Genomic DNA, 72,089 nt, shown 5'->3' on the forward strand with positions numbered 1-72,089 from the left:
TGCAATCGTGTGATCCGTCAAAGCACACAGATTTATGTTAAACATGTAAAAAGTCTGATTGTCATGATATGTCCGTTTAAAATCACATACAAAAAACAACCATAAACGTAGCTTAGACACTCCTTTTTCATCCACGCGAGGAAAAATATCACAGGGGCTGTTACACTTGGTATTTAGATGTGTTTTCGTCGATCAGATCACAAGTGGACGAGAGAGAGACATTACGTTTACACTTGGTGTTTAAATCCGTCTCTTTTGGTCCATTTTCGACCGCTTCTTTCCAGATTACTGAGGAGATGGTCTGTGGACGAGTCCCTCTCCTGTCATTTAATCATGAGCGAGAGTAATGACGGGTTTAAATGGACGCAAAACTAATATGTCAGAGTCCAATGCTCATGTTTTAAGTAAACGTTACATGTCCGTGTATATGTAAGAGCTTTCTCTGATATTGGTGAAATAAGATTGCACAACTTTCGCACGCTTGTAAAATGAAACGAAAGACGCGCAGATCAGACGCTTTTATCAATGAAAGGCTAAAAATAGCGCTGTCACCGTGTGTTTGTGCTAGAGGTCAGAAAATATGAAAAACATTTATCTCAGTACCTCAGATTACATAAATGGGCGGAGAGACAGCGTGTGGCTGTTCGCACACAAAACCACATGCGTGTTTACAGTAACTGCATATCCATGCTATAGTTAGCCAAGGAACTATAAAACTTCAAGTTTACAACATAGACTGTATAGATGTAAACGAATATGCTGAATTACCTGTGGTGAAGATATAAAATAACTTAGCAACTTCAGTGTCCATTGAGGCCCCATCTTGGAAAACTAACTCCAATATTGACTTTGGTCTTGATGTTTTTCCTGTCGCGTTGTTGTTTAAAATCCCCGTTTCACTTCCTTGGCGACTTGTTTTAATGTCCTCGAGAATATGTCTTCAACAGGCTTTCAAATCAAAGCATTAGATCGCAGGTTTATCACGGCGTGCTGCCAAAGGATTCAGTCTACGCAGTCTTGATGACGTATACCGCCTACGCATGCAACCTCCGTGCAACCAGCGTTTACGTGTAGTCTGAAAGCGCGAAAGGCGGAGCTTGAATTTCAGGAATGTCCCTCATCGGCGAATGTATTTCAAAGATGGAGGCACAACATGGATTCAGCCAGAGAGCGATACGGCGGTATGTATTTTAAATAGCAGATTCTACACTTACGCGAATACTTTGATTAGTGGGGTGGAAGTAATTACACATGAATGAGCACATACTTTTGAAAGAAAACATGGGTTTTTGCTAATAATTAACTAAAAGAAGTACACAGTGGAGCTTTAAGGTATTTTACACTTAAAAAAGCAAACTTTTTTAGGTGTTACCATTTTTTTAAGTTGATCTATCTTTTCACTTTTTACAGTGTACAACCAATAAAAGTTCTTTTCAAACTTATTCTTAAGTGATAACACATTTTACTGTATATTTTAAATTATTTAAGCAGATGTCACATACTGTAGTACACATATGGTATAGAAACGTCAAGATTAAACGTCAATCAGGGAAAATTAAATAAACTGGTTTATTACAAAAAATGTTTAATTCTGATTGGCCAGTCGTGACCTTCCAAGGTATGTTATTTCCGTATTATACCACGGGTCTGTTGAATGCTGTATTTGGATTGGCTGAGAAATGTTCCGTGGGTATGCATTAATTTCTGATAACGCACACCTAACTTGTCATATGTCTTAAAAATAGGCACCAGAGCAATGTCTGTGGTAACCGTGGTATAAGAGGAATAACTGAATCCGATCCTTTTAGTTGTTTGAGAATAATGCACACCCGCGGTGTAACAGCACGATGCGAAGCATTGCACCTTGGGTGTGCATTATTTTCTTATAATCAATGGCCCGTCGTCAATTATTCCTTACATAATAACCTGCAGAACATTGCATTACCCCTTTACATTATCCCTTACATAGTACTTACACTGTTAACCCTGATATTGTCTTTACTACATAAACATTACAACAATGTCAGTTGCAGATATCAAAAACAAATGTGCAAATAGTCAAACTAGTAGCTGCCTTTTATTAGCTTATTTTAATTTCAATTAGATTAAATTAAGTGAACAAAGACATTAAAGAAGTGAAGTAAACATCACTTAAATATTTTGTGTTTTGAAGCCAAAGCTTAAAAAAGTTTAGTTGATTTAACTTTTCAGCTTACAAAATCCATTCAACTAAAACATTCAAGTAGAATGAACTTAAAATAATTAGTTCATGTTGTGAGGAATACCCATAATCCTTTGCGCCTGAATACTTTGATTATTTTCTGCTTTTTCACAGAATAAAAACTGATAAGAACTTTCACTTAAATATTTGTTAATAAAATGTCATATAGGTTTAAGCTCTTATATTATTGATGTTGTTTTGTTGTAAATTATAATTTTGTAAAGTCACCGTTCAGGTGATCAGTGGCTGTTTCTCAATTCCAAGAACGCAAAGAACGGACTTGCGTCCTCGTGGAGATCAGTCTTGCCAGGCGACCTTGAAAGAACGAACTCGGAAGTTTTGCCGCAATGACTTCTGGGGCGTTAAGCGATTTCAGCAAGTCTGCACTCGATGCATCCTCAATATCAAGAACACATCCGGGTATTTTCATGCGTCCTCTGTCCTTGCGTTCTTGAGAATTGGAATGAACTTCGACCGTTAATGATGACGTAGAGCGAGGACACGAGGACGCAAGATCGCTGAAGAATGCATATTGAGAAACAGCCAGTGTTTCCGTACATGAAACCTGTTCAGAACACTTTATTGTATTTCTCTCCACAGTCCTGACAATGCATGTCAAAAACACAGTTTTGTGTGTGTTTCTGTGGAGAATCACGTTTATTCAATGACTGACTTAAAATCAGTCATCAATTCTGTGTTATAATACCATTTATAACATCAAAAGTAATATAAGGTGATAAAAACTAAAGTTATATGCAAAGGGGTTTCCTCACAAATTTCTAGTAATGTCAACTAATCTGGGTTAAGAGTGCAGGAATATTGGAAGAAGTCTATTCAACTTATAATTGTTGTTAGAACAGTTTATATGTTTAAGTAATCATTACTTAAAGTTTTTAGGGCAACAAGTTTGCTTCATTTTTTTTAAGTATACTCAACTTATCCGGGCTTACAGTGTATTAATTTATATGATATAAAATTTATATGATTATAAAATGGAGTACACGTTGTCTAGTAACACAAAACATCTATTATCACAAAAACCAGATGGAAAATGTGTCTGGTTTTTGATTTAAATAAAGGACTTAATTTAAACAAAAATCAAACACAAAAAGTTTGAAAAAATAGACTAGCACCCAGAGGACTGACTGCATCATTACAGATATTTATATTAAAGGGCACCTATTTCATTGCTAAAACAACGTTATTTTGTGTACAGTATTTGGTATAATACAATGTGTTTGCGTGGTTTATGGTTCAAAAAACATTATTTTCCGCATACCGTACATTATTGTAGTTCCAAATATCCCTGCTTTCCTCAAATGGTCTGATTTTGTACAAAGCTTTATGACAAATCAAAGGAAAATATTTGACTCAAATAAAAGTGTATCTTCAATATACTCAATACACGAGGTAGATTTGTATTATGCAACCCTGTATCACGAATTATAGTCACGTAATTTTGTGAGTCTTTTCCGTGACACTGACGCGTTTTTCCACCTTTTTGCGTGAACATATCACCTATTTCTGACGTATTTCACGTATTTGTTACTCAACTGTTTTGTCCTATTTTCAAACCATTGACGCTTCGGTTTAGGGTTAGATTTGGTGTTCGCGTTAGGATGTTACTTTAAGTATTGGTTTCAACCTTTTTTCATGATTTATTTGTAATATTTTCTAATTTTTAAACCATTGTTGCCTGGCATTAGGGCAGGAGTTGGGTTTGGGTAAGGATGCCATTTTATGTAAATCTAACCCTAAACCAAAGCGACAATGGTAAGAAAATAGGGCAAAACGCGCGAAATACGACAGAAATACGTGACATGTTCACGCAAAAATGCGGAAAAACGTGTCTGTGTCACAAAAAAGACTCACAAAATTACGTGACTATAGGTACGTAATTTCGTGATACTGGGTTGCCTCACGCACATGAGGTGAAACCTGATGTGAGATTTGATCGTAACCAACACTCATGCCCATGATAAGTATAATGCAAAATCTTGCGTGGAAACGACGTAGCCTACAGTTTTCGGTCGTACGCTCGTCACATGCTTGTCAGACGGCAAAGAATTCGATTTTTTAGCATTTATTTCAAATTGAATTTCTTTTTTTTTTCGTTTTTTCGTTTTTACAATATGTATAAAGTATATGTATACAGTGTATGTAAAAAATGTACAATTAAAGTAGATTTTTGCAGTTGAGCCGTTTAAATTTGAAAATATATATTTTTTGCCGTATGGTAATTGAATCTGAGGAAAAAACTGCTGCACAAATCTCAAAATACGATCTCGATACGCAAGCTCACTTTATCAGAGCACACAATTGTGTTATTTCTGCACAATAGCCTACTCAGCTTATCGTATATAACCCAATGATACAGACATCTGAACTTATCTCTACTAACATTTCTTGATCATCACTCTGTCTAGTGTTAAAGAAAATGTTTCTCGTGTGTGTTTATCTCCTTTTGTGCTTTTGTGGTCTGACTGGTAAGTTATACAAATTTTAAGAGTTATAAAGATTATGTTTATGTTTTTTATTTTTAGTTTAACTCACAGATGTAAGATTGAATCAATGTCTGTGATCTCATACAGTATAATATTTATCTTAATGTTCTGTTAAAGAAGATCTGGAAGTTGTTTCTCTTCTAAGATGATCTTATTACTGTGAAACTTCAATTCTGTCATCAATAAAAAAATTGAAATGGACTTTGGCATGATTTTTATATTAGATTTAAAATGTAAATAACCAGAGTGAAAAATATTCAAATGTCTGAATTCACAGATCTTTGTGTTTTGCGTGTGTCCTCTACTTTAAAGCTGTTGTTTTAAGTCTTTAAAAATTCAATTTCTCAACATTTATACAAGGTCCAATATAAGTTTTGTCGAGTTAATTTGTCTCTGTTTGTGTCTTCAGGTGTGATTGGTGTTGAAGTGAAGTCAGTGTCAGTGATGGAGGGAGATTCTGTTACTCTACAAAGTAATATTATTAAACTACAGACAGATGATATGATGTTGTGGAAGTTTGGACTTAACATGACTCTTATAGCAAGAATCAATGGAGTGGCCAAAGAGATCTCAATAAATGATGATGTTCTTGAAGGGAGATTCAGATTCAGACTGCAGGTGAATAATCAGACTGGAGATCTCACCATCACAAACATCATAACTAATCACACTGGACTTTATCAAATGATCATCGCCGGAAAACAGAAGATCTCATATGTTTTTAATGTTATTGTCTATGGTGAGTTGAGTTTTGTCATTTTCAATGTCGAATGCTTGTTACACATTTATCTTACTATGAATCTTCAAGGATCATCAGATAAGACTTTATAAATGCGGCATAAATTCAGATGAATGGATAATTTAGGTAAACGCTTGTTTTAAGAGATGAATGTTTGTTTTAGACAGTAAGTGTGAGTATATGATATACATACACACACTATATTTGTTTGGTCTTAGGGTCCTCCATGTCCTCCGGCTACATCCCTGTTCTGATCGGTTGTGCTGTTGGATGTCTGATGATTGTGGCTTCAGTTCTGATCTTCTGGATCTGCTGGAAACGAAAAAACAGAGAACAATGGGGCAAGTGAAAACTACTGCTAATATAATTGTAATATAATGTATTAATGTCTGATATAACCCAATAATGTACTTTCATGTGTCTAATATATAATTGTTCAAACAGTTCAGATCGGTAAAGAGGAGATCAATTACACAGATCTAACAGTCAATGAAACACAAGCACATGAAACTGTGAGATCATTTGTCACAAGCCGGGGGTGGCCACAAATGTAACTAGGCCACGCCCCTGTTTAACTTCCACCTCGAGGAGGTCCCCAAAGCCAACCCAATGACCAGACAACACAAGCGTGAATAAGTATAAAAATAATCTTTTAATTTAATTTAATTAAAATAACTTTTAAGAAGGGCAGGGGGAGGGGGATATTTAAAACTAATGCTCTCGCTCTGTTCTCCAGGTGGGTCGTGGTCCAGAGCAATGGAAGAGGGGGGGGGAGAATGCGTACGTCAGGCTTCTCCGCCTGGCTCGTAATTCCCGTGGCGCCCTCCTCTTCTTCCTGGAGGCAGAACAGAAATAAAATGAGTGTTGGACGATGGCGTGTGTGTGTCTGGAATGTACCCCTAGTCACGGGTATATCTCTCTTTCTGCACAGGTAGCTGGTTGAACACACAGAGGGGTTGTGCAACACAGCTGGGGGTTTCTCTCACCTCTCCAGCGAACGCCACACACAACAAGTATGGTAAGTATGGCTTCCTCTTCTCTCTCTTCCTCCACACAGGTTGCTGGCTAGGACACACAGAATGGTTAAGTACACAACTGGGGGTTTTCTCTCACCTCTCCAGCGGACACGACATACAGTAAGTATGGTAGGTATGATCTCTCCTTCTTTCTTTCTTCACACAGGCTGCTGGCTGGGACACACAAAATGGTTAAGTACGCACTGGGGGTTTCTCTCACCTCTCCAGCGGACACAACATACAGTAAGTATGGTAGGTATGATCGCTCCTTCTCTCTTTCTTCACACAGGCTGCTGGCTGGGACACACAGAATGGTTAAGTACACACTGGGGGTTTCTCTTACCTCTCCAGCGGACACAACATACAGTAAGTATGGTAGGTATGATCTCTCCTTCTCTCTTTCTTCACACAGGCTGCTGGCTGGGACACACAGAATGGTTAAGTACACACTGGGGGTTCCTCTCACCTCTCCAGCGGACACAACATACAGTAAGTATGGTAGGTATGATCTCTCCTTCTCACTTTCTTCACACAGGCTGCTGGCTGGAACACACAGAATGGTTAAGTACACACTGGGGGTTTCTCTCACCTCTCCAGCGGACACAACATACAGTAAGTATGGTAGGTATGATCTCTCCTTCTCTCTTTCTTCACACAGGCTGCTGGCTGGGACACCCAGAATGGTTAAGTACACACTGGGGGTTCCTCTCACCTCTCCAGCGGACACAACATACAGTAAGTATGGTAGGTATGATCTCTCCTTCTCTCTTTCTTCACACAGGCTGCTGGCTGGAACACACAGAATGGTTAAGTACACACTGGGGGTTCTCTCACCTCTCCAGCGGACACAACATACAGTAAGTATGGTAGGTATGATCTCTCCTTCTCTCTTTCTTCACACAGGCTGCTGGCTGGGACACACAGAATGGTTAAGTACACACTGGGGGTTTCTCTCACCTCTCCAGCGGACACGACATACAGTAAGTATGGTAGGTATGATCTCTCCTTCTCTCTTTCTTCACACAGGCTGCTGGCTGGGACACACAGAACGGTTAGTACACACAGGGGGTTTCTCTCACCTCTCCAGCGGACACGACATACAGTAAGTATGGTAGGTATAATCTCCTCTTCTCTAATTCCCTTACTTTCACACGTGGCTAGTAGACGATCAATACAGGTATACGCTTCGTTTGGGTGGTTGAAAGAAGAAAAAGGTGGACTTACAGTGGCCGTTGTTCCTCAACTCGCCGAAGGCCTTGAGGCAGATGACAATTATGGCGTCGAGGGACAACGCTTCTCGACGACTGTGGCTACTGCGGGGGCACAACTCACTCCGTCACACCGTGCCGAGTGCTGCCCTCTCCTTTCCACTTCGTCAGCTGGCGAACACTAGACAGGGGCACCCTTTTGAAGAGGCTACGGGACAGAGGAGATCGACTCCGCCCCACTCCGCAAAGCACAGGTTATGAATCACAACAATACATGCAATTGTATATCCTTCAGGTTACTCACACCGTTCCTCGTGGCCAACGCTTCACCACCACTCCGTCACACAACCCAAGTTCACAGAAGGTCCGTTAATACCCAGCCTCAATAAAGCGTTTCCACTCGGGCTCACCTACAGCATATGTTACAATGATGCAGCGACTGGCACCGACAGCCCTTACGTCTTCTACAGTTCAGAGGATGGCGGCGGGGGTCTGGCAGATAATACACACACACAGCAAAGACAAGACACTGCACCACTTCAAGTGAAAAGTTCCACACAATATAGACTCACCACACCACACTATAAGTGAGCACTGAAAGACCCCGTCTGCTCCTTCTTCCCCGGAATTCGGTATGGCGCTGTTCACCGACTCAGTCTACCTTCATAGGGGCTATAGTCACCCGAGCTGGCTTTCCTTCGGCACTCCCACCACACTGCTCCGCGGTAGGGCCGTCCTGTTTCCAACAGTTTATCACACAACAGGTTAGCAGCCAATGTCTAAAATTATTTACTTGTACTCACAAGCACCGCACAGTATGCTCCGTTGGCAGCCTTTCTTCACACACAGGTTCACATCCACAGCAGCAGACGAGTTGGCGTGTGCACATGCAGCACAATGTTTACACCAATAAGGTCAGTAGCTCTTGTTTCCTTCAAATCCTTTATTACTCACTCTGACGCCGATTTCTCCCTTTATTTCGTTTCAGGTTTCCAGCAGTATGCTTTCCTTCGTCCCACACAGTCACGCCAGCCCAGCCTGAAGAGAATATACAACACAGCAGCAACGCCAACACACGTAAACAAAGACTCCAGCAATCGACCACTAACTGCGTTTTTAGATGATCTCTTTATACTCCCCGGATCCGTTGTTTCTTCCAATCAGCAACCGCTACGGTTAATCAGCCGCACCTGCGACGAATTCGCTGATTTTGCGCTTGCGGGGTTTACCGGAAGCAGAGGCGTCATGCCCATTCAAACTAAGGGGGCACGTGCCCCCTTGGTTTTTTTGAGCCAATGGATTTTGCATCCAACCTCAAAATCAAATAAGCGTCCATTAACCTGTTATTTGACTATTAATCTATTTAATATGCACACTATTATACATTCTGTGATGCATCCTTGTCACTTTTCGGAGATTTTCGCCGTTTTGATAGTGTTTTGATCATGTTACATTACTTTTATTCTGGCGGCAGCTGGTGCTGCAGTCAGCACAGTCGCAGACGTCATCAGCGTCTGGGCGCGCTCACGAGCTCTCTCCTGTTGCTGGCTTGCTGCTGCATTTGGCTATCTGAGGAATTAAAACGTGTTAGAAACGCTCACAACATTTCCAAACCCCAGTACGGTAATGTGCAGTTAACCTCCTCTGTGTAGAAAATGTATGGTTTTAAATGTGACCGTCTCAACGTTATATTAGTAGAGATTCATCTTCTTGGCACAACGCCAAAGTTCGCCAGAGTTCACGCGGGCGCGGAATCTCACATGCTCACATATGAGGTAAAATTTAATGCAAAAATCCGTTCCTCTAATAATTTTATCTAAACATATTTTTTTTAAATCATTATTGAACATTAAAATCAATCACGTGGCTATAGCTTATGTCATTTTCGTTGTTTATATACTTTATGGATTTAAAAGTACATTAATTTTATATGATAATGCAGTTGTTGTGCAAAATGCATTAATGACACAATTAAACAAGCCATTAAGACTTAAATAAATAAAACATGCCGTTTCAGATGTAAATATGATGCAAATGTGTCATTATTCCGATTGAATAGTATTTGATATTAAAGTTAGTCACCACTTTTATTTTGGAGGTTTTTGCATGAAAGCAGGGGTTTTCAGATTGTTAGAAATGTAAGTGCCATGGAAAAGACTGAAAGTGCTATAATATTTTGTTTGATGTACAAAGTTCTGTGAGCTGTTGACACTGTGCCCCCTTAAAAAAAATTGGTGCATGACGCCCCTGACCGGAAGTTCCTGTGTTCGTGGTCTTCCGTCTGAACTGAAACGCTTCCAGGCGGAACAAAACTCTCCAACTTTTAGTTCCGCCCCTAAACGATCGTCACCCTGTGACACATTCATTCAAATATAAATTTAAAAACACACTGAAACTCGTTTATCAAAAATCATATCGATTTCGTACTAATATCGTACTAATTTTATCTAATTGTATTACATGTTTGTTTTGTTCAGAGAGCTCCCGTTATGGATGATGTGGTGTATGCAGGAGTCGTAAGTCAAGATGATTGACTGTGATCAAAGACAGAGACTACAGACACAAACTGATAAAGACTGAGGAAGACATCTGACCTCTCAAACCTCCACATGAGGAAAATTAAGATTTTATTACAACACTGATTAATATAATATCAACTTCTGATGGACACCATCCTGATCTCACAAATTTACGTTGCATAGTCACAGAATTTTTTGTTCATTTTTCCGTGGCATTCTCATGGATCTCCGCATTTTTCCGACTTTTTTTCTGTGGCATTCTCACGGATTGGTTACTCAACTGCTTTTTCCTATTTTCATACAGTTTAAATTACAGCGGTGGGAAAATAATTTAAGTCATTGGCTTAATTTTATTGCATATATATGAAGCGTTTCGTTGCAAAACGAGATACATCCATTTTTAACATTTTTGTCAATTTATGTTTATTATTATGTTATCATGTTATTATTTTGTTTTATGGTGCTACTTAGCTGTATTTTTGACTGAATTTCAACTGCAGTTGAATTGATATTAATTGGAATGAACAACCAAAAAACGAGATTTCTGAAAAATATTAAAAATGGATTTATCTCGTTTGCAACGAAACTCTTCATATGTTTATCATGTTTGAGAGCAAAACCAAGTAACACTGTCCTCTAAATGATAATGTAAAGGGGTTCCTGACTCATCTTAATATGAAAGAAATTAGCCAGGTAACTGTGGCCCTGTTTGGTGGCCATTTGCTTATGTTTGCACCAAGGGTTTGGGGGTGGCAGTATTACTTCTCTTCAATCTTTTGTTTAAAGTAGGGCACTGCCCCCTAAAAATGTGTATAAATGCAATGTAGTCAGAATTGGTGACTGCAGCTCCCTATATACTCTGATTTGAAGATCGCTTTCTGCAATAAAGACTCCTGCTTGAGGAAATCCAAATCTCCTGGTCTTCATAAAAAGGTTTACAACACAGCTCATGCTGTAACAGAACAAGTTTGTTTCATTCAACCAATAAAATTCATTTTATAAATAATTCATTAATTATAACACATTTAACAGTGAATTTTAATGTATTTAAGCAGTAGATGTGACATACTCAAATAGCACGAAGTGTAAAAATGGTGCAATACATACGCCAAATTCCACCCCGGTGTGCACATGACATGCCAGTCCTTCCCATTCACTTAAATGGTGCATCTTTTTTGTCGTTTTATTTATTGGTATTTTTTACCATTTTCGCTTGGGTTTAGGGTTAGAACAACTTTTTGTTATATAAAAATGACATCCTAACCCAAACCCCAACTCTAACCCCAACTCCAAGCGACCATGGCTTAAATATGGACAAAAACATTGAGAAACCTGTATATTAAATAACCTCATTAAGGAAATCTAAAATCTAACCCTAAACCCAAGCAAAAATGGTTTAAAAAACAGAAAAAAACTGAGAAACCAATAAATAAAACGACAAAAAAATGCACCGTTTAAGTGAATGGGAAGGACTGGCGTATCATATGCACGCCAAAGTGGAATTTGGCGTATGTATTGCACCATTTTTACACTTCGTGCTATTTATACGCATCCTCAGGAGACTGGGTAGCAAGATTAAACATCAATTGGGGAAATGAAATAAACTGGTGTAGTCCGTACTTTATTTATATCATAACTTATTATCACGAAATTACATACCTATTGTCACATAATTTTGTGAGTGTTTTCCGTGACATTGACACGTTTTTCCGCCTTTTTGATTGAACATGTCACGCATTTCTGTTTAGTGTCACTGTCACGTATTTGTTACTCGACTGTTTTGTCCTATTTTCAAACCATTGATGCTTCCATTTAAGGTTTTATTTACATAAAATGACATCCTTACCCAAACCCAACCCTAAACCGAAGCATCAATGATTTGAAAATAGGACAAAATTGTTGGGTAACAAATACGTGACACGTAAACAGAAATACGTAACATGTTCATGCAAAAAGGCGGAAAAACGTTTGTGTCACGGAAAACACAAAATTACTTGACTTTAGGTACATAATTTTGTGATACAGGGTTGCACAGCTTGATAAACAGCAAACAGCTCAACTGAATCTGTGAGATAAAATCTGCTGCAGAAATCTAAAAGTACAATCTTGACACGTAAGCTCATGCACATCATCAGAGTACACAGTTGTGTTATTTCTGCACAATACTTACATCTTATCTTATATAACCGTATAAGACAGACATCTGAACTTATCTCTACACAACTCTTCTTGATAGCATCACTGTGTCGAGTGTTGAAAATGTTTCTCATGTGTGTTTATCTCTGTATGTGCTTCTGTGGTCTGACTGGTAAGTTATAAATGTTTTAATTTTTGTTTTAAGAGTTATAAAGTGTTTATGTTTATTACTTTTAGTTTGTTCAGTCTGAAGACGCACTTGCTTTAATTCACAGATGTAAAATTGGATTCATTTCTATAATCTCATATAAAGAAATATTATTATATTATTTATGTCCTGTTAAAGAAGATGTAGAAGTTAAATTATGTTACTCTGCTAAGGTGATGATATTTTTGTTGAAACTATAATGAACTTCAATTCTAAAAAATGGACTCAGAATGTCTAATTGGATGTGAATTTTATTTACAGTGTAAAATATTAACTTTACGTACAAATTTACAGATCTCCGAGTTTTGAATGTGTCCTCTTTTATCATTGCTTTTGTTTGAGGATCTAATTTCCAAAGCCCAAAATTTGTAATTTTAAGTTTTTTTTAGTTATTTGTTAATGCATTTATTCAAATTATAAAATATCATATCTCAAGTTCTTTGTCTGTATATTTGTGCCTGCAGTTATATCTGCTGATCCAGATGAAGTGAAGTCAGTGTCAGTGATGGAGGGAGATTCTGTTACTCTACACACTGATATTAAACTACAGACAAATGATCTGACAGTGTGGAGATTTGGACTTCAAAATTCTCTCATAGCAAGCATCAATGGAGTGTCCAAAGATATCTCAATATATGATGATGTTCTTGATGGGAGATTCAGAGACAGACTGCAAGTGAATAATCAGACTGGAGATCTCACCATCACAAACATCACAACTCAACACACTGGACTTTATCAAATAGCCATCAGTGGCAAGCAGAAGATCTCATACAGAGTCAATGTTACGGTCTATGGTAAGTGGAGATTTATTTGAGTTTTGGTATTTTTACTGGTAAATGGCAGTAATACTAATATATACATACGCGCACTATATTTGTTTGGTCTTAGGGTCCTCCATCTACATCCCTGTCCTGATCAGTTTTACTGTTGGATGTCTGATGATTGTGGCTTCAGTTCTGATCTTCCGCATTTACAGAAAATACAAAAACACAAAACAACAGGGTAAATGAAACTGAAAATTTACTGTAAAATAATGCATGTATGTGTGATATAACCCAATAATGTATTTTCATGTTGCTTATAGTTAACACAGTTGAAGATGAGATCACTTACACAGATCTAGCATTCAATAAAACACAAGCATGTGAAGAGGTGAGATCATTCACGACTATTAGAAACAATAGAAATGTTTTTGTTATTGGTTTAGTTTAAAGCTGATGATGACTCTGTGAAGTGTTAGATATTTTGGTAATTATTCACTTTGAGTGTTACCAGTATGTTTAATTTTTTATTCATAAAATTTTAAGTAATAAATATAAACTGACATAAGTATCACAATGTCTTTAGCTAGATTTCATCCAAACATAAACAAATAAAAATCACACTGAATCTCATTTATCAATATCAGAAATTGTATAGATTTGTACAAATCTAATTGATCTAATTGTTATTACATGATTGTTTGTTGTGTTCAGACAGCTTCAGTGATGGATGATGTGGTGTATGCAGGAGTCGTAAGTCACGATGATGATTGACTGTGATCAAAGACTGATGAAGATATCTGACCTCTCAAACCTCCACATGAAGATTTTATTACAACTCTGATCAATATAACATCAACTATGGACAGATCAAACTTTCTGAATCATTTTAAATTACAGCCATTTGGTGGTGAAGAGATAAAGTTCACTTACAAACACCTGCAGCTGCTTGGGACTTAAGTAGCAAGTTCATTACATTTAAACAGTCATTTTCTAAGTTATTCATTAACAGTGTTGGGTGTAACTAGTTACAAAGTAACTAGTTACTGTAATAATATTACTTTTTTCAGTAACTAGTAGTGTAAGGCATTACCCGTCTGAAAATGGTAATATTATTACAGTTTTCCCGAGCTAGTTACTTGCGTTACATTTGCCAGTAGCACCTTCATCACACAAGGCACAAAACACAGAGAACAAAAGGGAAGGGGAGGAGGGCGTGAATGGAACAGTGATTGATCTAAGTTTGGCACAAGGTATCATTTACCATCACCGATTGGTCAACACCCGGCATCCAGCAGCACAGAGCGGCAGCGGCACACTCAAAGAACGATCGGGAAAATGGAAGCGTCAACAACGGCAAGCTCTTTTTCAGAGGAAGGTTCCCAGCAACAGAAAGCTAGTTTCGACGGGTGGAGATTCAGTCATATTTTATTATGTTCAACGGAAGGAAAATAACTTGACGGTGAAGTGCACACTCTTTAATGTTTCTCCGAACGCTGTGCCCCGCGTCCGGTAGCGGGTAAGGAAGCCAGCATTTTCTTGGCCGTGGCTTGCCCAAATAAACATTCTTGTCCAGAAAAAAAAATGTAACTAGTAATATAACTAGTAATATAACTAGTTACTTTCTTCAGGGAGTAATAAAGTAAAGTAAGGCATTACTATTTTTAAGAGTAATATGTAATACGTAATATGTTACTTTTTTGAGTAACTAGCCCCAACACTGTTCATAAATGATAACAAATTTCACATTTTTGTGTATTTTTCTTAAATGATTTAAGCAGTAGATTGCACAGTGTGGTACACATTTGGACATTGGGATAGAAACAAATTACCTAAAAGATTAAACATTAATCAGGGGAAAAAAATGGTAAATATCATTTATATATTTCACAAGATAGAAGCAAAAATATTTCCCCAAATATGACAGTTTTTCATTTCAATTTCATTATAACATTAATTACATTGAATTAAGGATCAAAATTTACTAAATTTAACAATTAAAGTCAACTTCACAGGGTTTTCACTGTACACTTCTCTGATCTTAATTTCTTATGTGAGCTTTTTACAATGCTTACATTACTGTTTTACCCATTAACGTCTTATGGGTTACTTTTTGTAATTCTTGCTAATTCTGGTTTTGAATTAAGCAGTTTTAAAATATATATCTTTTGTGAAAAGCATATTAAATTGCATTTTATGATGGATGGATGTGCTTTTTGGAGTTTTAAAAAAAGGCGCAACATTATTACCCTACATAAAAGCCATGACTCTCACTTAGTGTTGTAGTCGAAACCACCTAAACCGAGATCAAAACAAGACCAAGACATTAAGGGCTGAGACAACACAAGAATGAGACCAAAGACAGTTGAGAGCAAAACCATTAAAAAATGTTGGAATTACATCTTGGATATTGTGGGCATTTGATTTAAATTTGTTGACAGATTTCTTTTGAAAAAATAACACATTTATCTCAGCACAACAGTAACAAAAAAATCAAATGAGGAATAAGTCAATGTTTGCTTTAAAAAAAAAATGAAGAAAAAAGGGAAATGTGACCAAATGTTACTGTGAAAATTCAGGTTAAAGCCTCAAAGTCAAAAAAAGTTTGATTTCATTGTTTTTACTTTCATTTCAATCTTTGTCATGACTCATATTCATTTAAATATTAAAGACATCAGGGTTATATTTTCACAGAATGTTCTTCACATTATGTAGGATGATTTTATGTAGAAAACAATCACATAAAAATGACTTACGGTAGGTGTTGTTGTGTATCAGAGTCAATTCATCTCGCCTGGTTCTGTATATCTGCAAGAAAGTAAATCAAATGTAAGAGAGAGAAAAATTATTGAGAGCACAATTGAGTTTCAATTTCAAAAACCACCATTATGGTGATCAGTGCATGCATTATCAGCTCATTTGCATTTTAAAGGAAACTGCACATTTTGCTCGCCCAAGTGGTAATTTTAACATGCTATAATAAAATATCTATATAATATTTTGAGCTAAAGTTTCACATGCGTACTCTGGGGACACCAAAGACTTATTTTACACCTAAAAAAAACCTCATAATTTGACCCCTTTAAGGTGACAAGACATCCCCGTTTTCCAGGAACAGTTCCAGAATGAGGTTGTGACAACAATATAAAGATGAAAGCATTTAAAAAGGTTTTGTCCCCGTAATTTAATTTTTTGATTATAACAAACTATATTTTTTAAAACATTTTAATTATATTTTAACTATTGAACTAGGGCATGTCCCCGTTTTGTATTTGAAAAATCTGGTCATCTTAATATATATTTCATCTCTTAAAGTCCTTGGAGAATCTATACTGTACATTACACACTGCAAAATTCCCGGTGTTAAATTAACACCGGCTCGGTGTTTCTATGGGTACCACCAGCAGAGTGTTAAAAGTAACACCGAAGCAGCGTTAGAGTTAATTAGATACTTTAGCAATCATTTGAGTGATTATTTGATTATTGAAGACACCTGGTGATAATGAGCCGAACTGCGTCTGCAGCTTCCAGTCACTGCCTTAGATAAAATCAACTGAAAAGACATCACTCTTATTACAAACCAGACTGACTTTTGTCTACTTTGAAATTGTTTGGTCACCATTATGGTGATCTGTGGTTCCTTTAGTTGGGCAGTTTGACTCTTGTTTTCCTTTTGATGTCTTTGCAACAGTGTTTACTGAACACATTATTTGTTGTAAAGGTTGTTAAAGTAAAGTTTATAAAGTTTTTATAACAGAGATTGTAGATTGAAGTAAATTGTTTACACAGTCAAAAAATTCAGTATTCATGGAAAATAAAATGTTGACCAAATATATATTCTCTATTGGCTTTAACTTACAGAGCTTTTCAAATTTTATTGTTAACAAATACTTGCCGGAAAGTTTATATCGTGTCTCATGTGCAGATATCATGAATCACCCCATTAATCGCAACAAGGGTGACATAATTTATGTTGCAGTGCATGATGGGAGTCATGAGTTTTATACTATGGTGGATCCCAGCATGCTTTGCGGCATTATGTTTGTCACCATGATTCCGATTGGTGGGGTGGTTCGTGGTGTCTGCACGTGAGGCAAAAAGGTACTTCCAGCAGGTATTTGATAATAAAATTTGAAAAACTTGATCCGAGGAAAGCTGTTACTGAAGTCCAGTGGAGAGTATATATTTGGTCGGCATCTGATTTTCTATGAGCGCTGAATTTTTTGACTGTGTAGACAACTTGCTTCGATCTATAATCACTGTTATAAAAACTATATAAACTTTGCTTTAACAACCTTTACAACAAATAATATGTTCAGTAAACACTGTTGCAAAGACCTCGAAGACAGAAACAAGAGTCAACCCACCCAATTAAAGGAACCACAGATCACCATAATGGTGACCAAACAATTTCAAAGTAGACAAAAGTCAGTCTGGTTTGTAATAAGAGAGATGTCTTTTCAGTTGATTTTATCTAAGGCAGTAGCTGGAAGTTGTAGTTGTACTTTGGCTCATTATCACCAGGTGTCTTCAATAATCAAATAATCACTCAAATGATTGCCTAATTATCTAATTAACTCTAACACTGCTTCGGTGTTACTTTTAACACCCTGCTGGTGGTACCCATATAAACACCAAGCCGGTGTTAATTTAACACCGGGGATTTTGCTGTGCACATTATTAAAAAATGGTTTTGCTAACAGTAATTAATTCACGAAAACAACATGTTTACTATTACCACAAAAAAGCAGTTTCACTTCTCGCTTAAACTGCCATACCAAAATCGTATATAATATATATTATACATTCTCTTTACTAATGACAAATTTTAAAAATCTTTAAAATGAAATTAAAGAACTTGAAACCAAAAGTCATTTTACGATTCATGACCAGTGACAAAATACAGATTAAACCAAGTGTCTTCATGTTGTTGTAAGGTGAGTTATCAGTAAAGTTAATCGTCATCACTGCAGCATATGAAAAACTAAACCCGTGATGGGCGATTTCAAGGCTGCTTTAGGAAGCATCGAAGCATTTACGAATCTTTTGTTTCGAATCAGTGGTTCAGAGCGTGTTTCAAACTGGTCAAGTCACGTGATTTTAGCAAAACGAGGTTTATTGCGTCATAACTGTTTCGAAAATTCGATAATTCACCACTAAGGGACAGATGATCACAAATGCCCAGTGTTTAGTTTTTATGTACACTCGGGTCAGTTTAATTATGCAAGTTCATTAAACATTCATCCTTGTGACTGAGACCATGTTGGCTACATTTTGTTTATAGACAGATTTAATTGCAAACATGTTTATAATTAAAAGGGAAGCTAGAGTGTTAATATTTGGTTTGTGCTCAGAATAGACTTTCAGTAAATAATATATTTTTCTTAAAAATATATTTTCCAAAAAAGTGTCAAATGTTTACACTGAGATGTTAATTATACACTGTTTTCACCAGCAGGTGGCGTTATATTCAGGCATTTCAAGCTTTTCCAAACCGTGAATCATTTTTCGAAGCAATTGGTTCAGATGATTTGAAGCTTCTGATCCGAATCCGTTTGTTACGATTCAGTGGTACAGATCGAGCACACTGAAATCAAGTGGTAAAAAACAGGTTTCAATACTCCTAAGTTTCGAAACGTTTTTAAAGTCTCATATTAATCACTGTTCCTCTTCATGTAGCCTAATAATAAAATAATAGATTTGTGTTTCAGTCCATCAGACTGCTGAAAAAATGTTTCTCATGTGGGTTCATCTCTGTTTGTGCTTCTGTGGCCTAGCTGGTAAGTTATAAAGTTTTAATTTGTTATAAAGAGTTATAAAGTTTTTCTTTATGTTTATTTAATTATTAATTTGATCAGTCTGAAGATGCACTTGCTTTAATTCACATAATAAAATTGGGTCTGGAATCTCATATATTATTATATTATGTCCTGTTAAAGAAGATCTGAAAGATGTGTTTCTCAGTTAAGATGATATTTTTGTTGAAACTCTAATAAACTTTAATTCTGACATTAGTAAAGAAATTGAATTGGACTCCTCAGAATCTCTAACTGAATGTGAATTTTATTTAGTAAATGTAACAAAAATGTAAAATATACACGTTTCCGAATTTGCATGTGTCTTCTTCTTTCATTGCTTTTGTTTGAAGATCTAATTTCCAAAGCCCAAATTTGTAAATTTAAGTATTTTTTATTTGTTAATTCATTTATTTAAAGTCTGAAATATGCTTTCTTTAGTTATTTGTATGTATATTATTTATGCCTGCAGCTTTATCAGCTGATCCAAATGAAGTGAAGTCAGTGTCAGTGATGGAGGGAAATTCTGTTACTCTACACACTGATTTTAAACTACAGACAGATGATCTGATACTGTGGAGGTTTGGACTTCAAAATTCTCTCATAGCAAGAATCAATGGAGTGGCCAAAAATATCTCAATATATGATGATGTTCTTGATGGGAGATTCAGAGACAGACTGCAGGTGAATAATCAGACTGGAGATCTCACCATCACAAACATCACAACTCAACACACTGGACTTTATAAAATTATCATCGGTGACAAGCAGAATAACTCAAATAGTTTCAATGTTACTGTCTATGGTAAGTGAAGGTTTACTGAGTTTTTTGTATTTTGTACTGTTGAATGACAGTAATACTGATATAATACATAAAAGCACTATATTTGTTGGTCTTAGGGTCCTCCGGCTACATCCCTGTTCTGATCTGTTGTGCTGTTGGATGTCTGATGATTGTGGCTTCAGTTCTGATCTTCTACATCTGCAGGAAGCGAAAAAACACAGAACAGGGCAAGTGAAAACTACTGCTAATATACAGTAACTGTAATACAGTGCCTTTATGTGTGATATAACTCAATAATGTACTTTCATGTGTCTTATAATTAAAACAGTTCAAGATGAGGCCACTTACACATATCTAGCATTCAATAAAACACAAGCACAGGAAACGGTGAGATCATTGAGATTGTCTTCTATTCAAACAATTCATCCAAATGGCTTTGTTATTAATTTACTTTAAAACTGAGTATGACTCTGTGAAGTGTTACATATCCAGCATGCATTATAATTGTTACTTGTATGTTCAACTTCTTTATTCATACAAATTAAAGTAACATAAATATAAACTGACATGAGATTATTAACAAATGGACAGAATGTCATTAGCTAGATTTCATGCAAACATGATACATTTAAAAACACACTGAATCTCATTGATCAATATGTGTTCAGAGAGCTCCAGTGAGGGATGCTGTGATGTATGCAGTAATCATGAGATGATGATCGACTGTGATCAAAGAAAGAGACTTCTGACACAAACTGATAAAGATATCTGACCTCCCCTCAACCTGAGGAAAATGAAGATTGTATTACAACCAGTGGTGGCTGGTGCTAAAAATGTTTTTGTTTTGTTTTTTGGGTGGGGGGGCAAATAAACCAAAAATCAAACTTTTACTGTAGTAATGCAGGACTGTATATAGCCATTTATCAAGTGACAATGTATCAGCTTAAATGCTGAAAAACAGCATGAAATAAATGTACTATGAATCTGTAAATTTGAGTGTAATGTGGGTTTATTTTTAGTAATGAACTAATCAAGGTAATCATTTACACGCACGCACAGTAAAGTTGCCTATAATCACAGGCCAGTACGTTTCATTTTGCTTCAATAGCAATAGCACAAGCACGTTTTCCCTCACAACAAACAACATATAGTCCAACAGCTCATTCTGCACGGTTCTTGTAGTCCCTGAAACAAAGTGTTTTTTGTGGGTGCTTAAACTCCATAAACAACAAAGTCGACCATTTTTGGATTATCTAATCTCTTGCTCTCATTATCATAACGCCAGCTCAAACGCGCCACATTTTGTGCAGTCTGTCATGCATTCAGACTTTAAAACAGCAAACAGAGAAAACAATAAAAGTCATGACTTACAGCATCAAGCTAACCAACTTCGTTTGACATAAGAAGTGGTGGAGCACACAAACTGCAATCATTTGACTCTGTTGGTCGATTTGGTCCAAGCCTCTTAGGGTGCTTTCAGACCTGCCTTGTTTAGTTCGGTTGAATCGTACCAGAGTTCGATTGCTAAGTTGGTGCGGTTCATTTGGGCAGGTGAGAATGCAGCAATCGAACTCTGGTACGCACCAAAAGCGGACCAAACAAGCGGGCCGAGATCTCGGTACGCTTTCAAACGAGCTCTAGAGCGGTTTGTTTGTGGTGAGAACACGACCTAACTGCAAAAGTACTGCGCATTTTGGACTAAACCAGCTGCCATAGTTATCTGCGCAGTGCATTATCAGATGAGGAAGTGTTTGTTGACTGTTTCTATTAGCAAATCACGGACATACCTGGAGTTGCGGGGAGGTGCGGGCGGAGCATCAGGAATATGGTGTCTTCGCCGTTTGTAGTGCATTAAAAGTTGTTTTCAAGCCGCATCCGCGATTCATTCTGAAAATAAACAGTTTGTCTAGAGTGCTGTATACAAACTATGTATAACAACCACGGAGACATAATTACAGCGTGCAGCCGGCTGTCTATGGTGTTTGCTGTGTTTTCCTTTTTTTTGTTTACTTCCGGGGTTCCGTTGGAATTTCGCGCATGTTGATTCTGACCAATCGAGAAGCAGTTTAGGAAATGCATTTGAATACATATGGCCCATGAGTGATGTGGATCTTATCACATGACTGAATTTTGGTTTGTTTCAACTGGTGTGGATCAGAGCAATCAGTGTGGTGTGAAAAGGAACCAAAATTGCTAAAAAAGTTGCAATGTATCACTTTTTTGCTTTTGGTCCGGACCAAATGAACCAAATTACAGATGTGAAAACACCCTTAATCCTTTATTTGTTCTTCAACTAAATGCCTTGTAAAGGGTGATTTGGTAAGGATAAAATCATATTTTCCTTCATCTCAAGATAATTCACCTGCTTCCACTGATCAGTACTGTAACTATCTGTAACTATCTGCAAAGCGGTTATGAGACTATGAGAACGAACCAATCACATGAGGTCAAAAATGTAAAAAAAAAAACTATTGATTTGCTTACAACATAAGTTGGAGGGTTTGGGGCGCACAGTCCTGCGCCCCAAGGCGGTTCCGAAACCAGCCAATTAGAGCTCAGCTTCAAGTCACGTTTTTACCCCATTTACTGATGTACATAGAAACTTATTAGGGGTGCGCCCCAGACACACAAACATGACACACAACAAACTCATTTTTTATTTTTAATATTTTTAATAAATTATAACATTCCTAACAGTGAAATAGTACAATTAAATGTTTTTTTTTTGTATTAATATGCACTATATATTTAATTTTTTGGTAAAATGTTAAAAAAGCTTTCCTCTCTGGTCAACTTTAAGGGGGCGGCGCCCCAGTGCCCCTTATTGACCGACTCCCAACTCTGATCAATATAACATTAACTACTGGACAGATCAAACTTTCTAAATTAGGTTTTATACACAAATACACAATTTAATGTACCGCCATCTGGTGTTAAACAGTTGAAGTTAAAAACACCTGCTTCTTCATGCCATGTGGCTTATAAAAGTCATTTTCAACACTATTGTGTCATATTTGATGTACTGTATAACCCAAGGAATAAATTGCACTATCCTAATCAACCACAGCAAATTAAAATTAATTTAAGTGATTTGATTACACAAGGCCTGTGGAAGAATACAGACAAAGAGAACAAAGAAAGAAGTTTCCTAAACTATTCATATTTACAACATTGTGAGTTAGTGTTTTCTACATAAATGTGCATAATGTACATAATCATTTTGTGAAAATATAATCTTGATTTCTTTAATATTGACCAAGTAAGATCATGTTAAAGATTGAAATGTGAAATCAAACTTTGATGCTCCTAAACTCATCATGAGACTGGATTTTTCACATACACGATCACATATTTCAATTCGGTTCAAATCATAAGCTGTCAGATAAAACACGATTTGTTGAAACATGAAAGCTAAAAATTATGTGCTGTGGGAAAATATTGCTGATCCTTAATATACAACTTGCTTTTAAAATGATCCATGCCGGAAACCTTCAATTGTAATATTTCCACGCAATACAAATAAATATCAAAGTTTAAACTCATTCATACTGTACAAGGAAGATCTTCGAGGCTCTTAAAAAGTCTTTTGCATTGTTTGTTCATTTGAAAAGGGGCAGAGATGAATTGAGATACATCAGTACTTTTCTTATCTTCTGGTAATGTATCATCTGCAAGAAAGTACAAATGACAGATAAAATTAAAAAAAAGAGAAGAACCAATGCCAAAACATCTTAAAGCGCACATATTATGCCTATTTTTAAAAAAAAATGTATTAGTCTGTTTTAGTTTAAAATACCCCACAGATCATTTATTATACAGTATATATTTATTATAGCATGTCCAAAATGCCCATATTTGGGCTGGAGCCAAAAACCCTGTTTTCAGGCCTGTACCTTTAAATGCAAATGAGCCACAGTTCCTCACTCCCTTACCGACAGACAGTGGGCACTTTTGGTTAAAAAACACTTTTTACTTCCGTATTAGTGCCACAACAAGTACTGACAAACACATTTAAAAAAGCTTTTGGGAAAATTAACCAGTCAGTCAGTGGCCATGGGTGGGGCTTTGTTTGTGTGACGTCACATTTACAAGAGAATCAAAGCCGTATGTTTAATGAGACTGCTTTGGTTTAATGGGATAAAAAAGCTACCCGGTCTCACAAAATTATGTACTAGTCATGTAACATTTTCATTCTTTTTCATGATACTGTCACGAATTTTCGCATTTTTTCGTGATCTTATCAAAAAATTTCTGTTTATGTGTCATTGTCACGTATTGGTTACTCAACTGCTTTTTCCTATTTTCAAACAATTTTCGCTTCGGTTTAGAGTTAGATTTGGTGTTTGCATTAGGATGTCACTTTAAGTATTGTTTTTTCTGATTTTTTTTTATATTTTCTAAATTTAAACCATTGTCGCCTGGCGTTAGGGTTAGAGTTGGGTTTGGGTAAGGATGTCATTTTATGTAAATCTAACCCTAAACCGAAGTGAAAATGGTAAGGAAATAGGACAAAACAGTTGAGTATCCAATACGTGACAATGACACATAAACAGATATTCGTGATACGATCACAAAAAAACACGAAAAAAATACGTAAACTATAAGTAAGTGATTTCGTGTGACTGGGCTGAAAAAGGAGTAGTCATTGAATTTTTTTTATTGTAGGGTTGTTGTGTTTACACACTGCCAACACACATTTATTTTCAAACCACCTTGTAAAAGTGGATTTTGCATAATAGGTGCCCTTTAAAACATTCTGAAAATAAGACTGCAGATTTGTGTACTGCTGCAGTATCTTTGTTAAAATGTAATATTTATAATAAATTTAAAGTATATTAAGAAAAGTTTGAACAAAAGTTTTTGTTCAATGTCTTGTAATCAATGTTTGTTTAGTCAGTTTTAGTCTCTTACTTAGTCTACTAACTCTATAGGGCACTCCTAGCTAAGCTAACAACCTAAACAGAAAAAATTAGATATATTGATGGCAAGGATCTAACTGTTATTTATGCTTACATTGTAAATGTATATGTATTTATTTCATATCATTTAGTTACATGTCGTGTGTGTGTGTGTGTGTGCATACCGTTCAATTTAATCATGGCATGTTGGGAAAATGCTTTCTATATGGTTGTTTTCTCTTTTTTTATCTGAACAGAAACAGAAAAACAGAAACGAAATGAGAACAGAAACAATGATTGATTCACATTAGTGCTTTTAAAACCCCAAGTCCTTCACGTTAAACTCCACTTACTCTTTAGCATGATCATCCGGCAGTAAGAAATGATCACAATCAGCATCACCAGTAATATCGGTACGACAGCAGTACATATTACTACTGTTAGAGGTAAATTGAAGGAATCTTGTGCTGTAAGAATAGAGACAGTCATTAACTTAACATAAATTAATCTGATTTATTAAAGACTGTCAGAGTTAAATATTAAGTTTCTCACCATTGACAATAACATCAAATTTCTTCAGTAAAGTAAGTCTGCTGCTGCTGATCTGTACTTTATAAAGTCCAGTGTGTTCAGGTCTGATGTTTGTGATGGTGAGATCTCCAGTCTGATTGTTTATCTCCAGTCTGTCTCTGAATCTCCCATCATGTGTCAATTTGATCTGGCCGGTTTTGTTTAGTTGAGCTATAAAAGTGTCTTTATATTGCCACAATAGTTGATTATAAGTCTTTGACCTAACACCAGCATTAAGAGTAATAGATTTTCCCACAGTCACTTCCACAGTCTTCACCACATCTGTTACAGCATCAAACACATGCCACAGACAAACAGAAAGTAACTTAGATCAATAACACAAAGTAAACACAAATGAAGTACTCCTGTAAATTTCTGCAAATACTGTGAAAGACATGTTATTTATATAAGAATATTGATCTTAACCCTTATGTGTTGTTGGGGCCATTTCAAGGTTTTTTATCTTAATTTGGCCATAACTTTCTCTGTATTTTGTGACAGATCTTATATTGACATATATTTTAAGAAAATGCTTTGAAATTTTTCAAAAACTCAGCAATATACCGTGGGCAAATTTACTACCCTTTTGTGTTGTTAGTGGCTAAAAAAGGCCAGAATTTCCATTATTTTAATTCTTTAATTGCCAAGTTCATAAGTGGTGTCACTGATTTTGGGGGGAAAAACAATGAAACAATATAAAAATGACTGTGGACTGGATTTTTTTACCTTTTCACAGTCTTGGCCATGCCAAAGATTAGTAAAAACATTGGCTTTGATTTTTAATCTTTGACATGCCCAAGGTGAAAAACAAATCACTTTTTATACTGAAAATCAGTAAATTTGTGTTTTCCTCCAAATAAGTTATGAACTCTGTAATTAAACTCTGTAATTAAAGAGTTAAAATCGTGATTTTTTTTGTAAACATTTGGTCGTTTTGATCAGTCTTTTTGCCACTAACAACACTAAAGGGTAGTGAATTTGAACAATGTACAATGGTTAAAGAAAATAATCATTATATTGAAAGACATGGGTTACTTACCACAAACAGTAAGAAAAAACATCTTGTGTAAGGTGTGTCTGATGCCGCTGATCTCAAGATTATAAAGTCCCGCCTCTGTTGATCTGATGTCAGTGATGGTGAGATCTCCAGTCTGATTGTTCAGCTTCAGTCTGTCTCCGAATCTCCCATCAGCACCATCGTATGTAGAAATGATCTGGGCATTTCCATCTATTTCAGCTATGACTGTATCAGAGATCCACCACATCACATGATCTCTCTGTACGTCAGTAAGATCAGTGTGTAGAGTAACAGAATCTCCTTTCATTATTGAGATTGTCTTAACTCCATCACATCAACATAAAATACATAACTCATTACACCATCATCATGGAAAACGTAATGTGTTTTTGTTGAGGCAAAACGTTTGTGCTTGGGAATTATCTCAGAAGTAGGGTTGATAAAACTATCCATGGAAATTACACAGGAATATATGGTAATTGTGGTACACAGTGTTGGGATAACGCATTACAAGTGCATTATGTAATAATATTAATTTTCTGAATTAACGAGTAAAGTAATGCTTTACTTTATAAATGTACACGTTTTTTTAAAAAGTAATGCGAGTTTCTTTTCAGTTGAATTAATTTGTATTATATGAAGCGAGTAAACTCAAACTGTTTAATCGGCAAACTAGGCGCGGTAGACAGGATTTTTAAAGTCCTCAAATGCGGCTGGTGTGAACCCACGGTAATGCTGCAATCAGACCAGCCGTGGTAGATGCGTCAAGCGCAAGTGATTTCAACGTTAAGTCAAGGTAAAGACACGTTGACGCGCATCTGAAGGTCTTGCGGTGCGAATGAGGCGTGTAGCGCAAATGGCGTGAATTGAGCGTTGCCGCTGGAAACGCGCGAGTTGAAAATTTTGAACTATTGCAGAAAAGTGTGCTGCATTAATCAGGAGCTTGCTCTAGTAGTGACGTGATTACAGAAAGCGAGCGGAGTCGTAAAAGCCCCTCCCATGACACGAAAGTCTCGATAACTAGAATTTCATGCGTGTCTTTCACGCGTGAATGAACTGAGAAAACTCAAAATGTTTAAGCTGCAAACTAGACGCGAATTTGGCACATCAAGCACAGCTGGTGTAAACCCACAGTAAGTCATAAAAAAACCCTACAAGGCCTAAAAGAGGTCAAGCCTAAGCTAAGTAAGAAAAAGTAACGCAAAAGTAACGCAAAAGTAACATAAGTATTGCTTTCCATGAAAAATAGTTACTTTTTTTAGAGTAACTTAATATTGCAATTAAGGGAGTCACAATTTCGATTTTAAATCGAAATCGATCGAAATTCACGTCCGGTCGGCTTGCCAAGCGGGGGGAAATAAGCCTCTCAGAGGTGCCTTCAAAAACATAGATCCAGCGAAACGCAATTTAAATTTTAAACAAGGAATGTATTGCTGCAACTCCTTGAAATGCATATCATAAACAGGATAACTATCTGACTTCGGACCGAGTGCCAAGATGCAGCGGGTTATATTTTAAGCAAAAGGGATAGTTTGCCTCAGCTCGCATGAAACGCATAAAACTGAACAAATATGTAAGGTTTACTACTTTAGTTCATGTTTATATTTCGGATAGATGTGAGAGCGCGTGCACGTGAGACAGAGAGCAGCGCAGCTGCTTATGATGCGCTGGTTTAATTTCAGATGCTAGGAGTCCAAGACGTGCGGATTAAGTCCATGTGCGTGCAAGAAGAATCCGGTCTCTACAAACCCTCTCGTGTAAGGTGAAGCCCACAAAACCCCATGCGAGGTAAAGCATGAAACTATAACAATAATAATAATAATAATAATAATAATAAATAATAATGGCGTATCATTTTTTGTCTTTAAAAAATAAAAAAAATCGAGAATCGAATCGATTCGTGACCTTAGAATCGAAAATGTCATTGAATCGAGGATTTGGAGAATCGTGACACCCCTAATTGCAATGCATTACTTTTAAAAGTAACTTTCCCCAACACTGGTGGTACACGGAAAAAGACGAGTTAGGTCTCGAGGAGGTTATGTTTGTATGTGATACAGTTTACAAAAATTAACCAACATTTACCAAGCTTTGCAACCCTACTCAGAAAAAGAGAAATGAGAAACACCACAGACAGCAAAATATGGAAAGCTGACATAAGCATTTTTTTTGCTTGTAGTAGTCAGAAACACAAATTAAATGAGCTGTGCATTTAATGTGGGGAAGTAAAAACATTTATCAGATGATTTTATTCAAAGATACATGCACATGAAACTGAATCTGTTTTTTACATTGAAAATCATGAGCTATACTCATCACAGACAGTAATATTGAATCTCTTATGTATAGTATGCATGCTGCCGATGATGTGTACTTGATAAAGTCCAGACTGTGCCGCTCCGATGTTTCTGATGGTGAGATCTCCTTTCTGATGATCCACATGTAGTTTGGGTACGATTCTTTTTTTCGCAATATCATTTATAAAAAAGATATGGGCTGCTCTGTTAATTTGAGCTAAGACAGTTTTTTCACGTTCATAAAGCCACAGTATCTTCTCATCTCTCTGTATTTCAGTAAGACCAGTGTGTAGAGTAACAGAATCTCCCTCCATCACTGAAATTTGTTTCACTCCTCCTGTACCACCAAACACACCTGCAGACGAAATGGATATTTTAATTCAAAATGTATTTTTTTATTATTAATGTGAATGGTTACCATTCTGACAGAATGTTTGGGACTGTCAAAATCTGTTATTATTGTACAAAAAAACAAGAACATTTCTCCTTGGGTTTCATAGAAAACCTAATGTTTTTTTATCGTTGGGGTTAACAGTGCATGACTGGGTAAGATGACACATACACTTTGTGTATGTCACGAGTCTCCAGCTCATGTTAGGGATTTTTCTTTTTATATAAATAATAAGGAAATTGTTCAACTATCATACAGCATGTTAACAGAAAATGAATATGCAAAGCCATACGAAAGCAGAATCTTGGCTTTCAGTTGACGACAAAAATAAAACAAGTTGTCAAGAGTATGGAAATAAATAAATAAAATACTCACTAACACTGAATGTTTTTGTTGTGGTCTTCTCTCCAGTGATCTCTAGTTTATAAACTCCAGTGTGTTCAGATCTGATGTCAGTGATGGTGAGATCTCCGGTCTGATTGTTTAGCTTCAGTCTGTCTCTGAATCTCACATCAGCTCCATCCAATGAGATTGTATCAGCTGCTCTGTTAATAACAGCTATGAGAACCTGATCATGTCCAAACATCCACTCGATAACAACATCCATCTGTATCTCAGTCACGCCAGCGTGTAAAGTAACTGAATCTCCTTCATTTACTAACACTGTACCACTAAACACACCTGCAGACAGAGAAAGTAAGAGATTAAACCTTGAACACATTTGTACTAGTATAATTCAAACTTAAAGTGGGTTATATGTGCGATTTAAAATGCTCCACCTTTTAAAGTACTTGGATAATCTACACCAATGCCATAAGACTGTACATTACACAGCAATAATTATAATAAATAATATAGACAGACAAACAGATATAAACAACTAAACTGAATCATTGCTGTGAACAGTGCTTGAAAAAGCTAAATGACAATAACTCATCTGTGTTTTGATACAGAAACTTTGTAGCCTTCTTTCACTTCCTGTTTAAAATGAACTCCTTAAGCTTACATGTAAATGTAATAAATTATCCTAAATTCTATTTACTGATCTAAATTTTCAAAATCTTTACAATTAATTTATAGAAAGTGAAACTGAAAGTCATCTTACCATTCACTATAAAAGAAAAAACAATTAAACCAATGGTCATCATCTTGTTGCAGTGTTAAGAAAAGACGGTCCTTTTGTTGTGTCCACTTTCATTACCACTGTAGCATCTGAAAAAAAAAGAACTCGTGACATGGTGGTATTTAAATAAGGGAAGATTTAAAATTGTTTCAGATTCGAATCAGTGGTTCAGAGTCTTTTCTTTTCTTTATCAAGTGTTTGATCATTAATGTGTATTAATATGTCCAATCCAGTTAACTTTAAAACAATGTTCAATTTTTTCATTATAAATCGTTGTAATTCAGCCTAAAACATCTTTGTATGTATATAATGGAAAAATTAATGGGAAATGGTTTCCTTGACAAAAACAAGTAATCGATAATTAATGTAAACCCTTCTAATGCTGCGTTTACACCAGTCGCGGTAGAGGCATCAAGCGTGAGTGATTTCAATGTTAAGTCAATGTGAAGATGAGCATCTGGAGGTCTTGCGGCGCGAATGAGGCGTTTAGCGCAGCGTCTAGTTCGCGCGAATGGGGCGAATTGAGCGTCTGGTCCGGTACGCGCGAATGGTGTTTTTTGTGCATTTTGCATTTGACGGCAATTTGCGGCTGATGCCCGAGTTAAAAAAATTGAGCTTTAGCGGATTTTCATGCCGCGTTAACCAATCAGGAGTCTGCTTGCTGCTGTGGTGGCAGCCCCGCCCGGAGTCACTCATTCAACATGAAGGAACCCTTGATATTGTTCGTAAGCAGTCACCCGGATCTATACGACACAAGTTCTTATTTCTATAGAGACAGGAATAAAAAGGTCCTCGCTTGGAAGAGTGTCAGTGAGGCCTTTGGGCAACCTGGTAAGTTGTAAATACACATTTCACTTTTGAGTCACGTGACGTTTATCGACCCACAGCGTTTATTTCCCCCCTATAGTAAGGTTACCAAATACAAACTGGTAACTTTCTTGATAAATGCACAATCAACATCAGTCATCTTGCAAACAGACAACCGCATAGCACTTGCCCCTCCCACAAGAAGCGGATTTTGCCTCTGATGCGCGTCAAATAATAAAAACACCTCAACAGTCAAATGTTTGCTTTTTCCATGTGTCTACTTCGCTCTAGATGCGCGAATGTAGACGTGATTTTGACGCCTCAAACGCGGTTGGTGTAAACGCAGTATAACACGTTTAACTGGGTATATGTAATCTTTTAAAAGGCTGTTTCAATCAAGTGGGCTTCATTAAATTTTCGAAATGTTTTGAAAAGTTGTATCTTTCTAATAAAAGAACTAGATTTGATTTTTTAAAGATGCATTGTGTAATTTTTAAAAGGATCTCTTGACAGAAATGCAAAATAATATACAAAACCATATGATCAGGGGTGTACAAAGATCTTTTATAATGAACCGTTATGTTTTTATTACCTTAGAATGAGATATTTTTATCTACATACACCGCGGGTCCCCTACATGGAAGTCGCCATTTTGTGCCGCCATGTCTTCATGAAAAACATTGATACACAAAACATGTAGCCAATTATATAACGAATTTAACGATCTCTGTGTAACTTATCTGTGTTTGGACTCATGCTGCGCTGCAAGAACTGACAGAGAGATGAGATCCTGCAGTGCAGCATAAAGTCAGTGACGCGGCTGACGTACGACGCGGCTGACTGCTATTTGTTCCGCCCCAGCTTCTTTTATTTTTCTTTTGTTTTGTGTGCCTGAGCTTCGTTTACAGTCTGGGGAGACGCACGCTATAAGTTTGAAAAAAAAACATGGCAAACATGTCTGAACAGGGCAGCCACGTCACTACAGTCACGTGACTTCACGCTCGAACCAGACAATGCTGAATAAAGTCGTAATTCTTGCTATTTTTGGACCAAAATGTATTTTCAATGCTTTAACACACTCTAACTGACCCACTGATGTCACATGGACTACTTTGATGATGTTCTTATTACCTTTCTGGACATGGAAAAACCGTACATAGATTTTCAATTTTCAACCACAAAATGTACGCTTTTAAATATACAAAAACTGCTATCTCAAACATGGAGAGGCTTCTTAAATTCCTTTTAAGTTTCCAACTTGGAATATTTCCCATAAGTTCCCATAGAAAGTTTCCAGATATGTACCGTCCCTTTTGCAACCCCCTAGAATTGTGACATCTTGTAGTAACTTGGCATTACATTAGCAATTAATCTAAAACCCTTTTCACACACAGATTACGGAAAAAACACGGAAAATGCATCCCTGGATTTGTCTTTGGATTGTCTGATTTTGCTTCATTCACACTGCCAATGATTTTGACACACAGTGTTTTGTCACAGTGGATTTGAAACCAGGTCTCTCACAGCAAAGGCGTGTGTCTTATCCACTGTGCCATCACCACCACCCACTTTTGGAGTTCACGCCCCCATTTTGGACAACAGCACCAGTTCCTCATTTGCAACAAGTCGACTCTTTAACCACTAGGGCCACAGCTGCACCACATACAGTAAGTTTATGCTACATAGCCCTCCCTTCTTGACATCCCATCAACTCGTTTGTTCATTAAGTCAGAGCATTTCAATGACTGTGCGTGACTATATAACACTTAAGTACTTAAATCTATGAAATGTTGAAAGTGATTCACACATTTTTCATTCTGTGTCGAGTGTTGAAGAAAATGTTTCTCATTTGTGTTTATCTCTTTTTGTGCTTTTGTGGTCTGACTGGTAAGTTATACACATTTTAAGAGTTATAAAGATAATGTTTATGTTTTTTATTTTATAGTTTAACTCAAAGATGTAAGATTGAATGAATGTCTGTAATCTCATATAATATAATATTTATCTTAATGTTCTGTTAAAGAAGATCTGGAAGTTAAATTGTGTTTCTCTTCTTAGATGATCTTATTACTGTGAAACTTTAATTCTGTCATCAATAAAGAAATTAAAATGGACTTTGGCTTGATGAGTGAAAATATTCAAATGTCTGAATTCACGGAACTTTGCGTGTGTCCTCTTCATCAATGCTGTTGTTTTAAGTCTTTAAAAATTCGATTTCTCAATATATACAAGGTCCAAAATACGTTTTGTCAAGTTAATTTGTTTCTCTTTGTATTTTCAGGTGTGTTTGGTGATGAAGTGAAGTCAATGTCAGTGATTGAGGGAGATTCTCTTACTCTACAAAGTAATATTACTAAACTACAGCGAGATGATCTGATATTGTGGAAGTTTGGACTTAACAAGACTCTTATAGCAAGAATCAATGGAGTGGCAAAAGATATCTTAATATTTGATGATGTTCTTGATGGGATATTCAGAGACAGACTGCAGGTGAATAATCAGACTGGAGATCTCATCATCACAAACATCACAACTCAACACACTGGAGAGTATAAAATAATCATCAGCGGCAAACAGAAGACCTCATATCATGTTTTTAATGTTATTGTCTATGGTGAGTGAAGTTTTGTCATTTTCACTGTCGAATGCTTGTTACACATTTATTTTACTATGAATCTTCAAGGATAATCAGATAAGACTTTAATCTGAATTTATGCCGCATTTATAAAGGATAATTTAGGTAAACGCTTGTATTAAGAGATGAATGTTTGTGTTTGACAGAGAGTGTGAGTATATGATATACATACACACATTATATTTCTTTGGTCTTAGAGTCCTCCAGACACTCCCTCATTCTTATCGGTTGTGCTTTTGGATGTCTGATGATTTTGGCTTTAGTTCTGATCTGCTGCATCTGCAGGAAACGAAAAAACACAGAACAGCGGGGCAAGTGAAAACTACTGCTAATATAACTGTAATATAATGAATTAATGTCTGATATAAACCAATAATGTACTTTCATGTGTCTATTATATAATTGTTGAGATCATTCATTCAAACATAAATTTTAAAACACACTGAAACATATTGTTAAAATATCATATACTAATATCTTAATTTTATATAATTGTATATCATGTTTGTTTTGTTCAGACAGCTTCAGTGATGGATGATGTGGTGTATGCAGGAGTCGTAAGTCAAGATGATTGACTGTGATCAAAGACAGAGACAACAGACACAAACTGATAAAGACTGATGAAGACATCTGACCTCTTAAACCTCCACATGAGGAAAATTTTGATTTTATTACAACACTGATTAATATAACATGAACTACTGATGGACATCAACCTGATCTCACAAATTTCCGTGGCATAGTCAGGATGGCAGGATTACTTTTATCAATGCTTTGTTTAAAGTAAGGCACTGCCCCAGAAAAATGTGTATAAATGCAATGTAGTCAGAATTGGTGACTGCAGCTCCCTATATACTCTGATGTGAAGATCACTTTCGCCAATAAAGACTACTGCTCGAGGAAATCCAAGTCTCCTGGTCTTCACTAAAAAGATTTACAACACAGCTCATACTGTAACAGAACAAGTTTGTTACATTCAACCAATAAAATTCATTTTATAAATAATTCATTAATTATAACACATTTAACAGTGAATTTTTAAATTATTTAAGCAGTATGTGACATACGCTACACATGTAAAGCATATGACCTCGAGATTAAACATCAATTGGGGAAATGAAATCACGATGTTGATTGACTTCAAAGACAGACACTACAGACACAAACTGATGAAGACTGATGAAGATGTCTGACCTCTCAAACCTCCACATGAAGATTTTATTACAACTCTGATCAATATAACATCAACTATGGACAGATCAAACTTTCTGAATCATTTTAAATTACAGCCATCTGGTGGTGAAGAGATAAAGTTCACTTTACAAACACCTGCAGCTGCTTGTGACTTAAGTAGCAAGTTCATTACATTTAAACAAAGTTATTCATAAATGATAACACATTTCACATTTCACATTTTTGTGTATTTTTCTTTAATGATTTAAGCAGATGGCACAGTGTAGTACACATTTGGACATTGGGATAGAAACAAATGACCTAAAAGATTAAACATGAATTTAAATAAATCAGGAAAATTAAATAAACTGGCAAAAAAAATGAATGAAGCTCACAGATAAGTCATTTCTAAAACATAACAAAATATGACAGTTTTCAGTTTGATTTCATTTATACATTAATTACATTGAATTAAGGAACAAAATTTACTAAATATAACAATTAAAGTCAACTTCATAAGGTTTTCAGTGTGCGCTTCTCTGATCTTCATTTCTTAAGTGAGCTTTTACGATATGCTTACATCACATGACATTTACTGTATTTACCCATTAAAATCTTATGGGTTACTTTTTGTAATTATTGCTAATTTTGGTTTTGAATTAAGCAGCTTTAAAAATATATATGTTTTGTGAAAAGCATATTAAAGTGCATTTAACTGGATGTGCTTTTTGGAGTTTTTTTTTTAAAAAAAGGCGCAACATAAAAGCCATGACTCTCACACAGTGTCGTAGTCGAAACCACCTAAACCGAGACCAAAACAAGACCCAGACATTGAGGGGTTGAGACGAGACAAGAACGAGACCAAAGACAGTTGAGCGCAAAACCATTAAAAATTATGTAATTACATTTTGGATATTGTGGGCATTTGTATTAAATTTGTTGACAGATTTCTTTTTGAACAATCCCTCATTTATCTATGCACAACAGTAATAAAAAAAGATTTTACTTTCATTTGTAATGACTTGTATTCCTTTTTTATATTTAATATTATATCAGGGTTATATTTTACAGAATGTTCTTTACATTATGTAGGATGATTTTATGTAGAAAATAGTCAATCACATAAAAATGACTTAAGGTTGGTGGTGTTGTGTGTCAAAGTCAATTCATCTCGCTGGTTCTGTATATCTGCAAGAAAGTAAAGAGATCGAATCAAATGTGTTATGAAAATGTCTACTTGTTGAAATGTGATGTTAATTGTCAAATAAAGATGTATTAAAGAAAGTTTTAGCTTCATGTGGTGAGTGTTTAAATAGCCTCTTTCACACAGTAATTCTGGTAAATTACCATGAATTTACCAGAATGAATTTACCAGTAAATACAAAAATGTGCTGTTCACACACGCAGTGGCGTTCCGTTATTTTACCAGTAAGACATCATTCACACATCAGTATCAAAATACCGGTAAATTCATTGAGAAAGCGGAAGTACCTGTAGCACGCGGCGAGCTCAGTGTTGTATTTGTAAACAATCCACGTCGTTCATAACCACGGTCCGTATTTTGTGGTTTTCACGTCTGTGGTAAACACGCGAAGAAGTTGCTCATGACCAAACAACATTGAATGAGACGACTTCAAACCGAAAATGCATTTTTAACAACAGTACTGTTTGCACTTTAGGCTTCACAGAGGGCATGCTAAGGACGTCGGCAATTCGGCGGTAAGCTGTTTTAAACAACTTGTGTGAAAACGTCAGTAAACACTGCGGGGTTAAACGCGTCATCTGTATTAAAACGCTATGATTGGCCCAAAGCTGTCAGCACGGTCTGACGTCGTCCGTTCTAAATGCCGGTAATCCTATAATTTTCGTTCACACACAGCGCTTACCGGTAAATTACTGGTAATCTTACAACCTGTCTTACTGGTAAATTGGGAGCACTGATTTACCGGAAAGGTTCTGTTCACACATGACATGTTAACGGCAATTTACCAGTAAACTACCAGTAAAGACTGTATGTGTGAAAGGGACTATTGTCTGTGTACTAGGTTTGCCCAGCACTCCCATGACTAATTCATAGGAGAATATAGAACGACCCCCGGTTGGTTGTTGTGATATTTGTCCTGCCCCTCCGTCACTGTGATTGGACCGCCGAGTGAGAAGTGACATTGACGAGCTGAGCATTTCACCCAAAGTTTAACATTTTTCATTGTGGCGCTTCCATTGGAAACAATGGCCACCAGCGTAAATGCATTGGTGTGCACGCCTCCTCAGAAGAAGGGGAGAGTGGGGGCGAAAGTACAATTTTTCAGAAAAACTTAATTTTAAAAGATAATGTTATAGACATTATAGACAGTTATAGACATTTAGTTGGGTAACAACAACCCAGAATATGGTTATTTATAACCTAACAGTTGGGTTTGTCCATATTTGACCCGCACTAAACTTACACTTGAAGAGTTTCGTTGCAAAACAAGATAACTCCGTTTTTTTTTAAATTTTCAGAATTTTTTGGTTGTGCATTCCAATTAATATAAATTCATCTGCAGTTGGTTTGTTTTGATTTAAACCTTCATAACTTAAAAATACAGCTAAGTAGCACCATAAAACAAAATAATAACATGATAACATAACAATAAACATGTTTTGACAAAAATGTTAAAAAATGGATTTATCTCGTTTTGCTACGAAATTCTTCACTTATAATCAAACAGCATGAATTAATCTGAAAATCGAAGAACAATAGCAATCATTTAATGTTGCACATTACTGTATTTGTAAAACACAACCTTCCTATACATTTCCAATATTCAAAAGATAAAACAGGTTGTGAAGAAATATATTTTGATTTTGAAACTAATACCTGAATCAACGTACATGCAATGCAATGCACACTGAACAAGATCATAAAAGTCTTTGCATCTTATTGAAATCTAAAAAAAATCAAACCATCACAAACACAAAATGTCGAAAAAAAATGTAGTAGAGAAAACTTACCAAATTGTAATTTTATGCATTTATGTTATTTTATCAATTCATGCACTTGTGCAGTGGCAAAAAAATTAGCACCATCAACAACATCACCACCGACAGTACTATAGCAGCCCATATAACTACTAAGAGTACTGTATTCCACTGACCATATTCTTGTTCTGTAATGATGAAAAAAGACAGTCATCATTTTAACTGAATCTGATCTTCATCAGATGGCGAGAATAAAGAGACACATTTTCAGCCACTTACCAGAGACAACAACATAAAATTTCTTTAGTAAAGTATGTCTGCTTGTTTTCATCTCCAGGTGATAAACTCCAGCGTGATGAGTTTTGATGTTTGTGACGGTGAGATCTCCAGTCTGAATATCTACTTGAAGTCGGTCTCTGAATCTCTCATCGTGTGCTAATTCGGTCTGGCCTGTTTCCTTAAGATGAGCTATTAAAATGTCTTCATATTTCCACAATAGTTGTTTATATGTCTGTGTACCAACACCAGCATGAAGAGTGATCGGCTTTCCCTCAGAGTACACTTTCTTTTGTACACCTGTACATGTTTGACAATTGTGCATAAACAATGATTCAATGTATAAAAACATGGGCACATGAAGCTTGAAATAAAAAAGACTATAAAAATAAATCAAACTGAATTTGTCACAATCGTCTCTGTTATTGGATACTGGATTTGATTAAATTTAATGGAATCTGTCAGCATATGAAGAGTTTCGTTGCAAAACGAAATAAATCCATTTTTTAAAATTTTTGTCAAAACATGTTTATTATTATGTTATGTTATTATTTAGTTTTATGGTGCTACTTAGCTGTATTTTATAAGTTATGAAGGTTTAAATCAAAACAAACCAACTGCAGTTGCATTGAAATTAATTGGAAACGAGATTTCTGAACAATTAAAAAAAACGGTGGTTATCTCGTTTCGCAACGAAACTCTTCATATGTTCTTTAAAGATCACCCAACAATACTGATCGGTGTAAAATAATAGTATTATTTAAAGACATTGGTTACTCACCACTGACGGTAAGAATAAACATCTTGTGTAAGGTGTATCTGATGCAGTTTATCTCAAGATTATAAAGTCCCGCCTCTGATGATTTGATGTTTGTGATGGTGAGATCTCCAGTCTGATTGTTCAGCTTCAGTCTGTCTCCGAATCTCCCATCAGCATCATATATGGAGAAGATACTGGCTTTTCCATCTATGTCAGCTATGACCGTATCAGAGATCCACCACATCACATGATCGCTATGTACATCAGTAAGATCAGTGTGTAGAGTAACAGAATCTCCTTTCTTTATTAATATCATCTTAACTCCATCTACATAAAAAATACATAATTCATTACAACATCATCATGGAAAACACATGTGGTATTGTTTGTTAATGCAAAAAGTCTGCACTGTTAACCCAGATATTGCCTTAACTTAAAGGAATAGTCTACTCATTTTCAATATTAAAATATGTTATTACCTTAACTAAGAATTGTTGATACATCCCTCTATCATCTGTGTGCGTGCACGTAAGCGCTGGAGCGCGCTGCGACGCTTCGATAGCATTTAGCTTAGCCTCATTCATTCAATGGTACCATTTAGAGATAAAGTTAGAAGTGACCAAACACTAGAGCCCGACCGATGTGCGTTTTTTCGGGCCGATGCCGATACAGATATTAGGGAGTAAAAAAAGACTGATAACGATATATCGGCCGATATTCTTTATGTGTATATTATAGTTCAGTATGTACTACAGTATATTATACTACAGTACTGTACATAGAATACACTATATACTTTAACATAATATACTGTATATGAATAAATACAATGCAATGCAATGATCACTCACAAATGTGGTGATCACTCACAAATGTGGTGATCCAACACTTATATTGATGTGACAAAGATATGTACTATAGGCAAGAAGTTAACAATAAACTTTATTATCCAAAATTTGTTGGATATCAGTGCACTAAACAGTAAACTTGACTTATTATAAATAACTTTAAAACACAAAGAGAACAAAAGACATAAAACTTGCATCATTTGCAGTTTTGACGAGAATAACGAAATAAAGAGAAACTTATGAAGTCATTGATTAATATTAGCTTTACAGTAAGTTGTGTTCTTCACAAATTAGTTAGCCACTCACAGTTACGAAGACAATGCTTGACGGAGCACATACTAATGTACGCTATGTTTAATGTTGTGCACAACGTTTTTATAACACAAACCCAGGGTTCCGTGCAAACTTTAGACTTTTATAAAAATAAAGCGTCTTCGCTCTGCCTCTTTTATTTAGCAAGGGTGTAGAGTTGCGCGAGCTTATTGAATCAATTGCTCTGAAATTAGCATGTTAACTAACAACACAAGCAGCAGTAATCTCATATAGTGATATATAAGTGCACGGCTGCGCGTAGTTTAAACGTGTCACTTCTCCGTCTCGCGTCATTTCTCCCGCTTGCGTTTTAACTCGCAAGTCGACAAAGAGACGGATTAAAAACACCAAATGTAAGCGGGAATGCGTCTCTCTTGTCCATTTATAATCCAATCGACCAAAGCGCGTCTTAATACCAGGTGTAACAATGTTGTTTAGAAGACACTGCGTGACTGCAGCCACCTGAACTGAGAGACTGAAGAGACTGAAGTGAAGTGAAGGGGGTGGGGGATTGGCTGGTGTCACTACAGTGAGTGATCTGGGTCACCATTAGCAACCAGTATGGCGGACTCTGCTGGACAAACAAGTACTTACATCTTTCAAATGCATTTAATGTGTTCTGTAACAAACGTTCATATCGGCGCATATCTGCGGCTTATACGCCGATACAGATATATCTGCGACATGCTCATATCGGCCGATAAAATCGGCAAAACGATAAATCGGTCGGGCTCTACCAAACACATCAACGTTTTTCCTATTTAAGACGAGTAGTTATACGAGCAAGTTTGGTGGTACAAAATAAAACGTAGCGCTTTTCTAAGTGGATTTAAAAGAGGAACTATATTTTATGGCGTGATAGCACTTTTGGGAATACTTCGACTCGGCGCAGTGACACCCTCCCTCTCCCATTATGAGAGTGAGAAGAGGAGTCGAAGTACTCCCAAAAGTGCTATTACGCCATAAAATATAGTTCCTCTTTTAAATCCACTTAGAAAAGCTCTACATTTTATTTTGTACCACCAAACTTGCTCGTATAACTACTCATCTTAAATAGGAAAAACGTTGATGTGTTTGGTCACTTCTAACTTTATCTCTAAATGGTACCATTGAATGAATGGGGCTAAACTAAATGCTATCGAAGCGTCGCAGCGTGCTCCAGCGCTTACGTGTACGCACACAGATGATAGGGGGATGTATCAACAATTCTTAGTTAAGGTAATAACATGGTTTAATATTGAAAATGAGTAGACTATTCCTTTAAACAATGAAGTAAACATCAATTAATAATTGTATGTTACATATACTTCTTTATTGTAGTTCATTTAACTTTTAAGTGTATAAAATGCATTAAACTAAAACATTCAAGTGAAATTAACTTAAAATGATCAATACATTTTGTAAGGAATACCCATGATACTTTGATGAGTTTCTGCTTTTTCGCAAAATAAGAACTGATAATAAAAGAACTTTAATTGCTTAAATATTTGTTAATAAAATGTCATATCAAGGTTTAAGCTTTTATATTATTAACGTTGTTTTGCCGTCTATTAAAATTTTGTAAAGTCATTGTTCAGGTTATCAGTTTTTACTTATACGAACCCTGGTATTTTGTTATAATGTGGTTTATAACACTAAAAGTAACTTGGTTAACTAAATGGAGATGTTGGACAGAGCAATTGATATTACAAATTATTTCAAGTTAAATCAAATTAAAATTAAGTTTACTGAACTTGCTGAATTAAGTTGGAATTGCTTAAATTTTTAATGTACTCTTGTTTTAGTTCACATTACTTTCCATAAATTTTTTTAAAGGGGATATATTATGAAAATTTGAGTTTTTCCATGTTTAAGTGCTATAATTAGGTCCCCAGTACTTCTATCAACATAAAAAATGTGAAAAAGATCAACCCAGTAACTTAGATTTGGTAAACCGTTCTCTGCAAGGATGTGAAAACATAGGTCATTAAAATTTGGCACCTCTTGTGATGTTAGAAGGGGGCACAAATAATTGACAGCACAATTTCAACAGATCCCCATTATGGTGATCAGTGTTTGCATAAGGCCACTTGCTTTTAGGAGGACACACCCAAAAACGGCACACATTTGCTCACACCTACAAAGTGGCAATTTTAACATGCTATAATAAATTATCCATACGGTCATTTTGAGCTAAAACTTCACATACGTTCTCTGGAGACACCAAAGATTTATTTGACATCTTTAAAAAGTCTTGTGACATGCCCTCTTTAAGTAAATTTCACTTTTCTGAGTTTACACTGTTTAGTGGGAAGTGAGAAAACACTACAGACAGCAGAAATAACATAAGCAGGTTTTTGCTTGTAGTCGTAAAAATACAATAAGCTGTGCATTTAATTTTGCACCTCCATTTATCAGATGATTTAAATGACACATGATTACGTATGCAGGTAATTTAATGTGATATTCTTACACTGAAAGAAACAAGCTACTCATATTGAATCTCTTATGTATAGTATGCATGCCGCTGATGATGTGTACTTGATAAAGTCCAGACTGTGCTGCTCCGATGTTTCTGATGGTGAGATCTCCTTTCTGATGATCCACATGTAGTTTGGGTAATATTCTTTTTTTAGCAAAATGTGGGTTTATAAAAAAGATATGGGCTGGTCTGTTAATTTGAGCTAAGACTGTATTTTCACGTTCATAAAGCCACAATATCTTCTCATCTCTCTGTATTTCAGTAATATCAGTGTGTAGAGTAACAGAATCTCCCTCCATCACTGACACTTGTTTTACTCCTCCTGTACTGCCAAACACACCTGCAGAAGCAAATAGATATTTTAATTCAAAATGTATTTTTTAATTATTATGTGAATGGTTAGCATTCTGACAGAAAGTTTGGGACTGACAAACTCGGTTTTTATTGTACGAAAAATTGCATCACTGCATGAGTGGGAATAAGTTGTGTACAATTTGTGTGTCACAAGTCTTCAGCTCATGTTTCTTTTTTTTAAAAGGCATAGTGGTAAAAAGTCATGTTAATAAAAAGGAACTATCACATGTTCACAGAAACTGAAAATGCAAAGCCACACAAAAGCAGAATCTGGGCTTTCAGTTAATGACAAAAATGAAAACAAGTTTTCAAGAGTATGGAAAGAATCAATGTGCGAAATGTTAAAATAAAATGCTTGAGATACTCACTGACACTGAATGTTTTTGTTGTGGTCTTCTCTCCAGTGATCTCTAGTTTATAAACTCCAGTGTGTTCAGATCTGATGTCAGTGATGGTGAGATCTCCGGTCTGATTGTTTAGCTTCAGTCTGTCTCTGAATCTCACATCATCTCCATCCAATGCAATTGTATCAGCTGCTCTGTTGATAACAGCTATGAGAACCTGATCATGTCCAAACATCCACTCGATAACAACATCCATCTGTATCTCAGTCACGCCAGTGTGTAAAGTAACTGAATCTCCTTCATTTACTGTCACTGTATCACTAAACACACCTGCAGACACAGAGAGAGTAAACCTTGAACACATTTGTATTAGTATCATTCAAACTTAAAGTGGGTTATGTGTGCGATTTAAAATGCTCCACCTTTTAAAGTACTTGGATAATCTACACCAATGCCATAAGACTGTACATTACACAGCAATAATTATAATAAATAATATATAGACAGACAAACAGATATAAACAACTAAACTGAATCATTGCCGCGAACACCGCAAACTGAATGACAATAATCTCATCTGAATTTTTCTGTGTTTTGAAGGTACTCTGTTGTTACAAATAGGCACGCTGTAAATTCTGTTTAATTAAGCGGTACATTGCGGGTCATAATATAAAGTGTTACCATCATAAATTCTCTTTACTGATCCAAATTCTTAAAATCTTTAAAATTAAATTATAGAAAGTGAAACAAAGTCATCTTACCATTCACTACAAGAGAAAAAACTATTAAACCAACAGTCATCATGTTGTTGCAGTGTTAAGAAAGACAGTCTGCTTATTGTGTCCACTTTTATTACCACTGTATCTGAAAAAAAGAACTTGTGACATGATGGTATTTAAATAAGGGAAGATTAAAAAATTGTTTCAGATTCGAATCAGTGGTTCAGAGTCTTCCTTTTCTTTATCAAGTGTTTGATAATTAATGTGTATTAATATGTCCAATCCAGTTAACTGTAAAACAATGTTCCATTTTTTCATTATAAATTGTTGTAATTCAGCCTAAAACATCTTTGTATGTATACAATGGAAAAATTAATGGGAAATGGTTTCCTTGACAAAAACAAGTAATCGATAATCAATGTAAACCCTTCTAATGCTGCCATTTTGAGTTAATCATTCTGAAAGTGCAGTTTCTAAGCTTTCCAACGATGTGTAACACATGGAAACAGTGGCGAAGCCAGAAATGTTTAAGTGGGTGGGCCTTTATAAAACAGGGTGGGCAAAGCATAGAATGTACATAAACTGGGGGCGTGCACAACAAAGTTTTTACGCCCGTGGTGGGCGTATGTTTTTTTTCCCAATGGAAGCATGGCGTTTTTCAAAACAGCCAGCAGCTGTCCATTTATTGAAAAAGCTCAGCTCGTCAATGTAAGTTCTCACACGGCCGTTTAATCACAGTGGACGAAGGGCGGGACAAATATCACAACAACCAACCGGCTCACAGCTCAAGTATCACAGCAACCAAAGCGCTCGGCTGAAAAAACAGCTGGTATTTGGCGTCCTCCAGGCGTTTTCAGCCCCGTTTAAAAACGTTGGTGTGCACGCTACCTAAGCCAAAATTATAAACAACTTATAAATAACCAACAGTAGCTTGTCTACAGTATATGGGCAGGTGGGGTTGTGCCTGTTTTATACAGTCTATGGGCAGTGCCACACCAAATTATTAATCCACTTGAAAACACAGAACTCAATATAAACTGAATTAGTAAAGGAAATAGTTTTTACGTTATTTACGTTACGTGAACATAGTTCCGAACCATGATTTGTCATTCCTCGTCAGCAAAATGCATGACATGAAAGCGTCATAGGATACGACAGATTCAACAGGTAACGTTAGTGATTTGATTTTACTAAAGAACTCGTTTGAGAGATTGTTATTTAATGAGAAAATGGCCATCAAACAACATGGCGCAATCCAAATTTCATGTGTTGTCATTTAAGTGTAAATTTTATTCCAGCAACATTAAATCATACAGCCTATGACACAACACAGAGTCTTCCCCCTTAAATAGTTGACTGGAGTAACTTAATACTCTTGACTATAAACTGTAAATAGCAATGACACCACTATAAACATTACGAAAATGTCTGAACTCACCTTTAGATGTCCTACTGTATTAGTCTGTATGAGACGGGGCTTCTGGTTAAAGATGGAGAAAGTCTCGATCATAATAACAAAGTCCAATATCTTTGATCATAATATGTCCCTTTGCGCAAAGAAAAGCAGAAATACATTTCTCAGACGCGCATTTATCATCGATGAGCGTAACGTTACATGTTTTTTATACAGTATGTGGTGAAGAACAGTCTTTGACACAGCATGACGTCATTATCAAAGTAATAAGTGCTCGTTTCATTTTGACGACGTTTGAAAAGATGTCCTCAGTAATCCAAAATTTCCATGAGTGATGTATAGTCTCTGTCTCCAAAAGTAAACAGACAACAGCAGATGTCATCATGGAAAGGCTGTTAAACGCGATGATTTGCGACTCGCTATTTTCAAATTCAGTTCAATCGCGCATAGGCGGAACTAAACAATGACTGACGAATCATATTCAACGTTTCATGTTGACAAGCGTGTGCACCAATAGGGTAAAAGAAAACTGCGAAACTGCCTGAACATGCAAACTTGCACTTATATTTTATATTTTAATTATATTTATAATTTTATTACATATATGAAATTATAGTGTGATAAGACGTCTATTCGTAGTACTATTATTTATTTTTGATAAATTATTTACACATTTGTCTGGAAAATCGCCTTCTGATTGGATGGGCCACAACTCAAAGTGGGCGGGCCCAGGCCCGGCCAGGCCCACCCGTAGCTTCGCCACTGCATGGAAATCTGATAAGATGTGGAGAAGTTGTAGCCATTTGAATATAGGAATTCAGAAAAACTCAAACCGAGAAAATCGAGAGAAAAGGGACTCTTCTTGCCAGCTGGGGGAGACAATAGGGCTCATTTACATCTCATTTAGCTAAACCATACCCCCTGTAAAGCCGTTTTGAGATACAGATGTTCATATGTAATATTTTATGACAGAAGTCCAAATGAAACAGGGCTCCAGACTACGTTTTTTCACTAGTAGCACCAGGGACGTGCACAGGAATTTTTAGGGGCAGTTGCTCTATCCTAAAAAAAGGGCACCCCCCTGAAAAAAAACTTACGGCCTATATGAAGGACTGAGAATAACAGGGTCTTTATTAAAATCACCAAACATGTTTGCCTAATGCCTACAAAAAAAATAGTAGCCTAGGCTGCTTGTCTGCAAGCTATGATAGCAAGCTGCTATCTGTCTAATTATTTAAGCTAACATGGCAAACTCAGCCTGGATTTATGAAGATTTTAACAGAGGTGGAAAGAGTAGCCAATAACTTTACTTAAGTAAAAGTACAAGTGAGTTAAGAAATAATTACTCAAGAAGAAGTAAAAAGTATGCAATGAAAATAATACTCAAGCGAGTTGCTAGATACTCATGTAACAGGCACTTATAAACTAGAAAGAAATAATGCCATTCTAAGGAACTTTTCAAAAGAGAAGATACCAAAATAATTTACTTAGAACATTAGCCGGCATTTATTAAACATTAATTATCCAAAAGCATGACTTTGTTTCTCTTTTGTTTCTTTTTGTAATGTCCTTTTAGTAGTGAAAATCAATATTTATCTTAATTTTCACTTTCCACACAAAATGAGAAATAAACAAAAAAATTAAATAACCTCAGAGGCTCTGATGAAATACACCCCCCCCCCCAAAAAAAAAAAAATAAATAAACCAAAGTCCATTTACCCAGGTAGTATGCTTTTTTCCTTAATGTGTGGTGAGATCTCCGCTTATCTGTATGACGTAAAGAATAATGATGAATAGAAGCAGTCCGTATTGAAGGCAAGATGATCCAATCCCTCTGCACTTCTGCCTCGTGTGTCCAGTGACAAACCTGTCCAATGGAACTCTCTCTTTCTAATCATGCATAAAAAACCAACCTGCAGAGCAGGGCGATATTCAATTACTTTCAATAACTACCAGATCTGGGAATATAACTCTCATTGCTTAATTTTAGTAGCTTAAATTCTTTTTTTTTTTTACTACACAGATGAAACTCGAGCACTAACATACCAAGCAGTAACAAAACTTCAACATAGCATGTTTAACTCTGATTGGTTTTTTTCATATGCAATACACATCAATACATATTCACACAATGCATTACCAACCGAATTAACAGCAAGAAATAAAATGTAGAAAAATTAAGATAACTTTGCTTTCTTGATTCAGCAAACACATCTACCACGTTATGCCTGATAGTAACACAAGAGACTAAACACGTGAAAAAAAAAACACTCACCAGAGAAAAGGAATACAAGAAAATAATATCCTTGTTCCAACCTCAACCCTTTATTCTCTGCTTTTTTTCTTAGAAATAGGTTTGGTGAAAATAGGTTTTCTTTAACTAGTTCTTTAGTGTTATTTAACACTTATTTTCACTCAGTTTGTAAAAATCAAAGCATGGCTTCAGCTCACTATGTTCCATGTGTTTTTGTCTCTTCTTCTCTCTAAAAATCTGTGTAGCTGTTTTTCCCTTATGCAGCGCCACCACTGCCATCTACTGGACAAATATAGCATAGAAAGAGAATGTAACTACAAGTAACCAAAAAATACTTCAATACAATATAGTATTAAACTAGAAATAACCTAATCTTGTTTGTAGGCTATTTTCGAGTGGGTTACACTCATGAAAAAATAAATCTAGGTATACATACATGCACGCGCACACACACCCACAAAACAGTGCTCTCCATAAGTATCAGAACAGTAAAGACAACATTTTTCTTTTTGCTGTGGAGACCAGATATTGGTAAGATAAATATCAGTATGTCAGAAGTTTAGAATGTCACATTTTATTAATCTTTGTCTATGTTTCTACACATACATGCTTTAACAACAAAGAACAACAGCATTAAATGCTGACTTATGTGTTGTACCCAGATGCACACAAGTGAATCAAACTGATCCTACACATTTTATGCTTTTCATGTGTAAACAATCAGGACACAGCTCAGTGCCCATAAAAAATAATGTGACAGATTCTGTACTTTTTGTATCATGTTCATCTTTTAATGTTTAGACATTTCTTGACTCCACAGCAAACAGAGCAATACTTATGAAGGGCACTTATACATTAGGCCTATGTGTAAAACTGCAACATACACAAACAGTACAGAAAAAAGAATACAAACACAAAATAGACAAGCATTACAAATTAACTCTAGTCTCAATGTTGATAGCTGAAATATCAGACAAGTAAACTGATAAGAGTTTTGCATTCACTATATATAAAGTTAGAATCTCCAAAAGATGGTCTGAGGACATTGACAGTTTACACTTACATGATACAAACTGATTTTAGACAAAACTCATGTTTTCTTATGTTGTCATGTCACGTGTGTTTTGTGAGAATCACTTACATCAGTACAGTATACAGCGAATCAGACGTCAATCATCGATGGATTTTCTGGAGGCTGCGCGCGTTTAACTGTGTTGTCGGGTAACTGTAATGGCGGGTACATGTGTGAAGTTCTGCTTTTAGTTAAAAGACTGGTAAATTTATATCCACGTCACCCAAAACTGTTTATATTCTGCGTGTTTCTACATAGGCTACGAGTAAAACAGCATCAGACGATTCCGTGTTTGCAGCGATCTGAACAATTCATTCAAACTGATTCGCGAACCAATTCAAACGTTTGGCCCATTTGCTTTGTAAAGAATCGATTCCAAATACTCATTTATTTGCAACACTTTGTAAGGAATCGACAAGTCATTAATTCGCGAATGCCTCAGAAACACGAGACAGCAATTTAAAAATAAAATCTAAATTTTCTAATTAATTAAAATACAGTAACGAAGGAACGCTGCACAATGTAAACGAAGTAAAAGTAAAAAAAATGTCGACCTCAGAAGGGCAACTTGAGTCGAGAAGGGCATATGGGAAGTTGCCCGGGCAACCTGAGCAACCCCCCTGTGCACGTCCCTGAGTAGCACAGTTGCCCCCAACTGAAAATGTTAGGGGCGCAACCAGAAAATTTAGGTGCACACACCGTAAATCAACATGCTAACCAAACATTCACATTTCTACTACTAATAAATACTTTAATGATGCAGAAACTATGTGCTGTTTTTAAATTCAGTGTCACATCACAAAAAAAGGTCACATTTCCTGGTCACACATGTGCGAATGGATGTAAAATTCAGTGGCACATTCTTAATTTTTGATGGCAAAATACCACCATTTGGTGGCAATGTGGAGCCCTGTGACAACATGCAAAAATAAACAGAACTTTTTCCCAAGTCGAATACAGTCTGTTTCAGATGTGTGAATCATCCAATGACCATTTTTGTCCACAAATGCGTATAATCCGTGAAATATAGATATATAGTCTATTGTTTACATCAGATTTCGCATGAACGTCTGGTAATACAATATAATATACAATCTGAGGACTATTTACATCGTAACATGTAAGGGTATATGAGATTACACTCCGGTAATTTACGTTCCAGTAAACACGTGAACCCGCCTTCAAAGTTTGTATTTAAAATAGGGAGGTAGTATTTTAGGTAATCCAAACAGCGCCGTCAAAAACGTGACGTCCTTTAGGGATGTAACCAATCTCTCGCTTGTTCCTAATATTTAAATATTATATTCACAAACAAACGTTTGCCAAACCCTTACATAATTCATTCCGAAATAGTTTTATCCGAAATTAAGTCGCTAAATAAATCCATAATGCTTATGAAGAACAAAGGGAAAATTATAATAAAGGGAAGATTATTTAAAAATATATATTTTTTTATTATACAGTACTGTTTTTGTATTTACTGTAAATTTTTCCAATATACAAATTTTTGGTAAAACTTTACAATAAGGTTCAGTAGTTAGCATTAGTTAACGACATTAGTAAACATGAACTAATAATCAAAAATGCACTCATACAGCATTTATTCATCTTTGTTAATGTTAATTTCAACAATTACTAATACTTTATTAAAATCTTGTTAACGTTAGTTAATGCACTGTGAAATAAAAAGAACAAACAATTAAGAGCTTTATTTCTATTAACTAACATTAACAATACTGTAACAAATTGTGTTGTTCATGGTTTCTTCATGTAAGTTAATACATTAACCAATGTTAACTAATGAACCTTATTGTAAAGTGTTACCAGATTTTTTTATTTAGTAAGCTTTTGATACCTTTTGTGATTGTTTTTAGAAACATTTTCTTGTTTCTCTTTGTATTCTAATAACAATATTTGTTGAATAAAAAGTTGAATGGTTCACCACCAGGTGGAGATGATCACAAACTAAACTAATGAACCAGTGTCTACTATAGTTTTAATTAAACTTGGTCAGTGTTGAAAATGAAATGTTTTACACTGAATCTTCTGGGCTGGGCATCTTAACGACGAAAAGAAATTAAATACAGCAGTTTATATCCCTTAATACCAGGCATACAAATAACAAATCATTCACTTTGAAAGTCCTATGTATTAAAAAATTATTATTATTTTCATTTGAAACAAAAATACATTGATTAAATTTTAGTGGACATTAAATATTCACAGAAACAAGAAAAGATGATGGCAAATCTGTTAATTTGACATCTGAAGTGTGTAGGGTTGCAAAAATCTGGGAATTTTCAAGGCTAGAAACTTTCCATGGGAATTAATGGGAGTATATTGGAATTAATGGGAATAAACTGGGTATTTGAAAAAAATTGCAGAGTTGCCTATAACATGGAACTTAAATTTAGTAATATTGTTTGTCACATATTTTTGTTTAAAACTTTTATTTTGAATTAAATAAACCAGGCTTGATGAGCGTAAAGCCCGATTTGTAGTCGTGTGTAAACTCGCAAAATTTTTAACAGCTCGTCAGTTCTACATGGACCACTTCGCTGTGATTGGTCCACCAGAACCCCTCCCGTCAGGTAAAAAAACTGCATCATAGGTAATTTCTTGCAACAGTGAAAACAAAGATGGGCCAAGTTGTGGAGTGATTTAACTCAAACCTCAGGATTCTTCCAAAATTGTTTTATGACCAAACTAAATGTTTATTTATGTTTGTGTAGGATATAATTTATATAAAGTTTCCTAAATTTCCAAATAATTCACATAAATTCCTTTTAAATTTCCAATTTTGAATATTTCCCATAGAAAGTTTCCAGATATGTACCGCCCCTTTTGCAACCCCCTAGAATTGTGACATCTTGCAGTAACTTGGCATAACATTAGCAATGAATCTAAAACCCTTTCACACACAGATTACAGAAAAAACACGGAAAATGCATCCCTGGATTTGTCTTTGGATTGTCTGATTTTGCTTCATTCACACTGCCAATGATTTTCCGGTATCTTTGGGAGCATTCATAAACATACTGTAAAGATCCTGTAAAGACAAATGAGTTGTGCCTCCTAACCTTAATTAAAAATGAGATAATGATGACCGAATGCTTGCTTTCTGTATGTATTATATATTCATCAAATACTTGCGAAACGCACTCCTGATCCCTTCTCACCTACTTTTACATTTACATTTATTCATATAGCTCACGCTTTTATCCAAAGCGACTTACAATTGCTATATATGTCAGAGGTCGCACGCCTCTGGAGCAACTAGGGGTTAAGTGTCTTGCTCAGGGACACAATGGTGTGTGAATTTCAAACCGGGTCTCTCACACCAAAGGCGTGTGTCTTATCAACTGTGCCAACACCACCACCCACTTTTGGAGTTCACGCCCCCATTTTGGACAGCACCAGTCTGCAGTTCCTCATTTGCAACAAGTTGACTCTTTAACCACTAGGGTCACAGCTGCACCACATACAGTAAGTTTATGCTGCATAGCCCTCCCTCCTTGACATCCCATCAACACGTTTGTTTAGTAAGTCAGAGCATTTCAATCACTGTGCGTGACTATACAACACAACACTTAAGTACTGAAGATCCATGAAATGTTGAAAGTGGTTGACACATTTTTCGTTCTTTGCTTGTGCTTCTGCTGTCTGCTTGGTAAGTTATGCATGTTTTTATGCTTCATGGTGGCAATTAGTATAAAGAAAAATCTGCACTTGCTGGTTAAATCTTACATCGATGACAGAATTTTTAAAATAAACTATAAACGTTGTCACTGGGATGATACTTTAAAAAGGTCTAAATATATACTTTTTACAAAAAGATATGAACCTTTATGGTACAAATAATGACCCTTTAGGTAGAGTACAAATGGGTCGTTTTGTAAGGGTAGTCCCCAACCTTTGAGATGTTTAATCTGTGTGAAACTGTCTTTGTCTGCAGGTGTGTTTGGTGATGAAGTGAAGTCAGTGTCAGTGATGGAAGGAGATTCTGTTACTCTATACAGTAATGTCACTAAAATACAGAAGATTCAGTTGATATTGTGGAAGTTTGGACCTCAAGATACTCAAATAGTTCAAATTAATAAAGCAGCTAATAAGACAACAATAAATGATGATGTTCTTGGTGGGAGATTCAAAGGCAGACTGCAGGTGAATGATCAGACTGGAGATCTCACCATCACAGACACAAGAACCACCGACTCAGGACTTTATGAAATGAGCATCAGCATGACACACAAGATGTCACACAGATTTAATGTTACTGTCTACGGTAAGTAAAGAGTCGCATGCTCTGACAATTATATAAATGAGTATATGTCAGACTGAGAGGTTCAGAAACTCATTGAAAAGACGTTGTCACATTGGCTTGAAATAAAAAAAATTCAATTAAATTTTATTATATAGCGCTTGTCACAATTGTTTATTGTTTCAAGGCAGCTTTACATGAATAGATGTAGGGGAAAACACAGAATAATCGATAGATAATATAAGAAGTAGAATATAAACCGTACAAGCGAGCATAGTAACAATGTAACGTATACAGTAAAGTGCTAAGTTAAGCCAATGTTGGCTGACTGTCCAGGGGATGGAAAAACCCCCTAGGAGAAAAACCCTGTGGGAAAACTCCTAGGAGGAGAAAAACCCTTGAGAGAGATACATATATATTTATATATATAAACTAGGGCTGTCAAATTTAACACGTTAATAACGCTTTAACGCAAATTCAGTTTAACACCACTAATTTTATTAACGGCGATTAACGCAACGCGCAATTTCTGTTGATCTTTATTTATACGTCTGAGAGGTGTAACGTTACTGTCCTCCTAATGCTTAATCTAATACAAAAATGCGTCTCAATTCATTTTGGTTTCGCTTTTATGCATGACTTAGAAATTAGATTGCAGGACTTGTTTGATGTTAAAAGAGTCATTAAGAGAGATAAAGTTCGGTACCTGATTAATGTTAAAGAGTTATTAAGAGCGACAAGACTCAAAAGCGATCTTTCTCACACTGACTGACTGACATCTGAAGCAAGTGCGCGACCCGGATATATAGACATCTACACAAAATTACAGTTTTACAAATATCTGTTTTGATAAGAATTCACGCAGGTATGATCTATAATCTGTTATGTCTTAAGTAAATGTTTGGTTAACTGTTGGGTAAAAATATCTGATGTGTAACATTATATTAGATCACTTAGATTTTAAGCAGTCTGTCTCAATGTCAATCAAACAAAAGGAAAAAAAGTTGAACATACATTGATGATGTTTTTGCTTTGTGTGTGCTAAATCTATTAGTTTTACCAGTGATTTTAAGGTATTGATGTGGTAATTTAATGTATGGATGTGGTAATTGTTCTGGTAATTTAACTTTGCTGACTCTTTTAACTTCAAACAGGTGTAGTTCTGTCATATTTTGTTATATTCCACCAAATCATGCATTGTTCTATGTTTTAACAGAGAATGTCAAAATATGAACAACTATTTTTTTTGCTAATTCCAACTCAACTTGCCAGCACAGGTCACAAATGATGCAGCATCAAACAAAAATGAGGAAAGAAAATTATTCTGAAAGGAAAATTTATATACAAAACAATGGCTGATGATTCTGTTAAAAAAGTAAACAGACTGTTGTTAACATACATTTGCATAAAGCATCTATATATGTATATATATTATTAGAGTATTAAAAACCTAAATAGTGTTAAATTAGGGTAAATTTAGAATGGATAAAATGTGCGATTAATTTGCGATTAATCACGAGTTAACTCATGAAATCATGCGATTAATCTAGATTAATTTTTTTAATCTTTTGACAGCCCTAATATAAACATGATAGGGATATGAAACGGGTAAGCTTAAAGGGTAAGATTAAACTGGTTCATTCGTGGTCGTTGGTCGCACATCGGCTGGGCATCAAAAGTGAAGAGACATTTTTTTCCAAGTCATTGAAATGACGTCTATAAATAGATCTAGCCTAAAAAAGTTGTAAAGTGACATATTTTCTAAGCTTGAATTTTTACCTCGTTTCAAATATAAATTCATTATGTAATATATTCATTATACTATACTATACTATACAAAACTCATTAAAAAGACATTGTAACAATGTTAAAATTGTGTTGAAAGTGCAAGTCGTTGAAATGACGTCTATTAACAGACCTAGTCTATGAGAAAATCTAATTTTGGTTGTAAAGTGAAATTGGACTTTAACCTTATTTCAATCATATTGTATTATGGTATATATTCATTATACTTTACTACTATATAATGACTTTAATTTTTCTTTACAGAACAGAGTCGCACCTCTTATCATATAGTTTTGATCTGTTCTGTTGTTGGATCTGTAATGATTGTAGCTTTAGTTTTGATCTTCTGGATCTACAGGAAACACAGAAACACAAATCAACAAGGCAAGTAAATGATCTGCTGTTAATACAGAAGTAACAAAACATAAGGCATACTGATGGGGTTTTAAATATATTTGAAATAATAATACATTTTAATGAAGAACCAGATCTAATGGAGCTTTTACTGTTTCTGAAACAGTTCAAACCGGTGAAGAGGAGATCACCTATGTAGATCCGATATTCTGTAAAAGACAAACGCATCAATCGGTAAGAATTTATCTTTTAGTGACAGCGAGATATAAATGTGTGCTTTACTGTGCTGTACTTAGCCATTACATCTTGGACACAATTATTCAAATCTAACATTCTTATTATTTTTTGCTTTAAAAGACTTGGAATTAATTTTGTATGTGAATTTTGGGTTTCCATCATACATGGAAATTAATGATTGCAAAGGACCAATTTATTTAATATTATAAGTCGCTACATAATTCCATTAGCTTAATGTGTGTTATTTCACAGTTTTGATGACTTTTATTTTTAAATTTAGAATTCACTGGAATTCCTTTATGGGCTAATTTAAAGACCAAATTCATACATTTTTAAATGACTTGCTTTCGTCCCTGTGATGTTGGGTTTAGGGGTGGGGTACCATAATTGTTTGTTTTCAAATATTTGTGCAATTTACTTCGTATGCGTTATGAATGAGCCAACTCGTATATGTACAAATTTTCATCAGATCAGAATGTCAGGCGTGAGACGAGACTGAAACCTCGTTCCATTACAAATGTGTGATAACACCAACGGTTACACTTCTAGTGAGCGTATCTGTGGGGTGTTGCCCTCCTCCATTACAACACTTCAATGTGCACGGTGTTTGTGCTAAACATTCACCGTTTAACAGTTACGCAGAAGTGTGAGTTACAAGAGACCCAAAAAAACTCTCATATAAGAGGGCATTAAATAATCTGTAATATTTTATAATTAAGTTTGTAAAAAGTGTGTAAGAAAACATGAAACCTGAGTGCAATGTTGTCTGACCGATGCTAATTTATTTTGGTAAATATGCTTCTCCTGGGAATCTGATGTAAGAGATAAACAGACAAGTAAAACTACCATTTTTCAATTTGAGATATTCAATGTTGCATATTTATGTTTACTCGCTGAGGTTCAGTCCTGTCATTTGCACATATAGCACTTTATTACACTGTAAAAAAATTCTTTAGAAATGACAGTATTACTGGGCATTATTGGCAGCTAGCTGCCAGTAACTTACTGTAGATTTTACATTTATGTTATTTACTGGCAACAGTTTGTTCAAAGTTAAATGAACATGAAACATTTACAGTCTTTATCTTCTACAGTAAATACTGGCAACCAGCTGCATAATTACAGCAATTTTTTTTCATTGTAGTATTGCAACGTATATTCAAATGTTTTTGTATCTTGTGTGATGTGTTTGAACAGAAAGCTCCGGTGGAGGATGAGGTGCTGTACTCGAATGTCATGAGACGATGATCAAACTCTTGGTGGCACTGGATTTCATTTTATAATATTAATTTAATTTTAAAGTCAAAGGATTTGAACTTTCATATGTGCATACAGCACATATTCATGAATTCACCAATGTATCGTTGTCAGCAGTCTACAAGCCAAGAAAGAAATATGATGGACAAAACATTTATTACTAATTATCAGCTAAAAAATACTGTACAGGCTTAACACAACTGTGAGTAAGACTAGATTCACTGTAGTTTATTTGAGTATCACTTGTATTGTATTCCTATAAATGCATATGAGCGTCATTTCTGACTCAAATTGAAACTTAAGTGTGGAAAGAAATGTGTTATGTTTTGAGTGAATGCGTGAGAGAGCGAGATAGAGAGCGAGAGAAGAAAGCGAGAGACCAATGTCCCCACAACATCAACAAAAAGTTGCACGTGCACCATATAGCAGGTTCGCTATTTACATGGTAGAATTTGCAAGAGCAAAATTTAAACGAGAGGAAACCAATTTCATTCTGCATTACTGCAAATAGGTCATTCTGATACATGCAATGTAAACACATCTAACTAACGCTCTTTAAATAACAAATAATGTGCCATTGACTTTAGACCAGGTTTGAGTTGGTCAAAGTCAGAGTCTATTTCAGCTGCCTCAAAACAGCAACAAGCCAACAATGTACCTGAAAACACCTCGTTTACAGACCAGCACACCCATGGGGGAATAGGTGGGTGCAAATGTGTGCATCGGAAGAAACACTTCGCGCCTGGTGTCGCATTGCGCCGGGTGCATATAGGGTCCATTATGTCTATGGAAAGTCCCACAATGTACAGGTAGTATATGATAAGAAGTTAACAGTCTGACCTTTACTCTACACAAAACAATGCTAACGCATAACACTGATCATAACAAATTTACAAAAATTGGTATAATGCAGGAGGTGGCAAATATGCCTGTGGTTTCAGCACCAGTCTGCAAAACTTGCACTTGCAAAATGTGTACAGTTACAACTATTTTTGCATAAATTATCCTAATGAGCTGGGTATCATATTATGTATATTAACCCCTTAATCTCCAGAATTTAAAAGAAGTTATGTCAAAAGGTTAATGATGAAACCCAACTGAACTTGAAAAAATTTTTTGTGCACCTGAACGAGTTTATGTTAAAATGTTAAAGTTAAAATAACTGATTGATGATTATTGTTTTGAAATTTTATACAAGTGCTTTAAAAGCTCAAATAGGTTATAGCTCAGTCTGACATTATGATGTAGTTAGCAAGAAAGATTAACAGATACAGACAGACAATGGAAAACATTCATTTTATTTCCAATACTTGAAACAGTAAACATTACACACCCATGCAATAAAATAACAGTATCAGTTTAACAAAGCAAAATATAGTTCTTCTGATGTTTAAAACTCAGTCAAACTAAAACCTGCAAACCAATTTAAGCACCAATTTTAAACTGAATATTCATGTTTAAAGTTTGAAAGGACTTTTGTATACAAATATAAAACTGTAACAGTTATTTATTAAATTAAAAAACTAAAATTTAATTAAAAAATATATATATATTTGAAAATGACTTGGAGCAAATAATAAGAAAGAAGCAGCCAATAAGAGTCCAAGAATAAAGTTTCCAAGGTGTGACCTTAAGAAGCCGCTTGATAAAGTGACAATGGTAAGACTTGCAAATTCTAGGCAAAGGATGTGTACTTTGAAGCCGTGAGAATATAACAGTTTTGATTCCTTTTGGTAATCACAATTGTATTATTCTGTAGTTTTTATCATTTTAAAAGTGTCTCAAAACTTTTGAACGGAAGTGTGCACACAATCTTTAAAAAAAAACACATAGGCAGAGTTTGGGGGGAGGCGAGGGGGCACTGTCCCCCATATTTTATTGTCTAATCTTAATATTTTAGTTAAATAGCTTGATTGAGTAACTTAAGGCTAAAATAGTTTAAATTAATTAAAAACATTTTTAAAAACCATGATAGTTTCTTAAAGAACTGAAATGTAAAACTCTGCCTATGATAAAACAGTGAAATAAAGCTACCTGTTACATTACCATATATGCATGTAGTCATTGTAATACTTATGCAAAACATTTATAGTTCATAAAGGAAAATAAAAAACACCACATACACATCAGCATAATAAGGGAAGATTCCCAAAACATTTAAATTAATCATTCATTTTATCAACAGTATAAAAAAATAATTGAGCTTGGGGTGCAACCTAATTTGAAGCCGATTTTTCACAACCACCTTTTAGTCCCCCCAAAATGTAATGTCATCATGTACAAAATTAATACTATATTTCAGCCGAAACAAACTAAATAAACAGCTTTTTTAGCATTTTTGATAGTTGTATTAATGATATCTAACAAAAACCCTTATCTTTGAGTGAAATGCGGACAGTACACAAAATTGTAATGCCTTTTTAAAATCAACGTAAGATTAATAGCAAGAATACGCAATTGAAAATTAAACACATCTATCAGTTAAAGAGGAAAGGCCGTAAGTCAGAGCATCTAAAGAAAAACAAAATTAACTCTTTGTCGCAAGATTTCATTGACTAACACTAGAGAAAATAAAAGTGCACGCTCTGAAACAAAATTATGTTATTAAAAGATTATTAACGAAAATAGACGAAAGACTTTTTATTTTTCAGCTGAATTCAACTTCCAGTTATTATGACCCTATAGCAACCATGTTTTTAAAGAGGTTTCACACTATTTGTCAGACATTTTTCTTAATTCTCAGAAATGTGCTGTTGTAAAGGCACTTTAAAGAAAAAACTGGATTGTTTGTTCTCTTCTTAACTAGACACATTTTAATTATTTTTTAGAAAAGGTTGCAAAGCAACAACAGCATCAAGTTTTAGATGAATATACAGCAGAAATATCAGTCAGGTTTCAGACATCCTGACACAGCAGTATTAAAGGAAGTGATTGATTTGAGATTAAAGGTGCCAAAGAATGCATTGTAATAATCTATTAAATTGTTCTCTGATATCTACACAGAATGTTTGTAACTATGTTCAGTGCAAAACTATCCAGAGACAGTTTTATATGTCTATTTACAAAGTAAAATGATAAATAATTACCTCATTTAAAATGATAATGTTGAGCTCTGCTCTGATTGGCTGTTTTTCAGAGCAGCTCCTTCAGTAGCTCTGTGTGTGTGTAAACAGATCTTGTGTTTGAGTCTGTATCAGATGAAGATACAGATTTTGAGGAGTAATGAATTGTTTGGAGATTGTTAATGGACGTTTCTGAGTGGTAAGTTTGTGTTTTTTCAGTATGGACCTGAAAAACGTAACGTCAATAGTAGAACGTCAGCCTAAATGTTAATTTAATTGAAGCATTCATTTTTTTGTTTGTTTATAAAGTTGTTTATGTATAATTGATATTGTGTCAAATTGTCTGTAGGTTTATTTTGTTTTTATTGATATTGTGTGAATTTGTATTAATTCTATCTCTATTTTATTCTTTAAACCGTTTATAGTTGTTTTTGACTATGTTTATACTGACATTATATTTTATATTTAATTATTTATATATGAACTTATATTTGTTTTGCAGTTAGCTGCATTCAATGTATAAGAAGTGCTATATAAAACAATTTTAGTTTATCCAAATCTAGTTTAGATTTGTTTGATATTTGATGATAGTGTTTTTGGATGAGAGGGTCCTTATGTATGTGGTCTCTCACAGTTTTAACATCTGTCTGATGTATCCCAGGTCTTAAACAAGAGCCATCTCCTGTGGTAATGCATAACCTATGAGAAAAAAAGAAATTATGCCAAAATGTCATAAAAAAGAGATGGAGATGATAAAATTCTTCTGCAGTTTTATTTGTTGGACTGTTATGTTTGCAATGCACAGATTCAACATTCTTATAAATGAAAGCTGATTTCGCTAAATGCACCCACTTAAAGTTTTTGTCTTGTGGATTGTAGTCCATAGCCTTTCTACTGTATACTAGTGCACTCCTAGCATAGTTGACAACTTATACGTGTTCAAATTTAACACATCTACATGCTTAAAAATTGGTCACCATCATATCAAGCCTTGTACCCAAACTTTGAGGTAGGGTTAGACTGGAATACTGGAATGTTCATATAGCAATATGTGTAAAGCAATGGTACACAATAACTGAATGTACAGTCAAAGTTATAGGTCGATGCAGAAAGAATAGAGAGAGTTACGCTTATATAATTTTCAGTTTTTAAATATATATTTAAATTGTTTTTACAAACTTACCGTATCACATATTAGGGCGTTTAAAGAATAAACATGATTAATCGCATACAAAATAAAAGTCTGTTTTGCATAATATATGCCTGTGCACTTTGTGCAATTGTTTTGTACACGCACGCACACACACACACACACACACACACACACACCCACACACACACACACACACACACACACACGTATTTAAAAAAAACATTTACATGTATATTTAGCCTATATTTATTTAGACTTTTATATATGTTTATATTATATTTAAATTAAAAATTATATACATAAATAAAAAATCTTATGCATACATGTATGTGTCTATTTATATTAGGGATGCACCGAATCCAGGATTCGGATTCGGCATTTTTGACGAGGTTCGGCCGAATCCTAGATTTTTTTCCACCGAACCGAATCCTAGGCTTGCACTACGCTGGTCGACGTCACGCGGCCGTTGATTACACACATCGGGTGCTGACATGGAGGTAAGCTTTTTCTTTTGGTGAGCCTTAGGGGTGGGTCACATTTCACGTACGCGAGTGTGTCGCACCGCATCGCTTTCATTATGCATAGGCTTATGGTAATTGTCAAAATAGTTTTTCCCACTTGTCATCCTGGCATAATGTTGCCAATCCTTTTTTTTACAGTTAAAATTTAATAAAATGAAAAATACACTGCTGTGAACGTTGTTTACTTCATTAATGTGTTTTACTGTGTTAATGGAAAAAGGATGCGAATAGGATTCGGTTTCGGACGAATCTTAAACAGTGGATTCACAGCGGTGCATCCCTAATTTATATATACATAATAATTACACAACTTACACACAAATAAATTATGCAAACACAAACCATAATTTTGTATGCGGTTAATCATGATTAATCTTTTGACAGCCCTATCAAATATCATATACCGCAACACCTGGCAAGCTAACACATATTGCAGTTTTTGTTCAATATCGTACTTTCGCACCCATTAAATTCTCTCTTAAATGTGACCTTGGACCACAAAACCAGTTATAAGTCGCCTGAGTATACTTGTGGCAAAAGCCAATAATACATTGTATGTTTCTTTTATGCCCAAAATCATTAGTAACTATAAAGGCGATTTTCTCAAATATTTTGAATTTTTGCACCCTCAAATTTCAGATTTTTCAATAGTTGCATCTTGGCCTAACAAACCATACATCAATGTAAAAGCGTATTTATTCTGCTTTCAAATTATGTTTAGACGGTTTCATCAGTAACAACATAAACAAGCGGCTGTCGCGGTCCACACGTAACTTCCGGTAAACTCCGCTAAGAATAAATAACAACAAAGTTCTTTAAACGTAGTTTATTTATATAACAAGCAAAAAAACAACAACACGTAGATTACCTAGGAAACCAAAACATTTGTTATTTTCGACGAGGCAATTGTTCAAGAGATCAGTTTAACAACTAATCAGACCATTAAAAAAACGAAACCGGAAGTAAAGTTCGGATCCAGACATGTATCACGTGTATCCGATGAAACCGTCTATAAGGGTGTTTTCAGACCTGTAGATCGATTGCTTTGTTCTGAAACTGGGGGTTAAATGCTATAATGCAATTTCATGTTGGTTCGGTTCACATTCACAAGGCAAGATTTTCAAACGAACCAGAGTTTATTAGCACAAGTCACGTGCGAGTAAACTTGTACTAATAAACTCTCCTTCAATTGGTCAGAATGCATCTGTTTATTTTCTGTGATTCAGGATAAACAGACAGAAACTTTGTGGGATTAATGTGTGGCCTTTTTGGTAACTGCGGTTGAATTACTGCAATATTTTGAGCAGGAATCACAACTTTGGCTGGACAACATTCTTACCATGTACATATTGTGGAGAAGAGCAAATAGAAAACATTTTATATGGACTGGGTGCGCTTTGGTTTTGAATTCTTCTCCTGACATCTTTGAAATTGATAGGATCTCCGTCGGTAGTAACACAAACCAGCAACAGCAGCAGCAACAGCAACAACAGCAACAGCAGCAACAGCAATAAGAAGATAAAGACCAACTCCGGCGACTGAAAACAAATCATGCTCTGAGAGAGAGAGAGAGAGAGAGAATGAGAGAGTAATATTAATGTAACTGATAAAACAAATAATATTAGTAAATTGCCAACAAAGTGTTAATGTAAATAAAATAATTGTTAAAGGGGACATTTCACAAGACTTTAAGATGTAAAATAAATCTTTGGTGTCCCCAGAGTATGTATGTAAAGTTTTAGCTCAACATACCACTATAGATAATTTATTATATCATGTTAAAATTGACACTTTGTAGGTGTTTTTGCATGTGTCATTTTAAATGCCAAAATGTCAATTATTTGTGCCCCCTTCTGACATCACAAGGGGAGCCAAATTTCAATGACCTATTGTTTCAAATGCTTGCAGAGAACGGTTTACCAGAGCTTTACCAAGTTACTGGGTTGATTTTTTCACATTTTCTAGGTTGATAAAAGCACTGGGGACCCAATTATAGCACTTAAACATGGAAAAAGTCAAATCTTGATCTACTCACCACAGACAGTCAGACTGAATCTTGTGAATAAAGTGTGCGTGCTGCTGCTGCTATCAACATGATAAAGTCCTGAATGATTAGTTTTGATGTTCCTAATGGTGAGATTTCCAGACTGAAGATCAATTGTCAGTATGTCTTTGAATCTCCCATCATCACCATCATAGGTTTCGAAGATTTGAGCTTTTCTGTCGATTTTAGCTATGGGAGAATCTCCGTGTTCAAACCACCACAGGATCACATCAGCTCTGTGTATTTCTGCAACGCCAGACCATAGAGTGACAGACAGCCCCTCCTTCACAGACATCGTTTTTAGTCCATCTGTCTCAACAACAAAGACGAACAGCATTCAGTACCAAATACACACCATTAGTTCAAACGTTGTTAAAGTCTACTCATCAATGATAGTCACATTGAAACTCTTTGTTATAGTGTAGCTCTTGCCACCTCTGATCTGTACTTCATAAAGTCCAGATGTGTCATGTCTGATGTGTCTGATGGTCAGATCTCCGTTACGATGGTTTAAATGAAGTCTGTCTTCGATTCCCCCAACAGCATTACACCAATGTGATGTTTTATTACATGAAGCTATAAGGGAAAGTTGAGGTCCAAATCTCCACTCGATCAGATCGTCAGACTTTATTTTAGTAACACTGGTGTGTAGAATGACTGAATCTCTGTTCATCACCGACACTGACTTTACTCCATCTGATGATGAATCACTCACACCTGAAGACCACACAATAAAGATTGTTACTCATTTGTGGTGTTATATTTTTAACGCTTTTAGTAAACACCTTAGACCGCAATCAGTAAATTTTAACGGCAAGCCAAATTAGCTTTAAATCATTCACAGGATATCAATATTTGATATGAACAATTCAGTTTTTAAAAATTATTCGGGCCATCACAAATGTGATTTCTTCTGGTTAAAATGGCTACTTTGGATCTAATAGTAAAAACGCGAATTTGTGATATAAATATAACAATTTACTTGCAGAAATACATGACATCATATATTGCATTGCAACTATTAAAACAACACAATTCTTGGATATGCGAATATGGATTACAGGTTTTGATTACAGATATAAATAAAGTGGAAAATAATTATACATATCCAGAATGTCTTTCTTACTAGTACTAATCACATTACCGATATGAGAAGTTAACATTGTCAAAAATAAATATACAGGACACGTGTACCTGGGTGATTCTCACGAAACCATTGAAACACCACGGCACTTATGATTTTAGTTTTAAAATGTGTAATATAGTAACATTAAAAAGCATCAGAATTAACACAATACTGTGTTCTACCTTGCACAATGTGTGATTTCAACATAAGAATTTATAATTGTAAATTTTATCTCATTTTCTGCTGAAATTCTCATTACCGCAATGTGTCCGGCTGTGTTTGAACATGCGTTATGTTGTAATTTAATCAAATGAACACAAAAATATTAAGAAAAAAAATAAATGGATGTTTGGTAGACTACTATAGATGACAGAAAAAATATTTACTGAATATTCATGTATAATAATAATGAAGAAAAATTTGGAAAATGATGTGTCCATACCTGAGGTTCTCATTCTCCGCAACACTTTTTGAGAACAGTTTAAGCACACATACAGAATTTTAATAAAGTTTGATTTTGAGTGACCAAGCACATGGACCAGTTACTTCAAGATGGCTACCAGGTAAGATCATTTTTTTACAGTTAATTTGAAATATTGTCTTGTCAGAATGCTTACACGACATTTTGATTATCATTACCGCAACAGATGCTTATTAAATGTTAATTTAATTAATAGAAGCATAATACTTTGATTTTAAATGCATGTGCAGAATCTCCAAATTATGTTCTTTCAGGTTTGTCATGTCATTTTGAAAATATGTCAGTGTTGATGTTTTCTGACTGTTGCGGTAATGAGATTTTTTAGGACTAATTTTTTAAATTATGTTACAAAAAGTGTTAAATGACAAGTAAAAGTTTTTAAATTAATGTTCTCATTTACTTCAGACTTTGTTTTTCAATGTCTGGTGGGAAAAAAAGTAAATTTAAGCAATTTTTACATTTTCAAGCTTGACATGTTTAAAACCAAGTTTTCGTGAGAATCACCCACCTGTAGTACTAATAATCACATAATTATTAATATAAACAATAAAGAATAAAAAATAAAATGGCTTTACCAGTAAGAATTACATTTTGTGGAAAAGTTTTTCGCTGTCGTTGTTTCTACAGATGCACATTCACATGTTTATTAATAAATGCTATCAACAAATGTTGTGTTTACATAACAAAGTTCAATAAAACATATTATATAGTTTTAAAAAAAGTATTAAACATAAAGGGGCGGTTTCCCGGACAGGTATTAAACTAGTTCTAGAGTAAAATAAATGTGAGAGCTGTCCACAACTAGCATGCCATATCTTAAAATCCATCAGTGCCCTTTGTTTTTCCTCAAAATGCACACAAGTAATTATTAATGCATGTTTGTTAAAACTAGTTATATTTCCTAATAATGGCTGCATACGCATTTATAAGCCCCTCCCACACGGTGATACTGGTATTGTCACACGCTAATTAACTGGTGGGAAAAATGTAACAACATCTCTATTTTACAATCTGCAGTACATCATTAACGGTTAACAATCAAAAGTAAAGATCATTTAAATCATACATATAAAAACTATACTTACAGCTAACATTGAATAGCTTTTTAAATGAAGTCCTCGTGCCGGTGATATCTACTTCATACATTCCAGAATCTTCAGGTCTGGTGTTTCTGATAGTGAGATCTCCAGTCTGATTGTTAATCTGCAGACGATCTGACTTGGTACGAATCGCATTGGCTTCTCTATTGATTGAAGCAATGGGAGTGCTTCCAAATGTCCACTCTATAAGATCATCTCTGTGAATTTCAGTAATATCGGTGTGTAAAGTAACAGAATCTCCCTCCAGCACTGATGCTGACTTCACTTCATCACCAAACACACCTGAAGATACAAACAAAAGAAGGTTAAATTTAGGTAACACAGGCTGCATTCGAAAGCTCTGAAATGCTGTAGGTAGTGTAGGTTAGGTAGGGTGTCATGTGACAGTGAAGATTTATCTCATTACCTTTTCCTTTGTAGCGTAGGTAAGAGGGTTAAACTTTAGTTAGAACGGTTTTGTTTATTTCTTTGTTTTGGCACCGCTTGGCCCCTTTCCCCTTTTGTGTCATTGTTATTTGTTTCTTGTAAATGAAGAGTTTCGTTGCAAAACGAGATAACCACCATTTTTTTAATTGTTCAGAAATCTCGTTTTTTGGTTGTGCATTCCAATTAATTTCAATGCAACTGCAGTTGGTTTGTTTTGATTTAAACCTTCATAACTTAAAAAATACAGCTAAGTAGCACCATAAAACAAAATAATAACATGATAACATAATAATAAACATGTTTTGACAAAAATGTTAAAAAATGGATTTATCTCGTTTTGCAACGAAACTCTTCAAATATTGATTGGTCAATTGATTGAGACGTTGCAACAATTACATTTTATTACATTTTCATTACTATTAAAAATCACTGTTCTTTTTCAAATAAAAGCCATCTTTTTTTTTAATTTTACTATATTTGTAAATCGATAACTCTCACTACATAATTTATTTTATAAACATATTATATATTGAAATATGTATTCTAGACTCTTAGACTTTTCCAATGATATATAGTTTGTCATGATTAAATGAAAATGTACATGATAAATATTGAAAAAAAACTCAGGTGTCCCACTCACGGAACTGTATAAGGTAAAGGGTTAAACTCTGAGATTGTAGCTATGCTATGTGTGCTAAAGTTATGCTGGTGGTGCTACCCTGATATAATCGCCATGTGTCAAGTTCCAACCTGAATCTTTTTATAGACTGCATGGCCTTAAAAATTTCAAACCCCAAGCTGTTGACACGGAGCTGTTTTCACTTTTACGTTTTACATTAGGAAGGTCAGCCAATAATAAGGCATTGCAGTTAGTCCAGTCTTCTGTACCTGCGTGACAGTGATACAGCCAAACCTCACATGCACACTTCCGCTTTGAAAACGAGCAAAACTGAAACGTTTAACGTTAAAAGTCAACAACTTACCGTTCGTAAAGAGTGAAAAAATGAAGAAGATAATAAGGTCGTTCATACTTCTGTGTGGCGGACGGTGTCCTTGGGCTCTCTCCTTCTCCTTCTTCTTCTGTGATTTTATGGCGGATTGCGAACCAACTTCATAGGTGCATACCGCCACCTACTGTGGTGGAGGGTGAAGAGAATAACTAACAAAACAAAATATTAAACTAAAGAGAAGAAAAAATAATTATATTCTATTTTTGAATCCACTTATCCTAATAAATCTCATAATTGCATTTATATTTTCCCTGCATTTGATCCATCAGTTAATATTTGAGTTAATGTGAAATCTTGGATTCCCAGTGATTGCATTTCCTTCTTAAGACTTTGCCTTTCTCTTTCATATACCTTCATATACCTCGTTTCCTTTGTTAAACATACTTCACATAACCCTGTATTATGTTTCCCTATTATAACGTGTGATTAAGATAAGAATGACCTGTTCGTAAATGAGTGAGGATAACTTTCTCCCTTCTACTTATATTATGGTTGATTTTAGATTTTTTAATACTCCATTGAACTTTATGAAAATGTTGACCTGTTTGACATGAATCCCAGAATGTTTCAAGGAAGAGATGGGCTGCAGGAGGCTGCAACCTTAAACCTAAAGTTCTTAAACCTGCTACAGAAATGTAATAACTTTGGTTGAACATATTATTGCATTTTTGTTATCAATAATTTTTACATTTATTTATTATCCATTTTATTGGTGACCCTTTAGTGCTAGGTGCACCCCCTGTCGAAAAGCTTACAGTATTGTTTTTGTATTTACTGTGAATTTGTCTTTTAGGAAGAAGGAATTGTTTTTATTATTTATTTAGCTTTTGACACGTTTTTTATATTTTTGTCTTTATTTACTTATACACACTCTTGGTATTGTAATAACTATATATGTTGATTAAAAAAATCGTATGGTTCACCATTAGGAGGAGTTGATCACAAAGCAAACTAATAAAACTATTGGTCAGTTTTGAAAATTGAACGTTTTACACCGAATCTTCTGGGTATCTAAAGGAAAAAATACATTAAATATAGCCATTTTAGCCCACAATACCAGGCATACAAATAACAAATCATTCAATTTGAAAGTATATATTAATAAATAATTTTTATTTTCATTTCGAGACAAAAATGCATGAATGACATTTTAGTGGACATGCCCATCAATGATTCAGTTATTTTTAGTGGTAGTGGATGAAGACTTGTTTTTAAAAAAGCTTGCTTACAAAACATAGACTAAAGAAAGTTGTTGCAAAATACAAAACAACAAGAAAAAAATAGTCGCAGATGTGAAAAATCAAAGTCTGTTAATTTCACATCTGAAGCCTGTAGGTTGGAAAATTTCCAGGAATTTTCAAGGCTGGAAACTTTTCATGGGAATTAATGGGAAATATGAGATTTAAAGGGAATTAATATGAATAAACTGGGATTTAGAAACAATCACAGAGTTTCCTATAACAGGGGAACTTAAAGGAAAACAACACAGTTTTTTATTTGACTATATTTATACCTAAACTTAGATAATACCGACGAGTACACTTCTAGTTATGTATGAAGTTATGTCAAAAGATTTAAGATGAAGCCCAATAGAAAGTCAAAAAAAAGTGAATTATAGGTTATAGCTCAGTCTGACATTATGATGTAGTTAGCAAGAAAAATTAACAGATAGCCTACAGAGCTGCAAATAAAGTAATTTTATTACCAATACTTCACACATATAAAACACATTACATAACATATCCATGAAATAAAATATCAGTTTAACAAGGAAAACCACACACCAATTTAAACACCAACTTTAAACTGAATATGCATGTTTGAAATTACTTTTGTATACAAAAATAAAACTGCAACAGTCATTTCTTTCATTAGAAAATTAAAATTTTATTTAAAAAATATATATTTCAAATGAATGAGTTGGACCAAAAAAAAAACGAGAAAAAAGCAGCCAATAGAAGTCCAAGAATTAAGTTTCCAAGGTGTGACCTCAAGAAGCTGCTTGATAGTGACAATGCAGGGCTCCAGACTGCCACCAAATGGTGGCAAAAAAATTTGAGAGTGTGCCACTGAATTTTACATCCAGGTGCACATGTGCGACCAGTAAATTTGACCTTTTTTTTGTGATGTGACACTGAATTTGAAACAGCACATTGTACTTTCTGCATCTGTCATTAAAGTATTTATTAGTAATACAGTGGAAATTAGTAGAAATGTTAATATTTGGTAAGCATGTTGATTTTTGGTGTGTGCCCCTAAATTTTCTGGTTGCGCCCCTAAAATTTTCAGTTGGGGCCACTGTGCTCCTAGTGAAAAAAGTTAGTTTGGAGCCCTGCAATGTTATGACTTTGCAATTTGTAGTCAAAGGGTGTCTACTTTGAAGATGCGAAATATAACCAGGTTTTCTTAAAACTTTTGAGCGTAAAAAACACATAGGCAGAGTTTGGGGGAGACAAGGGGGCACTGCCCCCACACCAGAGTCACCTATGATTTTGTCTGAGCTATTATTGAAATTGAAATATAAGAATTAATATTTTATTTGTCTATTTGATATGTTCTTAGCTAGATTAAGTAGTTTAAGGCTAAAATAGTTTTAATTTTTAAAAACCATGAGGCCGTACTCTCTCGCTAATCTTAAAGTACTGCAGTTCCCCTGTTTGCTGGTAGATGCCTCCCCAAGCACAAATGTAAAAACTCTGCCTAGATAAAACAGTGAAATAAAGCTACCTGTGGTTACAGTTTCTGTGCACAATATGTATTAATATAACCAAAATATTAAAATAAATCCTATACAAAGTCATGTATTCATTGTAATATTCATACAAAAATGTATAGTTCATAAAGGAAAATAAAAAAAAAACATTCACCACCTACAGTAACACTTTAGCTACATCAGTATAATAAAAGAAGATTCCCAAAAACTTTTGTAATCACACATTTGATCAACAGTATAAAAAACCTGATTTGCAACCGATTTTTTTATAACCACCTTTTAGCCCCCAAAAAACCCAATTGTGTAATGTCATTGTAATGTACAAAATTAACACTATATTTCAGCCTAAAGATAAACTAAATAGGCAGTGTTTTATTAATGAGATCTGACAAAAGCCTTTATCTTTGAGTGAAATGCTGACATACACATTTTTTTAGTGCCCCTTTAAAATCAACATAATATCAATAGCAAGAATATGCAATTGAAAATTAAAGGTTTATCTATCAGTTAAAGATGAAAGGCTTTAAGTCAGAGCAACTAATTAAAAATCAAAATAAACTCTTTATCGTGAGATTTTATTGACTGACACTGGAGAAAACACAAAGAGACAAAAAACAAAATTATGTTTTTCAAAAAAAAAAAATCTGACTTTTTCAACCATGGATCGCCTTTTTATATTAATTCGCAACATTTTTTAATGTTAAGAAAGAACAGATAAGATCTACTATTGAATAGTATTGATAATACTTTCATTGATGAGTTTACAAGTTCTCCAGGCCATAAAATAAAAATGTTCAGGACCTAAATTTACCTTCCAGTTATTATCAAACTTGGTGCTCCAAATCTCATTATTATATTATGAGACTTTAGTCTGGATTTAACAGACAGGGTCACAAATATAAACGTTTTAGATCTTAGTTTTTTGCACATTTTACAGTAAATTTTAAGTGATCAGGTGGTGCATCTTTTCACCACTATATTTCTAAAATAATCAAAATAAAACAATTATATTTTTAATGTATAAAGTTTGATGTATAATTGATATTGTGTGAAATTGTCTGTAGGTTTATTTTGTCTTTATTGATATTGTGTGAATTTGTATTGCTTCATCTCAATTTTTTTTCTTTAAACCTTTTATAGTTGTTTTTTACTATGTTCATACTTATATTTTATATTTAACTTCTTTCTATATACATTTAGATTTGTTTTGCAGTTAGCTGCATTTACTGTGTGAGAAAAGACAGTTTGGCTAGTTGGTGTGTAAATATCATATTGAGAAGACATTGTGTTTTCAACTGTAAATGCAAGTTTGTGTTGTTTTTACAACAAAACGATGAAGATGTGATGAAGATTACTTTTCAAGGCAGAATTTACTAAAGATGGTTCAGTACACATTTTATTTGGAACAACATGGATCTCCTAACCACAACCTGTAAGTATGACTATTACGTTATGTGTTTATTTTCCCCCAGTGTATTTCTTGTTTAACATTACTGTAATGTCTTATAGGTAAGCCCCGCTAGCAACGCATGTTGCAGTTAAACTAATGTTTGCTGTTTAGCTGTGGCCTGGTTAGCTTACTTGCTTAAATGAGTGTAAAAATTTTAGTGCCTTTTGTAATTTTTATTACTTGGATTAATAATGATATTATGTGTATTATTGATGTCGTTTTTAATGTCTTGTCAGTAAGTCACGTTAGCACTAGGTCAAAGCATATTGCACTATTGTTGGATTGTGTCAGTTGACCAATCAGAACAGTGTAGGCTACGGAAAGGTGGGATTAAGGCAGACTGAATCTTTAAACAGCTTTGCATGAATCGTTTGGGGATCTCTGAGAAATGGGGTAATATTATATTACATTTATATTTTGAGAAAAGGACAGTGTTTTTTAAGCTTGCATGCATTTAAACCTGTTGTTGGGCACTCTTTAACAATATTAGGAAGCTTAGATATTGGACCTGACCAGCACTTGTCTGGG

The 72,089-nt window shown here is 35.1% G+C and overlaps 6 protein-coding genes and 1 long non-coding RNA gene across 12 annotated transcripts in view; 2 read left to right on the forward strand and 5 right to left on the reverse strand.

Moving 5' to 3' along the window:
• The first annotated feature begins 12,304 nt into the window (after positions 1–12,304).
• LOC129452921 (uncharacterized) lies at positions 12,305–14,318 on the forward strand. The gene is made up of 5 exons (XM_073861979.1): positions 12,305–12,515; positions 13,016–13,348; positions 13,443–13,556; positions 13,639–13,706; positions 14,030–14,318. Exons 1-5 carry the CDS (start codon positions 12,329–12,331, stop codon positions 14,087–14,089), a joined length of 762 nt encoding a protein of 253 aa, XP_073718080.1. The 5' UTR covers positions 12,305–12,328; the 3' UTR covers positions 14,090–14,318.
• A 1,720-nt stretch (positions 14,319–16,038) lies between these two features.
• On the reverse strand, positions 16,039–39,178 carry LOC141359373 (uncharacterized). Of its 2 annotated transcripts, none has more exons than XM_073861713.1 (4): positions 38,825–39,178; positions 38,047–38,343; positions 37,801–37,955; positions 16,039–16,123 (listed from the first exon to the last, which is right to left on the reverse strand). In XM_073861713.1, the coding sequence occupies exons 1-3, from the start codon at positions 39,117–39,119 to the stop codon at positions 37,834–37,836; spliced, it is 714 nt and encodes a 237-aa protein (XP_073717814.1). In that variant the 5' UTR covers positions 39,120–39,178; the 3' UTR covers positions 16,039–16,123; positions 37,801–37,833. The 2 variants fall into 2 exon arrangements, with proteins under 2 accessions (XP_073717814.1, XP_073717813.1); XM_073861712.1 differs by lacking the exon at positions 16,039–16,123 and adding an exon at positions 35,042–35,994 and having other exon boundaries at positions 38,825–39,176.
• Positions 25,126–26,708, reverse strand: LOC141359403 (uncharacterized). The gene is made up of 3 exons (XM_073861799.1): positions 26,402–26,708; positions 25,345–25,644; positions 25,126–25,259 (listed from the first exon to the last, which is right to left on the reverse strand). The coding sequence occupies exons 1-3, from the start codon at positions 26,685–26,687 to the stop codon at positions 25,126–25,128; spliced, it is 720 nt and encodes a 239-aa protein (XP_073717900.1). The 5' UTR covers positions 26,688–26,708.
• On the reverse strand, positions 28,612–47,763 carry LOC141359374 (uncharacterized). 5 transcript variants are annotated; one of them, XM_073861718.1, is made up of 6 exons: positions 47,531–47,763; positions 46,975–47,168; positions 45,280–45,388; positions 43,884–43,986; positions 43,147–43,452; positions 28,612–29,032 (listed from the first exon to the last, which is right to left on the reverse strand). In XM_073861718.1, the coding sequence occupies exons 4-6, from the start codon at positions 43,924–43,926 to the stop codon at positions 28,680–28,682; spliced, it is 702 nt and encodes a 233-aa protein (XP_073717819.1). In that variant the 5' UTR covers positions 43,927–43,986; positions 45,280–45,388; positions 46,975–47,168; positions 47,531–47,763; the 3' UTR covers positions 28,612–28,679. The 5 variants fall into 5 exon arrangements, with proteins under 5 accessions (XP_073717819.1, XP_073717816.1, XP_073717818.1 ...); XM_073861715.1 differs by lacking the exon at positions 43,147–43,452 and adding an exon at positions 29,444–29,749 and having other exon boundaries at positions 28,657–29,032; positions 47,531–47,749; XM_073861717.1 differs by lacking the exons at positions 43,147–43,452; positions 45,280–45,388; positions 46,975–47,168 and adding an exon at positions 29,444–29,749 and having other exon boundaries at positions 28,657–29,032; positions 43,884–43,999; positions 47,531–47,749.
• Positions 32,313–33,991, forward strand: LOC141359375 (uncharacterized). Its single transcript, XR_012365834.1, has 3 exons — positions 32,313–32,885; positions 33,057–33,612; positions 33,831–33,991. It is a non-coding gene; the product is annotated as an uncharacterized lncRNA (long non-coding RNA).
• Positions 47,764–57,752: 9,989 nt separating the features above from the next.
• Positions 57,753–67,448, reverse strand: LOC129452892 (uncharacterized). The gene is made up of 6 exons (XM_073861602.1): positions 67,372–67,448; positions 65,948–66,244; positions 63,691–63,972; positions 63,247–63,564; positions 62,551–62,767; positions 57,753–60,236 (listed from the first exon to the last, which is right to left on the reverse strand). The coding sequence occupies exons 1-5, from the start codon at positions 67,415–67,417 to the stop codon at positions 62,589–62,591; spliced, it is 1,122 nt and encodes a 373-aa protein (XP_073717703.1). The 5' UTR covers positions 67,418–67,448; the 3' UTR covers positions 57,753–60,236; positions 62,551–62,588.
• A 1,638-nt stretch (positions 67,449–69,086) lies between these two features.
• Positions 69,087–72,089, reverse strand: part of LOC129452893 (uncharacterized) — an 11,091-nt gene continuing 8,088 nt past the window's right edge. The window contains exon 6 of the mRNA XM_055216977.2: positions 69,087–72,089. This exon is cut by the window's right edge and continues 106 nt beyond it. The gene's annotated coding sequence lies outside the window, so the exon portion shown is untranslated.

Source organism: Misgurnus anguillicaudatus, chromosome 23, assembly GCF_027580225.2.
Source record: "Misgurnus anguillicaudatus chromosome 23, ASM2758022v2, whole genome shotgun sequence".
NCBI lineage: Eukaryota > Metazoa > Chordata > Actinopteri > Cypriniformes > Cobitidae > Misgurnus > Misgurnus anguillicaudatus.

What these genes read in the sequence shown, in the direction of transcription:
- LOC141359373 (XM_073861713.1), bottom strand. Translation starts at nt 39,119, where the DNA reads ATGATATTAATAAAGAAAGGAGATTCTGTTACTCTACACACTGATCTT. An exon ending in GTTTATTCTTACCGTCAGTG is followed by an intron (nt 38,344 to 38,824) that starts GTGAGTAACCAA and finishes AAACATGTACAG; the next exon opens with GTGTACAAAAGAAAGTGTAC. An exon ending in ATTTTATGTTGTTGTCTCTG is followed by an intron (nt 37,956 to 38,046) that starts GTAAGTGGCTGA and finishes TCATCATTACAG; the next exon opens with AACAAGAATATGGTCAGTGG.
- LOC129452921 (XM_073861979.1), top strand. Translation starts at nt 12,329, where the DNA reads ATGCACATCATCAGAGTACACAGTTGTGTTATTTCTGCACAATACTTA. An exon ending in GTGCTTCTGTGGTCTGACTG is followed by an intron (nt 12,516 to 13,015) that starts GTAAGTTATAAA and finishes TTGTGCCTGCAG; the next exon opens with TTATATCTGCTGATCCAGAT. An exon ending in AAACACAAGCATGTGAAGAG is followed by an intron (nt 13,707 to 14,029) that starts GTGAGATCATTC and finishes TGTTGTGTTCAG; the next exon opens with ACAGCTTCAGTGATGGATGA.
- LOC141359374 (XM_073861718.1), bottom strand. Translation starts at nt 43,926, where the DNA reads ATGATGACTGTTGGTTTAATAGTTTTTTCTCTTGTAGTGAATG. An exon ending in TTTTTCTCTTGTAGTGAATG is followed by an intron (nt 43,453 to 43,883) that starts GTAAGATGACTT and finishes CTGTGTCTGCAG; the next exon opens with GTGTGTTTAGTGATACAGTG. An exon ending in AACAAAAACATTCAGTGTCA is followed by an intron (nt 29,033 to 43,146) that starts GTGAGTATCTCA and finishes TTTCGTCTGCAG; the next exon opens with GTGTGTTTGGTGGTACAGGA.
- LOC129452892 (XM_073861602.1), bottom strand. Translation starts at nt 67,417, where the DNA reads ATGAACGACCTTATTATCTTCTTCATTTTTTCACTCTTTACGAACG. An exon ending in TTATGAAGTACAGATCAGAG is followed by an intron (nt 63,565 to 63,690) that starts GTGGCAAGAGCT and finishes TTGTTGAGACAG; the next exon opens with ATGGACTAAAAACGATGTCT. An exon ending in ATTCAGTCTGACTGTCTGTG is followed by an intron (nt 62,768 to 63,246) that starts GTGAGTAGATCA and finishes TCTCTCTCTCAG; the next exon opens with AGCATGATTTGTTTTCAGTC.
- LOC141359403 (XM_073861799.1), bottom strand. Translation starts at nt 26,687, where the DNA reads ATGAAAGGAGATTCTGTTACTCTACACACTGATCTTACTGACGTACAG. An exon ending in GTTTTTTCTTACTGTTTGTG is followed by an intron (nt 25,645 to 26,401) that starts GTAAGTAACCCA and finishes ATGCTGTAACAG; the next exon opens with ATGTGGTGAAGACTGTGGAA. An exon ending in ATTTGATGTTATTGTCAATG is followed by an intron (nt 25,260 to 25,344) that starts GTGAGAAACTTA and finishes CTATTCTTACAG; the next exon opens with CACAAGATTCCTTCAATTTA.